Genomic DNA, 71,549 nt, shown 5'->3' with positions numbered 1-71,549 from the left:
CAAAAAAACGAGAAAAAACCTCGTTTTTTGTCGACCAAACTTTAAATAATAATAAAAATAATAGTAGTAGTACTAGATTAAAAAGTCATTACAAGAGCTAGGTTGTGTATGACAAATATACATGTAACGACCTCCGAAAATTCCAAAGGATATAAATTATAAATTTAGTGCGAAAGCGAAATAAATAGTTAGGGTTTACATTTCTTACACAATTACTGAAAGTACCAAATAAGGCTTACGGGAATGACCATTTTTAAAAGAAATAACGAAAAATCAAAGAAATAAATGGAAAATAAATAATTGGGCATCCTACTCGCAACCCTCTTGTAGATCGGGCCCTGGATCCTAGTCCTTTTGATCTAAAATGGTTAATGAAAGAATGAGTTATATTAGCCCAATAAGAATATCACGTTACTCACCGATACATAAATAAATATTGATAGAAATTATAAAAATAGCTAATGGAGCTCTTAATTTAAGTAAATTCGTTTATCATAAATAAAATTATTTACCGCATACCACTGTAACGAGATTTTCAAGAAAATAACCTATAGAGTCAATAATATAACACATATCATAATTTCATATGCAATTGATTGGAACAACAATTTTCTCTTTTATCAACCTACTGGTATCCATGGGGGTCCATAGTGATGTCCCTACTACGTGTGAATATTTTTCTTTAACATTTTTAATTAATGAGTCATCCCCATACCCCGTCTGGTATGAGCACCAAATTGTTAAACCTCGATACCTCGTCCGATATGAAGGTGAAATGGGTTGTTCTCATATCCTGTTCGGTATGAGTACCAAATCTTGATACCCCGTCCGATATGAGACAACGTTCACAGTAGGGTTCTCTATGTACCTGATCCGTCCACCATCTCCTAAGATATCTAGTAAGGCTGTCATTTAGTCAATTTACTTAATCAAACAATTTTTCGGTTACCTTTAATTTTCAGGTTTCCAATTCAACCGTAATCACATAAAACAAACAAAGCATACATCAAAAGAATACAATCGTATCCCAGTTTTTCAATTTAACTATAATCACATAAAGCAAGCAATACATGCATTCAAACTATAAAATCAATCAATCACATATTGTCATGCATTCAAACTGTAAAATCAATCAACAGAACCAACAATGAATAACTTTCGGTTCTGCTTCTATTAATAACCTGTAATTAATTATAGATATTTTCTAAATTACACCAAATGTCGTATTATTATTAATTAGACTTCAATTCTATAACAGAGAATAAGGTGAAAGATTTTTACTTAAATTGATGTCCGAAATGCTAAACTTTTGGCTGCGCCTATTGACAGTCCCCAGGTTCCCTAAATTTTTTTTTCGGAGATTAAAACGCGCTTCAAGTGTAAGGACCCTGGAAATTTAAAAAGAAATGCATATAATAATTTGAATGTGGAAGCGAAATAAAGGTTAAGCTTAATATCTCTTACACGATAACTCAAAAGTACTAACAAATATTACGAAATAAATTCTTTGAAAGAAATACGAAAAATGAAAAAAATAAAGAAAACTATAAAGTATCTAGCATCTACTCGTAACCTTCTTGCGGATCGGGCTCAGAAATCGGGTCCTCCTGATCTGAAATGGTTAAATAAGAGGTGAGCCACACTAGCCTAGTAAGGACATCACACTATATTGCCATCACAAAAGTAAAGGTTGGTAGAAAATCAAAACAACCAATGGAGCAGTAGATTCAAATAGATTCGTTTATCATAAATGAAATCATTTACAGTTCACTCACAACTGTGGAATTTATGAAAATAATTTATAAAAGCAATAAAATCATACAGATAAAAAATTCATGCATAATCAGTAACATAAATTCGTATTCATTAACAATAATTGATCATCACCACTTCTCGTTTCACCAGCCTACTTATATCTATGGGAATCCATAGGGGTGTCCCCACTACACGTGAACTATTTTCCTTAACAATCTTAATTACAGGGCCGTCTCCATACCCCGTCCGGTATGAGCGCCAAATGACCAAGTCTCCATACCTCGTCCGGTATGAGACAACATTAACGGTAGGGTTCCCTATGAACCCGATCCGTCCACTATCTCCCAGGATATCTAGTGAGGCTGTCACCTTATCCATTTATCATATCACATCCCATTCCTGTTTGTCCTTAATCTCCATCACCAAATCAAAGATAAATACATAAACAAGTAACATGCATATAACAATGCAATCATATCTTAGATTCTCAAAATCAAACAGTAGTGAAGTAAGCAGTGATACATGCATTTAAAACCATAGAACAGATAAACCAGATACCATAATGCATTTAAACTGTAAAATAAATCAAACAAGAATCGACAGAGAATAATGTACAGTTTGGGCTCCACTAGCAACCGTAATTAATTATGCCTATCTATTTAATTTATACAAAATACAATATTATTATTTATTCAAACTTCACATCTATGATAGGAAATAGGTTGAGGGGTCCTTACTTGTTCGACGCCGAAAACTATATGGTTACTATGCTTATGGGCGATCCCTAGGTTTCCTGAATTTTTATTCGGGAACTGAAACGCGCTTACGGTACCTATAAGTATCTCAAATAAACCCAAAAATCAGGCCCAGGGCCTACTCAGCCAATTTTGGAATTCCGACATCGGTAGCTCCGCCGTGCTCCGGCGATGGAGCCACCGTCCACGGCGGCAATCCGCCTCGAGTTGGTTGTTTTTGGCCGTTTTAAGTCAAATTCAGCCGAACTTGCACCGGTTCTTGCGAAAAAACACATTTAGGGCCCTCAGTAGGCCGAAAAAATGCAGAAAACTGAAAATCACCGGTGGTGGGGCTCTTTGGTGCGGTGGCTCCTCTGGCTCACGTTGCGGTTGGGTGTTTTGCTTTAGTCAACATGTAGAGAAGGAAACGATGGTCACAACGGTGAAAAAATCACATAGAACAGGAATCGGGAAGGGTCTCATTGGAAGCATTTTTCGAAACACCCCACGGCGGCGCCGCCGAGCTTCAGCAGCGTTTTTCGGCCAATCGGCAGGTTTTTTCACTCCGATTTGGTCATGGGTACATTTAAAATTGAATTTCGTGCAAGAGGGGAAATTTTTACCTCGTTTGGCGGTTGGAAATTGCTTCACTACGGCTGCGGGTGGCGGCGGTTGGCTCCCCGGCGGCGAGGCTGTCTTCTCCGGTGAGGGGCTCTGGCAGCTAGGGTTAGGGTTTGGGTGCGGATGAGGTTATTTATACCCATCCACTTTTGATCTGGGCCATCCATCGCTTTTAATCTGGACCGTCCGATTGCGATTAAATGGAGAGTGAATCTGAGCCGTTCATTATGATTTAATCTGGGCCATCCGTTTGCGATTCAATCTGCGCCGTCCGTGCGCGATGCAATTTGGGCCGTCCGTGCACATTTTTGATCTGGGCTGTCCGTGCATGCGGAAACAGATCTCAGCTGTTCGATCGCATGCATGCAGATCACCCAAGTGGCTCCCCTCGTGTGGCCTCCCGCGTCAGCGCCTCTGCCACCTGGCGCGTTCTGGTTGGTCGAGACTGCTGACCAGACAGCTGACGTGGCGTAATTTTTTTAAATTACGTTTTGACCCCTGATTTTTAATTTTTCTTTCAAAAATACCCCCAAAATCTAAATTTTCACCCATTTTCTCCAAAATTATTTTCAATTAAATCATTAACTAATTTTTTTATGCATTATTATTATTATTATTATTATTATTATTATTTTCATTAAATCAAATTAAAATAAATTAAATTAAATTAAAATCATACAAATAATAATTATATTTATATAAATAATAATAATTAAATAAAAATAAAAATAATCAAATGTTGGGATTTTGGCCATTTTCGACTAAATTCGGCCGATTTTGTATCAATCCCCGTGAGAAAACATGTTAAGAGGCCTTCGTTGGCTGAAAAAAATAAAAAAACTGAAACTTATCTGCAGAGTTCCCTAGTACAGCGGCTTTGCCGACTCATATTAGCAGTTGGATTTTTACTTCAGTCAACCTGTAGAGAAGGAAACGGTGATTACAATGGTTGAAGAATTACGCAGAATGTGAATCAAGAAGGGCCTCATCAGAGGTAGTTTTTGTGATTTTCTGCGGCGGTGCCGCTGGACTTTAACCGTGATTTTCGACCAATCCATTGGTCCTTTTGCTCTAATTTAGCCATGAAGGTGTTTAAAATTGAATTTTGAACAAAGGATAAATTTTTTTACCTCTTTTGGCAGTCAGAAGTGTCTCCGGCACGACGGCAGCGGCGGTTGGCTTCATTCTTGGTGGCTGGGTCTTCTTCTCCGACGGGAGGAGGGAGGTGGGGGGTCTGACGATTAGGGTTAGTATTTAGTGTAAAGAAGATTATTTATATTCGTCCACTTTTAATCTGAGCCTTCTATTACATTTGATTTGGACTGTCTAATCGCAATTAAATAGAATGTGAATCTGAACTATTTATCGCGATTTAATTTGGGCTGTCTGATCGCGTTTGAGGAGGACGGATCCGGATCGTCCGTGCGCGTGGGAACGAATCTGGACTGTCCGATCGCGAACACGCAGATCGCCAGTGTGGCCTTCCGCATGGCACCGTGTCAACGTCCCTTGCCACGTGGCGCGCTCCGGTTCGTCGGGTTTGCTCACTGGGCGTCCTACGTGACACAATTTTTTTAAATTAAATTTCGACCCACAGTTTTCGAATATTTTTTTAAAAATACCCCTATAACTCAAAATTTCACCCATTTTTTCCAAAAATATTTTTAATTTCATCCCCCATTTAATTTTTTTCATTTTTACATTAATTAATAATTTATAAAATTTAAATTTAAATTTTATACATTAAATAAAAAATTTAAAAATTTAAAAATTATATTTATATATTAATTTTAAACATTTTAAAATTAATTAAGGGTATCACAATACATATATATATATATATATATATTTGGGGATAAGTCTTTCTATTTTGTATTATAATTTTGTTATGCATTTAAAGGACTGGAAACTTTAGTAATTTTAATTTCATAATATCAAATTAAAGTATGAGTTTTATTTTATATGCACAATGTAAAAATGTCATTTTTTAGTTTGTAATAGGTAAAATAAAAATAATAAATATTTAAGACTATAAATAAACGGTTATGATCCCCAAAGACCGCATGTTAATTTAAAAAATCTACCGTAGGACATCTAAATTTCTTCTGCTATAGATTCATGTATGCTTTCGATACATATTTAATATATTTGATTTAATATGAGCATGATGATTTAGATTTTAGATTTATTTTTAAAATTCGTACAGCATGTTCACAACTTTTAACATACTAGGTTAATTTTTGTAAATATTATATTATAAATAATATTTTAAATATATTTGTGAGAGTGATTCAAAAGAAAATTTATTCTTTTATATGTAATATCCACCTAAAAAAATATAAAAATTTGGAGTTTTGATGTAAATGAAAGAAAATTTTATTTTTTAGAGCTTTTAATTAATTTCACGGACCTAAATGAAAGTGGATAAGAAAAAAAGGGTAAAAATATAAATAAGTAAAAATAGAATTGGGCAAAGGAAATCAAAAAAATGGATAGCCTAGATCGGACTGCTGGAGGAGATCGAATGGAAGAGATTTAAAAGAAAACAGACATCCTAGATCAAGTCATGAAGATCCAACGACGGAGGGAACAAGTATAAAAGGGGAAGAGATTAGAATTTCCCTCATTTGGAAAAGAAGCCGAAAAAGAGGAACAGAGAAAGAGAGAGAGACGATCGGGGAGAAAAAGAAAAAGATTGTCGCGCGGGGAAGCTGAGAGAGAGAAAAGGGAGATGAAAGAAGAGAGAGGTCGGAAGGGAAGAGGGGAAGGGAAAAAGAAATGAAAGAAAAGGAAAGAGAAAGAGAGTGGTCGAGTGGGAAGAAAGGAAGCCAAGAACGGCTGCACAAGGGGAAAAGAGAGAGAGAGAATCACGGAGGAGGAAAAAGAAGAGAGGGAATCATGATCGAGGAGCATCGTGTGACGGCAAAATCCAAAATTAAAGTTATTCTGACTTTTCGACCACCATACCTAAACTAGGTTTGAGAGCTAAAGGACCGCGGGGTAACTGAAAGAGGACAACCGGTAGGCAAGCTAAGGCTAAATCACACATGCCGAAAGGTAAACGATTTTTTTTTCATGTTTTAGTAGTGGTTGAGCGATGGTGAGGCAGGGCTGATGTCAGTTTGGCCGTGGAGTCTCAGCCGGGCCACCCACCCGTACGGGAACAGAGGAGATTTCCTCGGGAATGGGAAAAACCCATCCACCGTGGAAGTCGAAGGGTCTTCCATGGGAATGAAGACCAGAATCGCCTTTTGCGATTCTGATTCGCCGTTCGAAAAGTTAAAAAGTCTTCCTCGTAAAATAAGAATCCGATTTGCCGAACTAAGAGCCAAAAAGTTTTTCGAGCACAGATCCCGATAACTTTGGGTATTCTATTAGGTGGTCGTTGGAACCTATAATTTAATTAAATTAATTTTTAGTATTTCGAAGTGTTTTAATTAAATTATGTCGTGTGTACAAGAAAATTTGGATATTCAGGCGGATCCAGAAAGATGCACAGGAGAGTAAATATTTTTACATCTCAACCAGCTTCAAATTTTGAAAAGTGCATTCATTTCATTAAATTATGAATTTTAAAATTTGAACAGACATTGACCCAATTTTTGATGAAAATACAGAACCCAAACTATGATTAGTAAAGTTAAGCAATTGGAACCCTATGAGGAGACGAAACCAGAAAGCATACTGTAACACCCAACATTAATTTTTTTATTTTATTTTATTTTTTAATAAATATAATTATTTAATAATTGAATTTAATTTAAATTATTTTATTTTAATTTGATTTAATAGAAATAATAATAATACTAATAATAAGGGTAAAAAATTAGTTAAGGATTTAATTGAAAATAATTTTGGGAAAAATGGGTGAAAATTTATATTATGGGGGTATTTTTGAAAGAAAAATAAGAAACTAGGGGTTAAAATACAATTTAAAAAATTGTGTCGCGTCAGATGCCCGGTTAGAAGCCCGGACCAATCAGGACGCGCCAGGTGGTAGAGGCGCTGACATGGAAGGCCACGCGGGGGTAACCACGTGGGCAATCCGCGCGCGCGCGATCGAACAGCTGAGATCCGTTCTCACGTGCACGGACGACCCAGATTCAAAACACGCACGAACGGCTAAGCTTGCATCGCGTACGGACGGTCCAGATTGGATCGCGCACGGACGGTCCAGATTAAATCGCGATGAACGATCCAAATTCACTCCCTATTTAATCGCGATCGGGCGGACTAGATCAAAAGCGGATGGGTATAAATAACCCCATCCACACCCAAGCCCTAACCCTAGCCGCTAGAGCCCCTCGCTAGAGAAGACAACCCAGCCACCGGGGAGCTAACCGCCGCCACCTACCGCCGCACCAGAGTAATTTTTAACCGCCAAATGAGATAAAAATTTCTCCTCTTGCATGAAATTCAATTTTAAGCCCACCCATGGCCAAATCAGAGTGAAAGAACTAGCCAAATGGCCGAAAAATGCCACCGAAGCTCGGTGGTGCTACCGCGGGATGTTTCAAAAAATGTCTCCGATGAGGCCCTTCCTGAATCCCGTTCGATGTGATTTACCACCATTGTGATCACCGTTTCCTTCTCTACAGGTTGACTGAAGCAAACACCCAACCTCAACGTGAGCCGGAGGAGCCGCCGCACCAGAGAGCTCCACCGCCGATGAGTTTCAGTTTTCTATATTTTTTGGCCCACTGAGGGCCCTAAGTGTGTTTTCTCACAGGAACCGATGCATGTTTAGCTGAATTCGGTCAAAAACGGCCGAAAATAACCAACCCGAGGTGGGTTGCCGTGTTGGAATTTTGAAATTGGTCGTGTAGGCTCTAGCGTAAACGTTGTCTCATATCAGACGGAGTATGGAGACTTGGTCATTTGGTACTCATACCGGACGGGGTATGGAGATGACCCATTTTACCCTCATACTGGACGAGGTATTGAGGTTTAATGTCTTGGTGCTCATACCGGACGGAGTATGGGGATGGCATTGGAATTAAGATTGTTAAGGAAAATGGTTCAAATATAGCGGGGACACCCCTATGGATCCCCATGGATACTAGTAGGCTGGTTAAACGAGAAAACGGCGATTATTAGTTATTGTTAATGAATATGAATTTATGATAAGTTCTATGTTACTGATTGTGCTTGAAGTTATGATATGTATGATGTTATTGTCTTTGTATGTTGTTTCTACAGATTTTCCAAGAGTAAGTAAAAGGAAAAATGGTTTTATTTTTTATGAATGTATTGGTTTAAAAATTTGTGCTCTATTGGTTGTTTTTGGTTTTCTACCAACATTTGTTTCTGTGCTGGTAATATAGTGTGATATCTTTACTGGGCTAGTGTACGTCACTTCTTATTTAACCATTTCAGATCAGGAGGACCCGGTTCTTGATCCCGATCCACAAGAAAGCTATGAGTAGATGCTAGATACTTTATAGTTTCCTTTATTTTTTCTATTTCTCGTATTTCTTGCAGAGAATTTGTTACGTGATGTTTATTAGTACTTTTGAGTTATCATGTAAGGGATGTTATCCTTAACCTTTATTTCGCTTTCACACTCAAATTATTATATGCATTTCCTTTTAAATTTTCTAGGGCCGTTACACATACCCAATGGACTGAGAGTTATTTGGACTGATGAAATATGAAATTGAAAAGAAAAAGTCTCAATTAAGTGAAAAATTGAAAAAGAAAAAGAAATAAAATAAAAAAGGTAAAAATAAAAAGAAAAACAAATAATTGAGGTTGTAAAATGATCATTTAAATAAATTAAGAATTTTGGAATGAGAGGGTAGGAGTGATTTTGGTAGTCACCCTAAATACCTTCTCGTTTAGTCTGAATCGAGGAGGGGAGTGTGTGTGTGTGGCTGAAGTTCAGTGGACATGGTGAACTTGCACATGGATAGAGTCTGAAACCTAATCCAAACTTGGTTAGATATGTGTGAGTGTGAGTCATCTTGTAAACGTACCTCCTGTGGCCATTGTGTGATTTGTGTGTGTGTGTGTGCGCTATCCATACGATGGGGGGATCTATTTCGCTTTTTCTCAATGCTAACATAAATGGCATCGCATGATGAAACCTTAGAAATGACCTTTTGAGTGTATATGTGATTATGTTTCGAAATGACTATTGATATTCGAGTGTATTTATGAGTTTTGAGAATGTGTGAATATACATTTGAGGTTTGTATATGATAATTGAGAGAATTAAGAAGATTGATAAAAAACATGTGAAATAGTAAAAATAAGAATATGTATTTTGCACTGAAACATTTTTAATTACTTTTTCTTTTTACTATGTGTTTTGTATGAAATTTTATTTGGGTTGAGAGGATGGAAATACTTATTGAGTTGGTGAAACTCATTAAATTTCACATTGATATTGTTTAGAGGAGAATGAAGAGCCAACACTGCTGTTAGACAAGTAGAACCTGTAAAAAAGGTTCTTATTTTTGTATATTTTGTGTATATTCAAAAAAATTTATTTTGTTTTGTTATACTTTAAATTTTGATATCATGTTTTGTATATATAGTTACTGTACATATCGCATGCGATGCTAGGTTGTATTATAATTTTTTATCTACGCATGTATATATTTTATGGGCCTATTGCATAAAATGATATGAGCATGAATTCCGCCTCATATCAAGTATCGGGGCATAACAGGTGGTATCAGAGTTCACATTCCTAGAATAATCCTTTGTGCATGAGGTTTTAGAGTTTAAATATGATATTTTGTAACTATTTGAGTGTTGAGAAGTAGGAAACATTATTTTCAAATATTTTAATTCATTTTTTTTCTGAATGAAGGGTTGTAAGATAAGACGTAAACGGACTCTACCGGAGTAACCTCCCGATTACATGTTCTTACAAGAGCATATTGACCGGTTATATTACATGGTAGAAGAGCTTATTAATAGCCTAGAGAAGGGATATATGGTCCTTCTTCAGTACCGATTCCATACAATCCAGAACCAGTCGTTATAGATCCAGAGTCTCACAGAAAGTTCTTAAGACTCCATCCTCCTATATTTGCTGGTACAAAAATTTTTATTGAAGCTGAAGGATGGTTGAAAGAAATTAAAAAGGCATTTCAAGTTTTGGGGGTGACTTCTGAACAAAAAGTGATTCTGGTTACATACTTATTTGTAGGTGAAGCTGACCGTTGGTGAAAATTCAGACAGATTACTTTACCTATTCCCATCACTTGGGAGAGATTTTTAGGGGCGTTTAACACCAAAAACTTTTCAGCATGATTCTGACATCAGAAAGAGTTAGAGTTCATCCAACTCACTCAGGGGAACCTGTCAGTGGTTGAATACGCTTGAAGATTCACTGAATTGACTTATTTTGCTCCAGCCATTTTGACTGATAAAGAACAGAGGGCGAGAAAATTTCAGTGTGGGCTACGCACAGAGTTCCAAGATGCTCTTGTAGTTCTAGAATTGAAGACTTATGATGAAGTTTTGGCGAAAGCAAAAATAGTGAAAAGTAGACTGAGGAGTTCATCCTCTGGACCAGGTAATTCTAGACCCCTAGTACCTTCGAGAAGGCAGATTATAGGGTTTAGTTCACAAGATAAGAGGCCTAAAATAGTAACAGAGGTATCTTTTAGACCACCATCAACTCCTGGTAAGGCACCGACTTGGTGTACTTGTGGAAAGAATCATGGTAATTAGTAGTGCCATTATGTCACTCGATCTTGTTTTAAATGTGATTGTCAACAACATCTGATCTTTAACTACCCACTTATCAAAGACGGGGATGAGTGTGCACCCTTACGACATCAGATGCTGAAGCAAACCCAGACATGGTTCAAGGTATGTATCCTATCTCAAAGAACTTAGCTAAGGTATCAGTAGATCCTGGTTCCACACACTCATTCGTATCACACACTTTTGTACCATGATTGAGTGTTACATCTGTTTATTTGGGACAAATCTTGACGATATCCACACCAAGCACAGAGGTATTACTTTATGATGTCATCTTTTAAAAGTATATAATAGAGATAGCTAATAGGGAATTAAAAATAGATTTGGTACTTTTAGATGTAGGGGATTTTGATGTAATTATAGGAATAGACTAGTTAGTAGCTCATTACGCGACTTTAGATTGCCGTAACAAGAAGATTGTTTTTAATATATCTAATGAAGAAACTTTTACTTCGCAATTAAACAGTGCTATTTACCATATAGTGTGGTTATTTAAGTTATATAATTTATTGAGTCTAATATGTAAAAGTTGACATGGTAGATGATAAAGATAAGAAGATTAATTTTTATGATGTGTCGATGGTCCATGAGTATCCAAATGTATTCTCTGATGAACTTCCAGGATTACCTCCAGATTGTGAAATAGAATTTTTTATTGATCTATAATCAGACACCCAACCAATCTTCATTTCTCCTTACAGATTGATGAGCGCTGAAATGGAAGAATTAAGGAAGCAATTAACAGAACTCTGAGAGAAAGGATTCATTCGCCCTAATGTTTCTCCTTGGGGTACTCCTGTAACATTTGCCAATAACAAAGATAGAACTAAGCAAATGTGTATTGATTATAGACAACTAAACTGGGTCACCATCAAGAAGAAATATCCTTTGCCCAAAATTGATGACCTATTTGACAAATTGCATGAGCCGTAGATCTTTTTTAAGATTGATTTTACGATTCGGTTACCATCAAGTGAAGACTAAACTCGAGAATATTTCAAAGACCGCCTTTAGAACCAAGTATGCTATTATGAATTCTTTGTCTTACTTGTTGGATTGACGAATGCCCCGACGGTATTTATGGACATGATTTATCGGATGTTTAAGCCTTGATTAGATAAATTTGTTGTTGTGTTCATTGATAATATATTGATTTACTCCAAGAGTTGAGAAGAACATATTGAACACTTAAGGTAAGTTTTGAAAACTCTTTAAAAAAAAGTTGTATGCAAAATGGAGTAAGTGTATATTTTAGCTTGAACAGATCGCTTTCTTAGGTCATGTGGTTTCTAAAGACGGCGTACATGTGGATTTAGTAAAAGTTGAGCCTATTATGGGATTGGAACATTTCATTACGGTAAAGGGTGTCCGAAAATTTTTGGGTATGGCTGGGTACTACCGTAAATTTGTGAAAGGATTCTTTAAGATTACAATCCCTATTACCCTGCTTACTAAGAAGGATGTTAAGTTTGAATAAACCCCAAATTGTGAAAATAGTTTCAGAGAACTCAAAGATTGACTTATGACAGCTTTAACACTAACACAACCTAGTGGATCAAGGAGTTATGCAGTATATACTGATGCATCATACTAGGGTTTAGGATATGTGTTAATGCAAAGTCATAGAGTCATCGCCTATGAGTTCAGACAATTGAAGAATGATGAACGAAATCACCCGACTGATGACTTAGAATTACCTGCAATTGTACATGCTCTAAAGATCTGACGTGATTATCTGTATGGAGAGACATTTGAGATCTATACTGATCACAAGAGTCTTAAATATCTCTTCACGCAGAAGGAACTGAACATGCACTTGTGTAGATGGATGGATCTTTTTAAGGACTATGATTGCAAGATATTCTACCATCTAGGAAAAGAAAATGTGGTGGCTGATACACTGAGTCGCAGTACCTCTGGCATGATTGCAAAGCTAATAGCTTCAGAATGCAAGACTCTAGAGACCTTGCAAGAATTATAATAGAGTATTCACAAATGGGGAATATATATAGTCAGCTTGAGAATCGAGCCAGTATTAATTCAGAAAATTAAAGATACTCAAGAACTAACACTAGTATAGGGACCTTGAAGAAAGAAACTAAACATGGTTTAAGGTCCGACTTTAGAGTTCACGATGGTGGTTTGCTTCGATTCAAAGGAAGACTGTGCGTTCTTGATGACTCTAACTTGAAGAGACTTATATTAGAGGAAGTACATAATTTTAGGTTTACCATACACCCAGGCATCACAAAAATATATCGGAGTTTACGACTTCGACATTGGTGGATTGGGATGAAGAAAGATATTTCTGAATTTGTTAGTAAATGTCTCACATATTAGAGGATTAAAGCCGAACACCAAAAGCTAGAAAAATTACTCCAACCTTTATTAATTTCAGAGTGGAAGTGGAAACATATCACTGTGGATTTTGTGATGGGTTTGCCTAAAACCAAACTAAACCATTATACTATTTGGGTGATAGTGAATCGATTAACAAAGTCAGCCCATTTTTTACCAATTAAAGATACAGATCCTTTAGATAAACTTGCCATATTATATATTAAGGAAGTTATTAGATTTCATAGAATTCTGGTATCAGTAGTTTCATATCGAGATGCTCGTTTCACCTCTAGGTTTTGAACAAGTCTTCAACATGCCTTATATACAAGTTTATCATTCAGTACAATATTTCACCCACAAACAGATAGTCAAATGGAAAGAATCATCCAGACATTAGAGGATATGCTTAGGACTTATGCATTAGAGATGGGAGAAAATTGGGACGACCATCTACCATTGATTAAATTCACCTATAACAATAACTATCAGTTCAGTATTAGTGCAACTCCATATGAAATACTTTATGGCAGACTCTGTAGATCTCCTGTGTGTTAGGAAGAAATTAGGGACCAGAAATTAATTGGACCCGAATTAATTGAAGAAACTACCTCCAAGATTGTCCTAATTAAGAAAAATCTTTAAACTGCCCAAAGTAGACAGAAGAGTTATGCAGATAACCATAGAAGGATTTTGGAATTTAAAATAGGGAATCATGTATTCTTGAAAGTGTCACCAATAAAGGGCCTTATGAGATTTGGGAAGAAAGATAGATTGAGCCCTAGCTTCATTGGACTGTTCGAAATACTGGAGAGAATTGGATCTACTGTTTACCGATTGACATTGCCACTAAAAATGGCTAATGTTCATGATGTATTTCATGTGTTCATGTTATGTAAATTCTATCATGATCCATCACATATAATTCAGTATGAGGAGGTTCCTATTAAAGAAGATTTGTCCTATTAGGAAATACTCATAAAAATATTGGACAAACAAGAGCGAGTATTGAGGAATAAGACTATTATGATGATTAAGGTACTTTGGCGACACCATTCGCCAGCGAAAGCTATTTGGAAAATTAAAGATTCAATATAAGCTCGATTTTCTTAACTACTGTAGAGACATATCAATTTGGAGGACTAAATTTTTATAAGTAGGAGAGAATTGTAACATCCACCTAAAAAGAAAAAAAAAATTGAGTTTGGGTGTAAATGAAATCAATTTTTATTTTTTGGGTTTTTTAATTAATTTTAGAGACCCAAATGAAAGTGGATAAGAAAAAAGAGGTAAAAATATAAATAAGCAAAAATGAAAGGGGGCAAAGTAAATTAGAAAAATGGACAACCCAGATCAGACTGCTGGAGGAGATTGGATGAAGGAGATTTTTTTAAAAAATGGATGTCCTAAATCGAGTCATAAAAATCCAACGGCTGAGAAAACATGTATAAAAGGGGAAGAGATTATGGTTTCCTTCATTTGGAAGAGAAGCCGAGAAAGAGGAAGGGAGAAAGAGAGAGAGATAATGGGGAAGAGGAGGAAGAAAACTGTCGCCCGGGGAAGCGGAGAGAGAAAAAAGAGAGATGAAAGAAGAGAGAGGTCGGAAGGGAAAAAGAAAGGAGAGAAAAGGGAAGAGAAAGAAAGTGGTCGAGCAGGAAGAAAGGAAGCCGAGAATGGCCACACAAGGGGAAAAGATAGAGAGAGAATTGTGGAATAGGAAGAAGAAGAGAGGAAATCGCGATCAAGAAACACCATGTGAGGGCAAAATCCAAAATAGAGGCTGTTTAAGTTTTTAGAGCACCGCACCCAAGCTAGGTTTCGGAGCTAAAAGGTCGCGTGGTGACCAAGAAAGGACAACCAAGAGCCAAGGCGAGGCTAAATCACCAACGTCGAAAGGTAAAAATGGTTTTTTTTTTTCATGTTTTGGTAGTGGTTGAGCAGTGGTTGGGCGGGGCTGGTGTTGGGTTTGCTGTGCGGGCTTGACCGGGCCACCCACCCGCACAGGAACCGAGGAGGTTTCCTTGAGAATAGGAAAAACCCACCCACCATGGAAGTCGAAGGGTGTTATGCTGGAATAGAGGCCAAAATCACTTTTTAGGGTTTCGATTCGCCGTTCGGGAAGCTGAAAAGTCTTCCTCAGAAAACAGGAATCCAATTCGCCAAACGTGGAGTCGAAAGGTTTTTCAGGTACGGATCCTAATAACTTTGGGTATTCTGTTGGGTGGTTGTTGGAACCCATAATTTGATTAAATTAATTTTTATTATTTCGAAGTATTTTAATTAAATTATGTCGTGTGTATAAAAAATTTGGACAGTCAGGTGGATCCGGAAATATGCGTAAGAGAGTAAGTATTTCTAAATCTCGACCGGGTTTGAATTTTAAAAAGTGCATTCATTTCATTAAATTATGAATTTTGAAATTTAAACGGATATTGACTCAATTTTCGATGAAAAATAGAACACAAACTATGATTAGTAAACCTAAGCAATTGGAACCCTATGAGGAGACAAAACCAAAAAGTAGACTCAATGAACTGAGAGTTATTTGGACTGATGAAATATGAAATTGAAAAAGAAAAGTCTCAATTAAGTGAAAATTTGAAAAAGAAAAAGAAATAAAATAAAAAGGTAAAAATAGAAAGGAAAACAAATAATTAAGGTGATAAAATAATCATTTAAATAAATTAAAAATTTTGGAATGAGAGGATAGGAGTGAATAGGGTAGAGACCCTGAATACATTCTCGTTTAGTTTGAATCGAGAAGGAGAGTGTGTGTGTGTGGCTAAAGTTCCGCGGACATGGTGAACCTACACATGGATAGAGTCTGAAACTTAATTCAGACGTGGATAGGTATGTGTGAGTGTGGGTTACCTAGCAAACGTACCTGTTATGGCCATTGTGTAATTTGTGTGTGTATGCTATCGATGTGATGGGTGAATCCATTTCACATTTTTTAAATGATGACTTAAATGGCATCACGCGATGAAACCTTAAAAATGACATTTTGAGTGTATATGTGATTATATTTCGAAATGACGATTGATATTCGAGTGCATTTATGACTATCGTGAGTATGAGAATATACATTTGATGTTTGTGTATGATAATTGAGAGAATTCAGAATATCGATCAGAAATATGTGAAATAGTGAAAATAAGAATATGTATTTTGCACTAAAACATTTTTAATTGCTTTTGTTCCTTACTGTGTATTTTACATGAAATTTTATCTAGGTTGAGAGAACAAGAATACTTATTGAGTTGATGAAACTCATTAAATTTTACTATGATATTTTTTCGAGGAGAATGAAGAGGCAGCACTGTTGTTAGACGAGTAGAACCTGTAAAATAAGTTTTTATTTTTGTATATTTAAAAAATTTTATTTTATTCTATTATATTCTATGACATCATATTTTATATATATAGTTAATGTACATATCATATTAGATACTAAAAAATATTATAATTTTTGATTTACGCATGTATATATTTTATGGGTCTAATGCATGAAATGGTATGAATATGAATTATGTCTTATATCGAGTATTGGGGCGTGACATTATATATTTTTATTACATAAAAAAAAAAAAACGCTTTTATTTAAGTTTTAAACCTTCATCTGTGAAGTTTCTTTAATTTGTTTATAATTTCATCATGTTAGAGTCAATAGAAGAGCTACAATTTTGGCCACTTCATGGATTCATTCAAGTCACAGGTTGTGTATGACAGAGAGAGATATATATATATATATATTTGCTGATAGGTCTTTATATTTTGTATGATAATTTTATTAACGCATTTAAAGGAAGGAAAACGTTAATAATTTCAATTTCACAATATCAAATTAATTAATATGAAAATTTTATTAATAAAACCATAATTTAATAATAACCTTGCATTGAAAAGTACAGTGAACTCTGAAAATAAGACCTTGAATGCAGATATTCTGGGTTGAATCCCAATTTAATTTCTAACATAAACCAAAAAAATTAAACAGAAAAATCTTCTACTCCGTGCTCATTAAACTACTTTGATCAACCTACTCCTGTAAAAAATTAATCCCATCGTTCATTACAACTATTTGCCAAGTCGAGGTGAACTGCCGGGTGCCGAAGAAGGAAACCTGTTGCTTATATTATCCCGCGAATTGTGCATGTAACTAAAATCTGAATGTACATTACCAGAGTCGCCATTACTGAAGATCCAATCATTGTCCTGAAAGTTTAGAGAGGAAAATAGACCCGGGTTTTCCAAATAAAACTGAGTAGCAAAAATGTTATCTGGAACCTCAATTTCTTGCGCAGGAATTTGTGGAGCCTCCATTGTTGGTGCGGGGGTTGGAGCTGCGGGCATCATGGCGATTGGAACAACTACGGGTGGCCGGAAAGCAAAAGGCAACATCTGAGGTTGCTGCAGTAGGTACTGACCGCCGTTAAAATTATTGATTCCATTGTTGTTCATATCTTGATAATTATTATACAGAGGAGGAAGAGGAGGAGGAGGAGGAGGAGGAGGAGGAGGAGGAGGAAGACCAAGAACTTGGCCATGAATATTGAAGGTCCTCAACTGGTGATCCAATGGGGCAGGATTGGAGATTTGAACTTCAATGAGTCGTTGATCACCTTTTTCCTCTCTCCCCCTTGGATTTTCATTCTCGTTCTCATTCTCATCCTCCTCGTTCTCCCTGTTGCGGGCTCTCGTGTTTTGTCTAATCTTCTGGTAAATTCGACATAAAACCCAATCATCCAACTACAAAAAACAAAAACAAAACATCAACTCAGTCAATATGATTTCACTCAATTAAGTAAAAGAAGAAATAAGTCGGAACATAAAATATATATGTATATGTATATGTATATAATACCCTCATGTTGTTGTGACCTTGGCGAGTGGGAGCAGGAGAGTTACAGAGTCGATATTCATGCATGATCCAGTTGGTTTTCCCGCCTGATTTCATCGGTTTCCCCATATAGAAAACAAGAACCTTTCTCTTCGCTATAACATCATCGTTATCGTTTCTGATATCCTTGTCACCTCCAGTTGCTTTCCAGTATCCATTACCAGCCCTTCGACTTGGTCGACTTCCATTTGGGTATTTCTTATCCCTTGGTGTGAAAAAATACCACTCTCTCTCCCCACACTCCTTGAATATCTCTGTTTTCCAATATATACACGATTGTATATATCTATACACACTCAGTTTTTGATAAATAGTTAAAAAAAAAAAGAAAATTAAAATTAACCTGCAAGATCAAAAGGGTTGTAGTCATAGATGTTGACGTCGGCGATATTGCTTCTGTGCATTGGCAGGTTGAGCACCTTCCTCATCAAGTAGGCATCAACGAGCTCCCTATCTTTCGGACGGAACCTGAACCCAGTCGGAAAAGAACCAAACTCGTAACGTTGATCATCGCGGTTTACACTCGATGATGCTCCATGATGAGCGGTGAGACGCCGTAGCGTGGTCGAAGAAGATGGACCCTGGATCTGGTTGGGAATGTCCATTGACGGACAGTGGGGAGGAATTTCGTTGACCTTACAGTTCCTTAATCCTTTACTCTCTCTTCCTCTCCCGATAGAAGGTCAATCTGGTGTAGAGTTCTAATACGTGGAGTATAAAATCAGATTAAGATTAAAGTATTTATAGTTATCTGATTAAAGTTGAAATCTGATTGGAAGTTATATGATTAGTAGTTGGGTTTTAGTCAAATTCCAAGTCAAGAGTTTCTGTACGGATTCCATCGCTTGATTTTACACATATATATGTATATGTATATGTATATGTATTCGATGGGATTCAGTTAGTGACTAGGCTTCAAATATACCGGGCTTCATTATGAATATAATAAGGTGGTGGGCTTTTCCCAATTTCTTTTGTTATGCCTTTTTTGGGGATAAAATAATGAAACAAACAACTCAAAAAAAAAAAAATTCTTAGAAATCTCTAAAAGTTAAATACACGATTGAATTACTGATGAAGTTTGAATATAATGATCAAATTTGTCAACTTTATGTTTAAGTCTTTAATAAATAGTATTCTTAAAAAAATAAAAAATATAATATTTATTTATTATCAATAATTTTGTATTTATTTATTTTGAATTAATTAACATTTTTGTTTAATAAAATTAACAAAATAGTTAAATTGAAATAAATATTTTATATAATTTACAGTGTTAAAATAAAAAACTATTATTGCTTAAATAATTATTTTTTTTATTACTATGTAATTTTTATTATTTCATTAATTTTTATTAAAATTATAATGTAATTAATTAAATATCATAGTTTATATTAAAATATTATATTTTGCCCTTTATAATTATTTTTTTTAAATTTATTTTTTTGAGACACTTATCAGCTCACAAGGAAACACAGGCTGTCATTTTAAAAAACTGGTTAAAGATCGAAGTTTCTTGAATTTCTGGATCCAGCCCAATTGGGTATTTCCCAATTTGGAAATTTCTCTTCTTCTCTTTTCATTTTATTCGAAAAAGGAATCCCATTTCCACGCCAACGGCCAGCAGAGGAACCTCTCTCTGTCACATTCCGTGAAGACACGCACACAACACTCTCACTCACTCTTCGGTTGAAAATGGATCGTAACCCTCCCGGATATCGTCGGATCCCGAAAACCCAAACCAAACCTGAACTTTACTCCACCGTCGTGGTTCACTCCGACTCTGATTCTGATCGAGAGCAAGGTAAGCCCAAAAATAAGCAGCCCCACCGGTATCAGCAAGAAGAAGAAGAAGAAGAAGAAGCTGACCTATATGCTACAATGGTGTACAAAAACGAAACGGTTGGGGAGGACGAAGACGATGATGACTCCTCCCTTCCTCCACTTCTAAAGCGTCTCCCCAAGGACTTCGGAGGCGGAGCTCCGATTGACTATGACGATGACCGCGATGGTTACGGAGGTGCCAATCAAGACGGAGATTTCGGCACAATGATTGTCAAAACAGATCGCAGTGGTCGTAGCCGAAGCAATCAATCATCTCTGAAGCCGCGCGTGGCTCTCAGCCCGAGGGGCACGGGGAGGAGGAGTAGAATGGACGCCGGTGATGAAGATGACGACGAGAGCGATGGTGATGGGGACGAGTATGGGACTTTTGTAGTGAGATCAACTGCACGGCGGGAGAGGGAGAGGTCCACGATGGGGAGGGCGGTGGCAGGCATGCAGGCGGTGGGGGAGTTAGGGTTTGGCGGCAAGCAGAGGAGAGGGAGTGGCTCTTCTCCTTTCTCTTCGCAGATTAAGGTGGCAGAGCATAGACAGCAACAGCAGCAGCAACCAAACAGTAAAATTTCAACGACTTCAATACCTGAGAGTGTGACCAGGGAAGATCCTTGCACAAAGTATGAATTGCTCAACGAGCTCGGTGCGTTGGTTTCTTCTTTTTATTTTTGTTTTACAAGTTGAATTTGGTACCTTGCCGTCTAAGTATGGTAACTAGAAGAATTTGAGTTATTATAGATGCTATGGCTGCTATTACTCAATCTCGTGAATTAACTATCATATAAATGATGGTGTGACTTGGGATTGAGTGGGTGATGGCTAGGTCCGTTGGTATGGAAATTTGGGCTTGGGATGATTTATATGTGAAAGGCAATATTGCTAATCTAATTCCACTGACTGTTTTTTGAATTTTTTGGAAAGAAATAAATTCTAGAGCCTTTGAAGATGTCGAGAAGTGTGTACAAAATAAGAGATAAGTAAATTCACTATTTTGGGTCTATTTTGTTAGGTCATAACATTATTAGTGATGTGAATTTTGATAATGTCATAGATACTCTAATACTATTATAAATTCTTTGTACATGGGTGGTACCCTTTTTTGGTACTATGTTAATATATACTGCATAATTTTTTTCTCAAAAAAAATGATGGTGTGACTTTATGCTGAATTTAATGTCAATTTAAGTTGATTACTAGGTTCTGGATGTTTTGCTGCATGTTGAATAGAATTAATGTCAGCTGCGGCTTCTCTTCCTGTTCTATCCATAACAGAATTTGATTGTTCATCCAAGAAAAAAAAATTGAAGTTGTATTAAGTTCATGTGCTGCATCATCTCAGAGAAAAAAAGTTAATATGCTGCATTTGTTGCTGTACCTTGATCCTTTTGACGTTGTGTTTTCTTAAGGTCAAAGACAAATTTGGACCTCTTTTGGTGTGCTTTTGATCACAAATGAAAGATAGTTTCAATCACTCAAAAGGTTTTAGTGGCCTGTACTTAGCGCTTTTCCCATTTATTCAATCAATGTTATCAGCCCCCTTGGCTTTCAAGTAGTGATAAAATCTTGGCAAAACTGAAACCTAATCACAGAAAACCAAAATTTACCACAATCCCAAGTTTCTAAATTCTTGAAACTGATAATGACACAGTATTGGGCTGTACTTTTTATTTCAAAAGAGAAAAAAGATAATGACACAGTAGTTGGGGAAAAAAACTGAAATATGAAAAAATAATTAGTTCAAGTTGGTTTTGTTTTTTTTTTTTACCGAACTTACCATTTTTCTTTTTTCTCCCTAGATTGAAGAAAATGAGAATTACTAAAAGTAAGTTATGGTCCCAATTTAGGGAATTTTGTTAATAGTATGAGCTCGTTAAGAGAGAATGAACGATCTCTTGTAAGATAAGTACTCAAAACTTGTAAATTAAAATTTCCTTCATCTCTGTTAACTGAGGTAGCTTGGTCTTTTTATACAAAGATAAGAAGATTTGTTGGAAGTTATTTTCTAGGATTCTCATAACTACCCATATTTCTTATCCTAGCCTTACCCCTTTTTTCCTCTACTACACATCCTACTGCTCAACAATGCAGCATAGAGAAACATAAAACAAAGAAAAATAATTTTTGGAAGTTAAATTTCTAAGACAGCATGACTTCCCATCTGTTTCTCCAAAATTTTCTTCTATTAACACTCACAATAGTAAATTGGAAGGCAGACAGATTCTTGATGCTGTCATGGCTGCCAATGAAACTGTGGACTTAATGGCAAGGGGTAAGTATAGGTTATTGTGTAAATTTGGACATGGAGAAAGCTTATGACTATGTAAATTGGAAATTTGTGGAATACATGTTAAGAAGGATGGGTTTTGGGCAGAAATGGCAGGGTTGGATGAATCAATGCATGACTACTTCTTTTGCAGTTCTGGTAAATGGTGGGCCATCAAAATTCTTTGGTGTCTTCAGAGGGCTACGACAGGGGGATCCGCTGTCCCCCTTATTGTTTATCATTATTATGGAGGCTTTAAATGGACTTCTAACTCGGGCTGTTGGCCTCCAACTTGTGAAAGGGTAGAAAGGATAGAAAGGACCATTGGGTTGAATTGTCACACCTATTTTTTGTGGACGATACATTAATTTTCTACCAACTTGATGTGAGGAACTTGCTGAAGTTGAGATGTGTTCTTTTATGTTCTTATGCTGTCTCTGGTCTAAAAATTAACCTTGATAAATTCGAACTGGTCAGGATTGGTGGTAATGAGGACGCATAAATGCTTGCAAAGTGTTAGGGTGTAAAGCGGTGCAGTTCCCTATCAAATACCTCGGAATCCATTTGGATTCTAAATACAAAGATCTCATATCCTGGGAGCCGATTTTGGAGTTATTTGAAAAGAGGCTTGCTGGATGGAAGCATAATTTCCTCTCAAAGGGAGGAAGATACACCTTAATTAAGAGCACAATGACCAATCTTCCCATTTATTACCTTTCTACTCTTACAATCTTGGTGAAAGTGGTTAAGAAACTGGAGTAAATTCAGTGTCGCTTTCTTTGGGGTGATGACGATGAGAAACATAAATACCATTTGGTAAATTGGGAGGATATAAAAAAACCAAAGAGAATTGGTGGGCTCGGCATAAGATCTATGGTGAAAATGAATGAAGCTCTTCAAGATAAATGACTCTGGTGGTACATGACTGAAGATAATAGACTGTGGAGGAGGATTGTGGATGCAAGGTGGGGTGACCCCAATTTGGCCACTAGGGGCATATTGACAGCCTTGCATGAAAGAGGTTTATGGAGGAAAATCTTATCTCAATGGGCTCGTTTCAAACTTTACTCACAATGGAAACTTGGAAGGGGCAATAAGATTAGATTTTGGCTTGACAAATGGCTGTAGTTGGGTTATTGAAAGAGTTATTTTATGAGGATATTCAGTATCGCTCAATCCAGGAATATGCTGATTGAAGATGCTTACCAAAGGATTCATTGTAGCATAAATTGGTCCATAAATGTGACAAGAAATTTAAATGATTGGGAAATCAATCATTCTGTGGTCATGCTAAAGATTTTATTATCACAGCATATCACACTTTCATATGATAAATTCATTTGGGAATTGGAGAAATATGAAGAATTCATTGTTAGATCTTACTACCAATTCTTAATGGAGGATTCTACTGAAGATTGTCAGAAATTTTCCTATAAGCAAATCTGGAAAACCAAGATCCCTCCGCGAGTTGCATTTTTCTCATGGGAAGCCTGTCGGGAGAAGATTCTCACCATTGATAAACTTAGAATTGGAGGACAGATCCTTGTGAATTGGTGTTATATGTGTCTGAAGGTTGAGAAGTCCTGCAATCATTTACTGCTCTAGTGTCTTGTTGCACACAACTTATGGAGTATGATCTATGGCTTACCGGGGATCAATTGAGTTATGGCAGGTTCAGTTTGTGGGGAAATTCGGGCTTGGGAAGGGCTATGTTTAAAAAGAAATATTGCAAATATTATTCTATCAACTATGTTTTGAGCTATTTGGGAAGAAAAGAATTCTAGAGCTTTTGAGGGCATAGTTAGTAGACTGTATAGTTTAAGAGATAGATAGATGCATTATTTTGAAACTATTTTGTTAAGTCATAACATTATCAGTGATAAGAATTTTGGGAATGTCATTGATATATTAACTTCTGTGTAAATCTTTTGTACATGGCCGGTACTCCCGTTTTGGTACATTGTTAATATAAGATCACACTTTTTATTTTAAAAAAAACACTCACAATACTTCATAAAAATACAACATATAAATCTACAAAATAGCACCATTATCCAGCACATACACCTATCTATAAAATCACAAACAACACACGTAATACTGCACGTACAACTATCTCCTAGTTACGTAATTTCTTTAATACACCTTATCAAGAGGTGTTAATTTTCTAATTATGTTCCTGACAAATAGTTAAAAAACCAATTTCATATCATTGTTTTTATTTTTTTTTTCAAAAGAGGTGCATTAAAAGATATTAAATAAACATATAAACATTGTTGATTATTATTGAACTTGGAAAACTAAATTTAAAAACTCAACTTATTAACATATTTTCCTTTTCTTAAAGTTGTTATGTACTGAAAAACCAAAAGTTTAACTTAAAACTGGAACTAAATTACTGAAGAGTTTTTGCGGAATATTCGTTTTCTTTATCAAATTACATAACCAATTTACCGAAGCAGTGTCCATTGGTGCTTCAAGATACCATATTTTGAGCCCTAAATGCAGGCTGATTTAGCAGTTACTTATAGGTTTTCATTGAAAGTGCTCAGTTATTAGCTGCATTTTATATTTCTTTGTTTCTTGTGATGCTGAAATTGGTTTCTGGCATGACAGGGAAAGGGTCATATGGGGCTGTTTATAAAGCTAGAGACTTGAGAACATCAGAACTTGTTGCCATAAAAGTTATATCCTTATGTGAAGGGGTGTGGAAACTTGTTCCCTTGTAATCATGTTCTTTTGTTGGTTCAGTTCTTTGAACCAGTAGAAATGACAAGTTGTTTTTGAACCCAGGAGGAGGGTTATGAAGAAATTCGGGGTGAAATTGAGATGTTGCAGCAATGCAGTCATCCAAATGTTGTCCGCTACCTTGGAAGTTACCAAGGGGAAGAGTATCTTTGGGTGAGTACTGAAGCATTCTGCTGGTTACTTCCTTCAGAAAAATATTTCAATATATATTTTTATTGTCAAGTATTTGAAGTTAAGACGGCAAATTTCATGACAAATTTCATGTTTGGGCAGATAGTAATGGAATATTGTGGGGGTGGAAGTGTTGCCGATTTAATGAATGTGACTGAGGAGCCATTGGAGGAGTCTCAGATAGCATATATTTGTCGTGAAGCATTGAAGGTATCACTGGTTCTTGATAGCATGCGATCTTGTATCACAATTTTCCTGAAAATTCTTCTGTAAGTGTGAAGAGAAGAAACTGGGTCCTATTCTATTTTCCTATTTTTCACTCTATTTCTATGTGTAGATATATTAGCTCTCTTTCTCTCTCTCTCTCTCTCTCTCTCTCTCTCATTCATATGCACGTGCATGTGTGGTTATTTCCTTGGGATCCAGAATTTATCAATTAAGCAGGCTCAAAACTGTTCAATGCTTAACATGCTTTTGGTTTATTTTGATATGTTTAGGGCCTTGCATATTTGCACTCAATTTTCAAGGTCCATAGAGACATTAAAGGTGGTAATGTCTTGTTAACTGAACAAGGAGAGGTCAAGTTGGGTGAGTAAGCGTCTCATTTATTTATGTACTATAAAGCAAGAAAAAACTGTTTTATTTTGTAAATGATAAAAAGAAAAAGGTGTATGATGGATGCATTTGACTTCTATTCTAGACGATGATAATGTTGGCTTTTCCGTTACTCATTTAAGCTTTACTAATATGAGGTTAGTATGGTCCCATGGATTTCTGTTTAATATTAAAACGCAACATATTTTCAATGCTCTATTCTCTTCTAACTGTTACATGCTCATGCTTATTGAAGGAGAAGGTTTAGTACAAGGAAAAGTTTTAGGCTTGCTTTTCAAGTGGCATATTCAGAAAGTAATAGAGTGGCTTATACTATAAAACCCTTATAATATCTGAAGAAGCATTGATGTATAAAAAAAACCTACTTACCAAAATTATCCATACATCAGAAACATTTACTTGATGAACTGTCAGGAAGGCCTCATCTTATGATAAATTGAATATCATAACCTGATTGATGTTGTGCGTAGCCTATTATTTTCAACATTTCTAGAACTTTCTATGGGAAAATTTTTATACACAGAAGCTGCTGCCTGCATTTAAAAGACAAAAACCTTTTAGAATTGGAAGTTCTTTAGAGCTGTCATCATTTTCATGAAGGAAATCAACTAAATCTGCAAAGCCACCAATCTTAATCCACTAGTTGAGGGATTCTCCTCCACCAAAGAGTCTCTCCTTCCATCTAACCACATCATCCATAAACAGATGAAGGAACTGGCTGAATGGATTTTTATATCCTTATCAACCCTTAGCTTGCACTTTCCAAATTTTGTCCCCTATGTTCTCCTGCTTCTAAGCACATCATCCATAATGCAGACAAGGGAACCAGCTCATTGGATTTTGATTCCCTATTGGCCCTTAGCTTGTGTCTTGCTTTCTCCCACCATGGTCTTTATTCACCCAAGAACATCCGTTGATCATAACGTAGTGCTCGTGGCTGTGTGTTCCGACCATAAGAAATTAATTTTTTGACTTTGTTTCTTTAAATATGGGTGATGCTTATTTGTGTATTCACTAATAATGGTTAAAACATAGATAATTAAGAATCTTTTCAGAAGAAAAAAATAGATGGAATTAAGGAGGGGTGATATGGATATAATGGGAAACAATGCCTAATATTGTGTATGCATTCTCTTAGATATCATGTTTCCTTAAGTTCTTATATTAGCATTCACAGTTTACATCTTGTTGTCTTTGCTTCTAATTATGCATTGATTTAATTCTTCTCATGACACTGTGGACAGGTGATTTTGGAGTTGCAGCTCAGCTTACAAGGACCATGTCAAAGCGTAACACTGTAATCCACGTTCTAACTTATATCCAGTTCTTATCCTCTGGTATTTGCAGCATATATTGCTTTTGCAAGTTTGGTAGCTTTAGATTATTAGCCGGCTGCTTCAATGCAAGGATTTTGAGAAGTAAAAATGAGAAACAACTTGTTAGTGTTTGGAAATTCATGCTCTCCTTAGTTATCTATTTCAGATTGCATAGCATGTCATAGAAGAAGGGAAGCAAGCTTTACATGTAAATAACCACTTTGAACCTCAATATATCATTAGCAACAAGTCATCAACCTATCTTGAGTTAGCTTCCAGTTAAAGAAATCTATTTTTCTTTCCATGGTATGGAGTTTCTTAACAATCTGATCTTAGTGTGCCAAGTACTTTTGTCCCATGTATTATTTGTCACTAATTGTTCTTTAGCGAATCTGATGTTGTTCAGACTGATCTTTAGTCATGCACAGATAGATTATTGATGGGCCTTCCATTCTTTTTTTTTTTTTTAAATAAATGCGAATAAAATTACTATAAGCACCAAAATGGGGTGCCACCCATTTACAAAACATTTACAAGACAGTATTCCCACGACAGAAATTTTTTAAAGTCTCGGTGATAACTGAAGGTTGACCCGACAATAAAAACTCAAGGGTCCTAAACCATCTATTTTTTAATACATCAAAATCCTTAGTACAATCAATGTCAACAAAAGCTTTTCTATTTCTTTCTTTGCAAATTGTCCACAAGATATGAGGGGGAGCATCTCAATAAACAGGTATCTGCCTTTCAGAGACTTCCATGCCAATAGTTCCTCTCTAACCGAGCCAACAATCACTAGTTCATCCTCAAAACCCTGAAGACTGAATACCAAAGCTCACAGACCGAGGGACACCCAATTAGTGAATGGTTGCAATTCTCTTCAGCATTCTTTCACATATAACACCCATTAACCAAATACTGACCCCTCCTATGATTATCAATGGTAAGGATACAATCTCTGCAGGCCTCTCAAGCAAAAAATAAAATTCTTGGAGCCACTTTGGTCTTCCAGATCTGCTTGTGAGGGAATATGTCGTTATCAACGTCCGTTATGGTTAAAAACTTGTACCATGACTTCACCGAGAAGCCCTTTTAGAGAGAGCTCACTTTGGACAATCATCCTCTTCATTTAGGGACACTTTTGCCAATTTGCACGAGGCCCTCTCATATTTGCTGATTTCCCAGTCATTAAGGTTTCTAGAGACCACAATTTGCCACTCCCCATCTTCCTCATTATTTTTTTGAGACATTCTTTGATCCTTTTTTTTTAAAGAAAAAGTTAAAATAAATTAGAATGGCACCGAATGGCACCAAAAGGGGTACCGCCCGTACACATAGGAATTTACAGAGACATAAGGGCATCAATGACACCCCCAAAATCTTCATCACTAGTGATGTCATGCCCCAATATACAAGACCCAAAATATTTAAATCACCTATCTCTAAGTTTGTATCTATCAACTTCTACACTCTCAAAAGCTGTATAATTTCTTTCTTTCCAAATGACCTAAAAAATAGTCAAAGGAATATTCTTTACAATATTCTTTGTAGAGTGAATCCCACCCCATGCCCAGACTTCTGCCAACACCGAACCCGAAGTGACCCACACAATACCCAATAAGTTATAAATAATACACCACAACTCATACACTACCGGGCAGCTAAGAAGGAGGTGGCAACAGGACTCCTCTGCCTCTCTGCACATGAAACAACAATTTGCGAGGATTAAACCCCTTCTTTGTAATCTGTCTAGAGTCAGAATGCGTTCCCTGAATGCCTCCCAGCCGAAAAAAGCAATTTTCGGAGGAAGATTGGCTTTGCAAATCAGATTGTGAGGGAAAGAGTACCTGCTGCTGGACTCCTTATCAAGAATCCATTTATAATATGATGACACAGAAAACTCTCCCTTTTTATTTAGCCTCCAGTTAACATGGTCCGATTTATCATTGATTTGGCATTGTCCAATCAACTCCAATAATTTCAGATAATATCCAACTTCCCAGTCATTCAGATTGTGTTTAACATTAACCGACCAAGAGCAACTGCCATTCACCAAAGAATAAGCATCCTCGACCCGCATATATTTATCCTGTGCAATTGTATACAGACTTGGAAATCTGTCTTTTAAGCAATCCCCACCCATGCATTTATCTTGCCAAAACTTGATGATGTTGCCTCTGCCTAACTGCCACTTGATACATTCTTTGAAAACAGGTCATCCCTTCTTTATGTTTTTCTACAGGTCTAGTCCATGACTCCTTCTGTCTAAACCCCCAATCCCTTCAAGAGCAGCCCCACTCCATCTAGCATCGATAACCTTTTTCCAAAGCTTTCCATCTTCCTTCATGTACCTCCATAACCACTAGCCTTTAAGTGCCATATTCATTTCAACAAGAGAACAAATACCCAACCCTCCCTCCATTTTCAGTTTCTTAATTTTAGACCAGCTTGCCAAGTGATATTTTCTTTTTTCTTCTCCATCACCCCAAAGAAAACGACTTTGAATGTTCTCCAGCCTTTTAGCAATGCTACATGGGATGGTAAGAATGGAAAGGTAGTAGATGGGAAGGTTTAGCAAAAGTGCTCGTTATGAGAGTAAATCTACCACCCTTTGATAGAAACTGTCTTTTCCATCCCGCTAGTCTCGATTCAAATATTTTTACTACAGGATCCCAAGATAATTTATCTTTGAATTTAGCTCCTAGTAGGACACCAAGATATTTGATAGGTAGCTTGCCAGACTTACAATCCAATATTTTAGCAAACCAGCTGCCATCACTGTTGTTTCCCACACTAACAAGTTCAGATTTTTGGAGATTAATATTGAGGCCTGATAGCCCTTGAAAGCACAATAGAAGATTCTTGAGATACAACAGACCCCTCTTTTCAGGTTGGCAAAACAGTAGTGTGTCATCAACAAAAAACAAGTGTGAGATCTCCATTTTGTTGTCCCTTCTGCCAACAGTCATCTCTCTAATCAACCCAAGATCATGAGCTCTATACATCAGTCCATTTAAAGCCTCCATGATTACAATGAACAATAATGGGGAAAGTGGATCCCCTTGCCTTAGGTCTCTAGACCCCGAAAAGAAGTTGGAAGACCCTCGATTAACTAAGATCGCAAAAGATGTGGTAGATAAACTCGCTTTCATCCATATTATCCATTTATGCCCAAAACCCAACCTTCCCAACATGTAGTCGACAAAATCCCAGCAGACATGATCATATACCTTTTCCATATCCAATTTGCAAATCAGGCCATCAATATTATACATGACTAGCTCATCCACCACTTCATTTGCCACAAGTATTGCATCTTGAATTTGTCTCCCTTCCACGAACGCATGTTGGCATTCATTAATTACCTCACCCAAAACACCTGCAAGCTTGGCTGCAAGGATTTTTGCAATAATTTTATAAATACACCCCACTGAGCTTATAGGTCGAAAATCGTTGACATGCTTCGCCCCCTTCTTTTTGGCAATCAACACCAAGAAAGTGGCATTAAGGGACGACCAGTTATAAGGTGGCTTGCAAACTGAAGTTATTGAAAAACATTATCAAGGAATGGACGAAAGAGGTGATCTCAAAAGAAGGTGCAGAGGCGAATATGTTATTGTTTGACCTGGAGGAGTTGGACCACAAGGAGGGAACGAAGGGTCTGCAGTTAGATGAGATCAACCGCAGGGATGAAATAAAATTATTGTTCGCCCGAAAAGCAAAAATGGAGGAACTTGCATGGAAGCAGAAGTCTAGGGAAAAGTGGCTGAAAGAAGGGGACAAAAATACTAAATATTTTCATACCTTGGCAAGTCAACATAGAAGATGCAATTTTGTGGAGGAGATGTGGGTGGATGGAGTCAAACATAAAGGTAATGAAAACATACGAGAGGCTGCCAGGGAGTATTTTATGAAACTATACGAAGAAGAATTTGCTGTAAGATCTCAATTAGATGCTTTGAGTTTCAAGAAAATAGGGAAAAACAGTAGGAAGATGTTAGAAGCTAAGTTCTCTGAGGATGAGGTAATCTCTGCACTTGTGTCTTGTGATGGGGATAAGGCCTCGGGGGCCGGACGGGATCCAACAGGAATTTCATTAAAACCTTCTGGTATGTTATTAAAAAGGATGTTATGGACGTCTTTCATGAGTTTCACTCCAGGGGTAAATTCTTTATAGCTCTAAATTCTAATTTTTTGGTATTGATTGCGAAGAAGAGAGGGGCGGATAATATTAGAGATTTTAGGCCTATCAGTTTGGTGGGCTACATCTATAAACTCATTGCAAAGGTGTTAGCGATTAGACTATCCAAAGTTTTGGAGGAAGTCATTGGGGAGTGTCAACATGCTTTTGTTACAGGTAGGAAAATTCAAGATGCTGTTTTGGTCGCTAATGAGATTGTTGATTATCTGGTCATGAATAGCAGAGATGGTTTAATCTGTAAGCTGGACATGGAGAGGACGTATGACCACGTTTGCTGGAACTTTGTGGATTATTTGTTGAGTAGAATGAGTTTTGGGGATAAATGAGGGGTTGAATGAAGACTTGTATGAGGATCACATCATTTGCTATTTTGGTTAACAGTGGGCTTTCAAGTTTCTTCACGGGTTCTTTGGGGCTGAGGAAAGGAGATCCACTGTCACCATTATTATCCATCATTGTCAATGGAAGTGTTGAATGGTATGATTAAATGAGCAAAACAGTGTCAGTTTCTCAAGGGTGTGGAGATGGGCAGGGGTCAGGAGGAGATGAAAATTTCTCATTTATTTTTCGCGGATGACACCTTACTGCTTTGTAAACCCGATAAGCAATTTTTTCTCCACTTGAAGCTTATCATTCTCTGTTTTCAAGGTGTTTCAGGACTAAACATCGATCTTGACAAAAACGAACTTGTCAAATTGGGGGGGAAGGGTGATGGTTGCGGTCTTGCTAAGGTGTTAGGCTGTAAGGCGACAAATCTTCCCATTAAATATCTTGGGGTTCCTCTTGGCGCTAAATACAAGGAGAAGAAAACTTGAGAACCGATAATTGACATGTTTGAGTCTAGACTTGCAGGATGGAAAAGAAATTTCTTGTCTAAAGGGAATAGACTCATGCTTATAAAGAGCACATTCGCAAATCTATCAGTCTATTATCTCTCAACGTTGACCATTCCGATAAGTCTCGCTAAAAGATTGGAGACCATTCAATGTCGTTTCCTATGGGGTGATAGTGAGGATAGAAAAAAGTTTCATCTTGTCAAATGGGATGATGTAAAGAAACTCATGATGGTGGCTTGGACATTCGATCGGTGGTTGAATTTAATAAAGCCTTACAAGACAAGTGGTTGTGGAGATTTTTGAGAGAGGAGGGTAGGATGTGGGAGGAAGTGATTTTGGATCTATGCAATTGCACAATCCACAAATATGTTGGTGGAAGAAGCTTATGAGCGGAATGATGACAGATGCATCTGGTTTGTTAATGTATGCAGAAATTTGAATAACTAGGAAGTGGAGGAGCATGTTAACTTATTGAAGAACATATCTGACTTTCAACCCTACAGTGATCCGAATCAAGTGCTGTGGAGGGGGTGCAAGAATGGTGAGTTTTCGGTGAGCTCTTACTACATCAAGTTGATGGGTCACACAAAGTATAGTTCTTCCAGATTTCCCAACAAGTTAATCTGGAAAAACACTGCGCCATCGAGGATGGCTTTCTTTGCTTGGGAGGCATGCAAGGAGAGTATTTTAACTTTGAACAAGCTGAAGGTCAAGGGATGTGTTTTGGTGAATGGTTGTTTTATGTGCTTGGAAAATGAGGAAGACTGTCGTCACCTTCTGCTTAGGTGCCCTACTGCTTATGAACTCTGGTGCTTGGTGTATGGCTTGGTAGGAATTTGCTGGGTACAGGCTAGTTTGATTGAGGAGGAGATTTGGGCCTGGGGTGGGGCAGGGCTGAAAACTGAAATTGCGAGACTCATTCCCTTGTCTGTTATTTGGAAGGAAAGAAATTCAAGAGCGTTTGAGGGGATTGTGAATAATATTAGTAAACTTAGAGAGGGATGGTTTAAATACTTTAGTTGTCTTGTATTAGGGCATGATATCATTAAGGTTGAGGATTTTGGGGATGTCATTGACTGTCAAGTCTCGACCGAATCTTGAACTCTTCTTCATATAACTCTTTAAAGTGTGACGTGACAGCCTCTCTCATTTTGTCATTCCCATTGTATTTCACTCCCTTTACCCACAACTCATCAATGTAATTGCAGCGTCTTCGGTGGCTAGCTATATCATGAAAATATTTAGTGTTCCTATCACCCTCTTTTAGTCATTTCTCCCTAGATATCTGTCTCCATGTTTGTTCTTCAATTTTGGCCTGTCTAGTAACTAATACTTTAATTTCATCTCGCCTGCTTAAATCCTCTACAACTAGACCTTCACTGTATTCTTTATCATCCAAATCCCCTAAATTTTTAAGCATTTTCAGTTTGCGCACAATTTTGAAATAAGCAGTACCAGATACCTCATAACCATTCCACATCTCCTCCACCAATGCCCTGAATTATGCTTGATGCACCCACCTGTTATCCAGCCGGAAGGGAACCGGACCCCACTGGATACCATCAAAGGAGAGATGGGATAGTGATCAGATATAGCCCGTTGAAACAGAGTCTGTGTAATTCCCCAAAACTGAAGAAGAATAGAAGAAGAAATGAGGAATCTATCAATTCTGGAACAAGAAGGATTGACCCTTTGATTTGTCCAAGATCATTGCCCTCCCACAAGCGAAATATCAGCCAAATCAAGCTCCTCCATAGCTTCAACAAACTCCATTGCAGTATGAGTCTCAAAGTCACCACTGCTCTTCTCATCTCTTTTCATGATCATGTTGAAATCACCACCAACCACCCAATGGCACCCCCATTTCCTTTTAGAAATATGTAACTCTTTCCATAAAAGTTCTCTCTCCTTGTTTTCTCTACAGTAAATCCCGGAGAACATCCATTCCACTCCATCCCTGCAACTCTCAAATAAAATGAACAGAGAGACTGCACCAATCAAAACATCCATGCAACGAACACGATTTTCATTCCACATCACCACAATTCCCCCTGCAGCTCCTTTGGCCGGCGCACAATGGCTGCCAAAGGAGCATACTGAGTTAAATAGGCAAGTAGAAGAGCTTATAGCGAAAGGTTTTGTTCGATATAGTCTTAGTCCTTGTGCTGTACCTGCCCTATTAACACCTAAGAAGGATGGATTCTCGAGGATGTGTGTAGATAGTAGAGTCATCAACAAAATCACCATCAAGTATAGGTTTCCGGCTTGAGGATATGTTAGATTTGTTGGCTGGTTCTAGTTGGTTCTCCAAGGTAGACTTGCGCAGTGGTTACCACCAAATTTGATTAGGCCAGGAGGTGAAACAAATTGCAGTTAATTGATTCCATTTTTGTCTCCTATAAACAGATAATCAATGCCTTCTATCTCCCCAGACAGCTCTTGATTACTGTCCTCTTCTTGATGTCATTCATTCCTCTCATATTCAAAGACAATTTTGTCAATCATTAAAACTAGTTTTTGTTATAGGATCCCGCATCCTCCCCTTCCTTCTTCCTCCCATCATAATTCACAGCGAATTCTAATCTTTTCAGCTCTCTCGGAATACCTCCCACGGCTGTTTTCCTTCCCTTTTGTCCCTTTTTCTTCTATCTTTTTTCTCTCAACAAATCTTTTATATATTTCGGAAAAGAAAATAAATACCTGATCTTCCATTCCATCTAGTGAAACATTCATCATCTTGCTGAACTTACGAATATTCTGTAAGATCCAACTCGAGCTACTTTCATCTGCTTGCCATATCGGTGCCTTAGGCTAGAAGAACACACTGATCGCTTTCTCATTCTTAGTTAAATACTGGGCATCTAAGGCTTGAGCCTCCTCTTCTATCACAACAATTGCATGCTCGTTGCCGCTAGGGTTTTTCTCTTCCTCTAAAACCTCCATGTTTTCGATATTGTTTTCCGACAACTCATCCGCCATCCCCTCAAGTAAAATTGCATCATGTTCATCGAACAGTCGAGCAAGCATCAACTCTTCTCTGTTGATTTCATCTTCGCCAACCATCTTAGATCCACCTTCCTTACATTGCATATTCTCCACTGAACCATTTGTCAAGGCTTTCACTCCATTTGAACTCGAGGGCTCACCACACACATTTTTCTACTGAAGGGCCTCCAAATAGGCATAAGAATGCCTTTCTTCCTTCTTAGCCCATCCTCCATCAAGCCCAATACCATAATACTTTTACCCTTCTCTTCGCGTGCATACTGTCTCATGCCCAACGACCCAAAAGGAGTTGGGCTAGTGCCATTAAAACCATAGCTCTTTTGGTCACCCTCCCAAGAATTTCACAGGCCGAGTTGGGTTATCAGTCTGCTCCCATCCACATACTTCATGGATCTAGTTTGCCCTACCCGTGAATCAGTTTTCCTCGCAGAGTTAAGCGCCATCGTGTAACTTCAGCCTCCCCCCGCTTTGGAATATTGGATCACTGCTTCGCAATGCGGACAACAAAAGTAAAACATACAATGTTCGTCCTAAAATAAGTTCCTCCCACTTGACAAAACCACCTTCCCCTCTGAACATTTTTTGGAGGCCGTATTGACAAACTTTTGGTCTGCCTATTCAAAGGCAGCCACCATGAAGAGCTACCAACCTCTACCCTAATACCCGTCCGGGATAAAAATGCACTTCGTCTTCCTTTCCCATGATTCCGAGATAAGTAGAGACACACCCCTCCTATTCTTTCCAAAAGAAACTCACAGGTCTCGGTTGTGGCCTCGAAAACGTTTCGCCCATGGCATTTTGATGTTGTACCAGTAAAATTCTTCAAGCGCCTTCAACAGCCAATCAACTTCCACCTTTCCCAAAGATATCGAAGTTCGGAAGCCTCTCCCGTTCTCGCAAATTTGCAGTCCATCCATTTTCCTTCCCTCACTTACCAAATCAAAAGTTTTATTCTCAATAACCAAGAATCTCCGGTCATTCTGGGCTCCCATGTTGACTTCTAGTGTTCGCATTAAAACCCCACGTACCTCACTAAACAGATGAAGATTGGTCGGCTATAATGGCCGACCCAAACCGCCCTAAGCTTGTTCCCATGTCTTTGAAATGAATTAAAGCTGTAGGAAATCTGATAGAAAGAAAGGATCTGTTTTGGAAAGTTTAGGCGGAGTGAAGATTAGAGAGAATTTTTAGAGAGAGAATTCCTAGTCTTATGTATTAGTAGTCATTCTTTAATCCTTACCTCTTTATCCGGAACAATGGAGAAAATTTGGGGGAATTGCTTACACAACAGACCCCATTCCAGCCAAGGATCCAACCAAAACCTAATTTCATTCCCTTTTCCTGCCTTCCACACAATGCAGTTTTGGAAGTTTCCTTTTTGGCCATCAATATTCTTCCACATGCTCCTCCCATGCGATCTCATGGCCCCTCCAGTAAACCAACCCATTCTGTTGGTTCCAAACTTAGCTGCAATGGCTCTTCTCCATAAGGCATCTTTCTCTAGCAAAAATCTGCACAGCCATTTTCCTTGCAAGGTCTTATTTAACTCCACCAATGATCTAATCCCTAAGCCCCCACACTCCACAGGTTTAATTACATCACTCCAGGCCACCAAGCAATATTTTCTTTTATCCTCAAGATCCCCCCAAAGAAATGTACATTGTATTGCTTCCAATTTGTTAGCAATGCTCACTGGAATAGTCAAAAGGGATAGGTAGCATATAGGAAGGTTGTTCAAGGTGCATTTGATCAAGGTAAGCCTCTCCCCTTTTGATGAAAACCACCCTTCAAACCTGTCAATCTCTGCTCCATATGATTCAACATTGGGTCCAACAAAGATTTATCCTTGAATTTTGCATCCAACGACCGCCCTTAAGTATCTGGTAGAGAGTTTAGCCACCCTGCAGCCCAACACCTTAGCCAAACCCACATTATCCATCTGCATCTCCAGTCGGATCAGTTCAGATTTTGCCAGATTGATACTTAAACCAGAAACAACTTGGAATCCCATCAATGAACATCTCAGGTTCAGTAGGGCCTGTTTATCTGGATCATGAAAAATGAGGATATCATCAGCAAAAAACAGATGGGTTTGGTACTTCCTTCTTCTCCCCTTTTACGACCAATTAACCCCTGAATAGATTAATCTTCCTAGCCCTCAATAGGATCTTATTCAGACCTTCCATAACGATAATAAACGGGAGTGGCGTTAAAGGATCCCCTTACCGCAGCCCTCTAGATCCTTGAAAAAAAATGAAGGTCCCCCATTAATTATCACAGCAAAGGATGGGGTAGATATGCACCATTGACCCAATTTCTCCACTTAATCCCAAGCCCAGCCTACCTAACATGTAATCCACAAAACCCTAACTAATATGATCATACACCTTTGCCATGTCAAGTTTGCAAAGGACGTTGTCCCTTTTAGAACTTAAAATCTCATCAACCACCTCATTAGCATTCAAAACCACATCCAAGATTTGCCTATTACCAACAAAAGCATGTTGACACTCACCAATAATCTTGTCTAACACACTAGCCATTCTCCTAGTAAGGACTTTGGCAATCAACTTGTAAATGCTCCCAACAAGACTTATTGGTCTAAATTTCTTGATATTTGAAGCACCACTCACCTTAGGAATGAGAACAATAAAAGTGGAATTTAGAATTTTGACAAATTTGCCAGAGGTATGAAATTCTTTGAAGACCGCCATCACATCCCCTTTCAACACATCCCAGAACTCAAGGAGAAATCCCATGTTAAATCTATCAAGTCCAGGAGCTTTATTCACACATGCTTTTAAGCCCTGAAAAATCTCCTCCTCTGTAAATTCACTTTCCAGATGCAATCTGAGCTCCTCATCCAGCCTGGGGAAACTGAGACCATTTAGATTAGGTCTCCAGCTTCCATCTTCTCTGTAAACCGGAATAAAATGATCCCTAGCCTCTTTTCTCAGATTTTCATTCCCTTCAATTTCCTTATTCTCAAACTGTAGAGATGCCACAAAGTTTTTCCTCCAACGGTGGCTAGTAAGAGAGTGAAAATATTTTGTATTTCTATCTCCCTCCTTCTCCCACTTTGCTCTAGATTTCTGTCTGCAACTAATCTCTTCCACGTGCATGACAGAGGCTAAGTATTTTTTTCAATTTTTCTCTACGAGCCGCGTCCTTCTCGTTACCGCCCCCAACATCTTCAATACTGTCAAGGCTCTCTAATTCAGCAAGAAAACCTTGGGTTTGTGCTTCCATTTTGGCTCCTTCTTCCTTATACCATTTCTTGATGTCAGCTTTCAGATTTTTCAAATTTTGGATCAATTTGTAACTGGCTGAGCCGGTAGGACAGGATGCCTCCCACCAGCCTCTGACCTTTTTCTTGAACTCCTTGATCTGTAGCCATTTATCCTTGAAACGGAGTAGACATGGTCCCCATTGAATACCTCCAGCCTCCAAACAGATTGGGAAATGATCTTATGTACTCCTATTCAACCTTCTCTGGGTTAGGTTATTGGCAATGTCTAGACAGTCCTGAGAGACCAAAAACCTGTCAATTCTTGAGCAAACAGGGTTGTATTCTCATGTTGGACCAAGTCCATCTCCCACCCACCAGAGGAAGGTCCAGAAAGACTAGGTCTTTCAACCACTTCTTAAACTCCTTAGTACACCTGACCGAAAAGTGATCCCTAGAACGCTCGCCTTTGTGCATAACAATGTTAATGTCAACCCCACTATGCATGGACCCTGCCACTTACTCCTGCATACCACTAGATCCTTTCAGAGATTTTCCGTTAATTCCCTTTCTCCTTGTTATACACACAAGTGAACATCCATCTAATATTGCTCCCCTCATCTCTGAAAATACAGGAAAGGGTACACCTGCCACTGAAATAGTCCTCACAGAAGCATTGGTTGCCCTTCCACATAATGATACTGCCCTCGGAAGCCCCACAAGTGGGCATCTACCTCTACTCAATGTTCATTCCCTTCCATAGACTTCTAATAATTGTCACATTTACATTTTCCAGCTTTGATTCTTGTAGACAGAAAATTTCCGGCTTCCATCTAGTCAGGCTGCCATTAATCACCAGTCTTTTCTTTGGATCGTTGAGGCCCCTCACATTTCAAGAGATAATTCTTCCTGTCATTATCAAAATATATTGGATCTCCTTCCTCTCCCCCTTTTTCACTCCATCTTAATTGATTGATGAAACCAGACTTCTCAATTCGCTCGAAACTTTTGTTCCACCTCTCATCTTTTCAGGTTTTTTTATGCTCTCCTCTAGCTCTTTCTCCCGCCTACTTCTATCTATTTCCCGAAATAATTCCATCACCATAGCTTCAAACCCAATGAAGCCAACCCCAACGAATCCACTAAGCCCTTGGACATTTCCAAGTACCCATTTTGACTCCTCTTTCCCCAACCCATTTGCCATATTATCCGAGGCAATGGCCCCCACTGGTTCCACAACAGCTTGAATTGCTAACTACATCTGTTCCTCCAAGACCTAGCTCACGTCATCTGAGGATCCAACCTCCGCTTCCTCTATCCCTCTCTCTTGGTCTTCCAACTCTCGACCAACTTCTGTCATCATCAAACCGTCTCTATATCTTCTACAATCTCCCCACTTCTGTTTTCTCTGCATGCTTCTCCACCACATTCAAAATATTCTTCAATTCTCCATCTACTTTCCTCTGTCTCGCCTACAAAACCCATATCACCACCGGTCATCTCAAGTGCCATCAGAGACTCAAAGGCAATGAATGAATCGGGCCACCATTCTCCCTTTCTCGGCAAGCTACACAGAGATTTCAGGAACTCACCTTTCTCTTGATAAACATCGCCTGTGAACTTTGCCTCGTAAACCCTCCTGTCTTCTCCTGTTTCCTTCTTCTTGCTCATCTTTGCGCCATCGATATTGTAACGGATTCCAGTGAAATGAAACCTATTCCCCGCCTCCCTTCTGAGGCTTCGACTTTTCACCCTTACTCTCCAAACTAGGCCAACAATCATTCATTTTTTCACCTTTAACCCGAATGATCCTTTTTGTTTTTACGTTGGGCTTAGACGAAGTTTTGGCCTGATTGTTCACTTCCCATTTGCCTTTCTCAGCCCAAGTGAGTCTCCGGCCCACTTCCATTCTTTTAGCTCTCCTTTGTTCTCCCTTTGGTCCATTTTTTGTTAAACCTCTTCCGAGTGCCTGCCAATCAAAACGATCCGTTTTGTTTCTCTTCCCTCTTCCTTAAAAAAGCAACCCTTTCTTGTCGTTTTGAGTTGTCCGCAATTGAAATTCTAGACTGGGTCTTGCATCGGGTATGGGTCTGTTCTGCCCTACCCAGATCGCACTCTGTGAGGGTTTCCCTAGTGAGTCTGCAAAGGACAAACGGTGTTTTCGCAACACCCAAACCTCAAGAACTTCTTTATAACATGGGCATCTGGCAGAGAAAGGAGTAACGAGACAACACTCCTGTGCTATGTTCCCCATTAGGGCAGCATCCTTCCCTTTTATCCAGTCTGGTGGTACAAGCTGTACTCCAACCACCTCGCGGATTACCTTCATCATTTCCCACTAACTCCATGCCTTTTCACCTTCGGTTAGAAATAATCGATTCCATCTACCTCTTCCATTCGTATATCCTTAAGAAAAAACAAGAAATTTCCCTTCCTGAATCAAGCACACCACCAATCGGAGGAACCGATTCCTGCTTTCCCTGCACCTTCCCCAACCACCCTCGCTCTTCTCCCATCTAAACTACCTGAAACTCCTCATTAACCAGTCAGCATCTTCCTTCGAGAACAAAATCGATTTTTTAAAACCTCTACTATTGTTGAATATTCTCACTCCATCTCCTTCCCCCACCACATCGAACGATTTTTTCAAATCTGTAAGAACTTTCTCAAGCCAACGAACATGCCCACACACTCTAATGTTGCCGCGCACGGCGGCGGAGGCGGCGACGCTCTCTAGGTTTCTCCCTAGGTTTCAGTCTCTAGGTTTCGCAACTTATGATTAGCACCTAGGTTTCGCTCTCTGCTTTCCATTCTTCTTGCATAAAATTATTTTATTTCTATGCTAATATTGTTTTCTGTCATCTGAGTGTTTGCTTGTTTCTTATTATAAACATATGTTTAACCAATGGCCTGTATGCTCATTGGTATAGCTCCATTGGCACCCCCAAGCGGGGATTTGGGGTGTGTGTGTTTATGCGTGAGGGGGGAGGGGTTTGGGCTGAGCTATTAACGAAAAAGAAAATAAAATTATTCTAGCTAGGTTTTATTTTGTTTGAGCTCTGTATTTGCCCATGCTGAAGGGATTTCAATAAATAGATGGCTTTTCTTTATATTAATTTCAGCTTTGTAATAGCTGGAAGAGAGTTATGTTCATTAAATGTGACTGACTGAATGATGTCTGTTTTATTAAAGAGTTATATTAATTTTCTGCAGTTTATTGGAACTCCACATTGGATGGCTCCAGAAGTTATCCAGGAAAGTCGCTATGATGGAAAGGTAAAACATCTCTTCGGTCTCTTCTGATTTTATCTTTCTTTGGGATGTCCTCTATTCTTCACTATTTAAGGGCTAATATTTAGTTTGAAGTTGGTTCGCACAAGTAAAGTTCTCTGCTGTATGAGATTTATTGCTTTTGCTTATGCTTCAATCTTAGATAATGATAAATATATGTTATTTGCGCTAGCTACCAATTTTTTTCTTTTTGGATTTGTCATTGGCATATTAAATAATTTTTACTCATGAATCTGGTACTATGTATTATGTGAAAGCAAAAGTGAAATTCACTTTGCTAGCTTATCATATTCTCATTCAGTACCTTTCTCTCTTATTCCCATACTAATATTTTTCTTTCTTAAAGAAAGCATCGCCTTTTCATCCTCTAGTTTGACAGAGGTCATAGCTGTAACTTTGTTACCATTGCTGAAAGTTTTCATGTGGATGAGCAACAGGTTTAACGTAATATATGAATCAACTTCATGCCAATGTACAGGGATATGGAGAAAATGAGTGCCAGATCTAGTTTGGGATGAAACTTTTTATAAAACTAACCTTGCGAAAACATCGAGTGTATATGGTCATGTTAGCCACAAAAATTGTTCAAGCAATCTTTGTTCATAGGAGAGGAAACATCAATGTAGTTAATCAGAATTTCAGGCATAAAGTTAAGGTGCATTGAACTCAATGTTGTTTATTGATCTTTGACAGTCTGTCTCACTGATTCTTGAAATTGTTTGCATACAAATATCACGTGTAAAACAAATATCTCAGCGTTAAGGTTAATGGTGGTGACAATAAGAGGCTTAGATCAAAGATCGTTTCAATCAATCTCTTACAAATTCAGAATTAAGTTACACCTTTTCTTAGATTTTTGAAAGCATTATTTTTTTAGTATTATGATTATCCATTGATAATGACTGACTTCTTGGTAATTTTTAATTTTCCCCCCAACTTTTTAGGTGGATGTTTGGGCTCTTGGTGTGTCTGCAATTGAAATGGCAGAGGTAAGAAGGTCTTCTTCTCTAGACCTTTGGTGACTAGCCCCAGGAAATAGGCTCTTCAGCCAAAAATCTTGGGACTTTTTAACAACTCCAGTCTTTTAAAAGGCAGACATAAACATACTTCACAAGTTGTTTACTCTGCTATATGGAACTATGAAACTTGGGTAGCTCTTGAAGTTAACAGCTTAGAATTTGTTTTTTTTTTTTTGGATGTATGGTCCAGTTTGTTGCTAGTTTTAGCCAGCTGTTCTCCTATTTATGAGAGAACAAGGTTGTCATATTTTAAAAAAAGAAATTATATTGAACTTGAATTGCTAGCTACTCATTGTTAATCTATTTGCAAATTTTTCTATGAGACTATTACTCATAGGAGTTTTTTTGACTTTTTGTAATAATTTTGTTCTCAGGGACTTCCTCCAAGATCAACTGTTCATCCAATGAGGGTTGGTACATGTTATTTGACATATTTGCTTTTACTATTTTCCAGTCTATCTATAGTTGCTCCATAATAAATTTTCTTCCACCTTTATTTTTTCTTTAACCCCCTGTTCTTCTAATGCTTTCAACATTGAGGTGGTTGAGTCATTACGAGTAAAGTGTTCTCCTTCTGAAGTGTTCCAAGCATGAATCCTGAAAATGGTATAAGAGCATTTTATGTCTGTATTATGAAATGTAAAGTCCATCCTTCGACTTTAAACAGTATCTTGCTGGCAATACCATGAGTCCAGATCCTCAGCCTTTGCTTCACAAAGTAGTATATAATAGATTCTGGCATTCAAAGGGGAAAAAATAAAGGGAAAACAATGCTTCTGTTTTCCTGCTAAACTTCAGGTCTCTATTTGATGTATGACAAGTAATGGTAGAACCATAATTATCCTATAATGTTGGGAAATAGAGAGAAAATATGGGGAAGAAAATAGAAGACTAGATAGGTAGAGGGAAACAAGGGATAAAGGTGACGACTTTAGAGGGAGAAGAGAAGAATATTAAGCAGACATGAATAACAAGAGAAAAAAATAATGACAGAAACTTGAAATAATTCACTAGAAAATATCAATTCCAAGCTTTTATAATTTGTTAATGAGAAACCTCTGCTTTTTCTTTAAGTTCTATATTATCCAGCTGTCTTATGTCTAGTTTTTACTTTGGCACTATGCGTCTCAGGGTAACTGTATAGAGACGTATAAAATGTTTCTCATGATTATCTGCCCTGGTTGCTTATATTACACTCTGAAGTTGTGGCTTTCAGCATATGATAGAGATAATGTAGAGATGTTCTGTTGAACTGTTAGCAGTGGGAATGTACCAATGGTGGGGAGTTTGTGTAATGTCCACTATTCTTTGTTGTTGTTACACACACACACACACAAATACACTTAATTCTATGGCTTACTTCAGCTTTTTCTTCAGTTTGCCCCGAACGATAGCTTTCCTCTTCATTCTTAGAGACTGATTAAGATAGATAACATATCTGTTTTATGTGATAGGTTTTGTTCATGATATCTATTGAGCCAGCTCCGATGCTCGAGGATAAAGAAAAATGGTCAGTATTTTCTTTCTTGAGGATATCATCTGCAAGTGAATTATAAACCAACAAAAATTTCATTGCCATCCATATTTTAGCTCTCTGATAAGCTTCATAAGTTTGAAATTTTTCTTTGGTTAAGGGCTGCATGTAGTTGAATCAGAGGCCCTCCTATCTTTTTGCACGTCCTGAATGGCATTGGCAGCTCAGTTTGATGATTTCTATTTCTTTTAATGCTTCTATTCGTTGGATAGCTGTGTTTAAGTGTGATAATTGGTTTTTATTCCATATGATATGAGCCTTGTTGGCTCTACCTCTAAGTGGATAGTTCCACTCTTATGTTCTGTGACTCACACATATTTCCAAATCCCTGTTATCTTTTTATACCCGTCATGAATATCTTGTCTCTTCCAAAGTTAAAGAAAGCTTTCAAAAATAATGGCCATCACCGATGTTAAGAATGATACAGAATTATCCATTCGTATACTTGCTGACATCTTTTATGTTTCTTTTCATTGTTGACTCACTAATCTTCCCCTGTAATTATAATAACTAATGCTATATTTTTAATTTTATTATCTTTCCTTTCCTCAAAAAGCATGTTGTCGTAAAATGGGAAACTGTTGAATCACTTAGTTACTACAACCTCAGCTTTGCCTTCAGAGATCAATTCTTATGTTCCATGGGATGTATGTATATATTAAAAGACATGCTTTGGCCCATTACTTCACAAAGAAACCCATTTTCACCCGAATCAAGAGCCTTCTTGAATTTCCCAAGTAGGATTACTAGATAACTAGACATCTTTAACATTATGGTTTCTAAGCCTACCAGCAACCCTGACCTTGTAATAGAAGTTATAATAATTCTGGGTTTAAATAAAATAGTTTTAAGCTCGTAGTAAGTATCATATGCTAGTCTTTCAACTTGAACTATTTCCTTTTGCAGGTCTCTCGTCTTTCATGACTTTGTTGCAAAATGCCTCACAAAAGAACCACGTCTACGCCCTACTGCAGCTGAGATGTTGAAGGTAATATGATATTGGTGTAGCACAGTGGAACGAAGTTTAAAAGGATTAAAAAACAAAGAAAAGAAATGATAAAGCTAATGCCCAATTACAAGGAAGGGCAATAACTACAGTAACAGAATTATCACAACCACAATTATACATTGTTAGGCACTCAATTCAACAAGAGTATTAGATTTTTATTCGTAAGCAGATTGTTCAATAAATGAGAAATCACCAATATATTTATAGGGTGTCTATGAAGCCTGATATTAGGATTCTTAAATAAGAAAAAATTAACAAAATAAGACTTCTAACGAACTACAAGTTAAAATTCCTAAACTAGAACTAAATTTATTTTAATAGTTCCAAATTGATGATACATTCACATTAAAGTCACAGGAATATTCCATTACATTGGTGTTGTGAAACTACCCGCCCAATACATACAAATTAAAGTAAAATGATAGAGAACGAAAGAACAAAAAGAATTTTAACTTGATATGGAAATATGTCTATTCTGTCACTTGTGAAAGGTTTTAGTGTGTGAAGAACAAGCACTTACAACTAGGGGTTTTCATCTATATATCACAAAAAGGAAAATCCAATTTTACATGAATACCATATGAAAAGGTGCTCTAGGCCCAAATATATTGTAGTGTATGGTGTGGGACTCCCCCCTCCACCCAACCCACCATGCCAAGGCAAAAGCAATGCACAGACTTCCTTCCCTTTAATAAATCTTCTGAATATGTGCTACAATTTAGTAGTTGCAAATGTCCATTCTAATATTTTTCCTGTTCTGCAGAAGATGTTTTGATTGTTTTTACTGTTGGGAATTTTGCTGTATAACTGACTCTGGACTAATATTTTGATGCATGAAACCAAAGTCAAAACTATTTTTTTAGAAATACTTTGCAGTAACATTTTTTTTCCTTCTGTGGCTTGGAGACTTTTGCCTAAGTTTGTTGATACTTTAGCATCATGTGGATTTCCTCCATCCCTTGATTGTTTCCTTATTTTCGTCCCTTATGGAATTGGGAAGAAGAAGGAAGCTAGTATGCTCTCGAGCATAGAGAGAGCTCTTTTTGCTGGTATATAGGTGTTGTGTTTGGAGTTTGGCATTACTCTTCTACGATTGCTACTTCACTTTGTCTCTTCTCAGGGATAGAAATGGTTTTCTTGGCTTTCCTGTGGGCGAAGATGCATGGGGTACTTTAGGAATGTTTCTTAAGCTATATTATAAATGACCTGGGTTGCAGCTCTGTATTGATATTATTGGTTTTTTCTTTTTTAGTTTCTGTTTCTTTTTTTGGCTTAGAAGGAGTTTTTACCCTCTTATTTTGTAACGTCTTTCTCTATGTTTATCAATGTTTCCTTTTTCATAGAACTTTTTTTACATGCTTTTTATGAAAGTGCCTTATACCTTATATTTATTTACAGAAGATGCATGCAATATATTGTTGTCAATGTTTCTATACCTATATTTTTTTGAAATAGTTTATATACCTGTATTTTAACCTGAGATTATTTTGTTTGTGGCTTTATACTTAGCACAAATTTATTGAGAAGTGTAAAAGTGGAGCTTCCGCAATGTTTCCAAAGATTGAGAAGGCCAAGAAAATCAGGGCTTCAATGGCTACTCAATCACAAAGTGTTGCTCCTTCTGAATCAGGGAACATTGTACGTTGATTTCTCTCTTTTATGTGCAGTCTCTTTTTTCTCCCCTCTCTCCTTCTCTTTCCATTTTGACTACATCACTTTGTAACAGCCAGCAATAGGTCCAAAATTGAATGAAGATTATGGAGATACTGTTCCGTCAAGGCCCCTTAATATTGCACTTCAAGAGGAAACTGAAGCAGGTTCAATTAGCACTCAAGAGAAGCAGCAAATATCTGATAATGTGGAAGTGGCTGGAGAAGGTCTGCAATTTTTATGTGCATCTTATAGCTCTTGTAGCAAAATGATCTTAATTGCAGCTTAAATGAAATCACAACCGTCATACTTCAGGAAGATAGGTATAAATTTGTATGTTTTCATTAAGATCAATCAATAAGCTTAAATAACTGGGAATACCTTTTATCTTACTTGGTAATAGGTGCAAGCCAGCTGTATGATTTGTTTGACTAAAAATTCAAATTGATTGATATCATGATAGAAGATAAATATCAGTACTCTGCATGGATACTTGTTCCTAGAACCTTTGAAAATGCATACTACAGAAACCTAGGTACTGGATAAGTTGGGGCCATGTGATGTGAAAGGCTCCTATTTTTGTAGTCTTATCCTTTTTCTTGTAAAAGGTTAGTCTTTGCTTGAGTTCCATGATAGAATAAGAGCAATACTATAATATTTCAATTTATTCTTCTAGCTACCTCATTGGAAATGAGTCATTTCCATTTTCCCTCACCCTTCCTCACCAGCAAAGCTCAACCATTGATCCTTGGTTTTGACAATCTGTCTCTCTAAGGGTTTATAACTATGATGAAGAGGAAAAGGGATAGGGGGTTCCCTTTCCTTAGGCTCCTTGAGGTTTTGGAGAAACCCAAAGAGCCACCATCAACGGTAGCTGTAACAAAAGGTGGTAGAAATGCAAGCCTTCATTCAAGAACACCATATGTCATTTTATCTGTTTCTTTGCGAAATATAAAATAGAAACTCCCAGATACATGATGATAAACTTTCTCCATATGAACTTTGTATACCAGCACCTTTCCCATTCTTTGATGAATCAAATCGACCACTTTGTTAGGAATTGAACTAGCATCAGAATTTCTCTCCACAAAAATATTTTGAAACTCATCCACCACACTGCCTGTAACACACTTTAGTCTTTGCCAAGAAGCTTTGCAATGAATTTGTAAACATATCCTACCAAATTAATAGGTTTAAAATTCTTGACATTTGAGTCACAATCAACTTTAGGATAAGAATCAAAAAGGTAGAATTGAGGCTTGAGACAAAAGACCCCTTTTTCAAAAAAATTAGAGAGCCCAAATAATTGTCTTTCAATATCGCCAAATTCTATTACAAAGAAGCTGTAGAGAAACATTCTGGTTCTGGTGCTTGATCCCCTTTATAGTTCACAATGGCTTCAAGAATTTCATCCTCGAAAAAGGTCTCTTAAGCCATTCCTCTCATGCTCACGCAGATAGTCTAATTCCAGGTCACTGAGATTTGGTTGCCGAAGGAAGGGTTCCTAATAGAGTTTCTCAAAACATCCATTGATGGCCTCTCTCAGCTCTCCATTACTCTCCATCTCTTGGTAACTCACAGTCACTTCTCAATATAGTTGTAACATTTATAGACGTTAGCTAGACTATTGAAGAACCTACTTCCTCTCGTGCTCCTTTATCCAAGTAGCCCTAGATCTTTGATTTCCTCCATCAACAGCAGGTTGGCAACATCTTGGCTATTTCTTGACTCACCCTCTAATCAAGAGATGTGGGTCTTTCACTCTTCAAGCTATCAAAATAATCTAGAGCTTGCAATAATTGATCCCTTCTTCATCTGCATCCCCAAACTTCAGCTCACTCCACGAGTTATTTACTTAACATGTTAAATCTTCTTGGAAATCTTCAAAGCTGTTGGGGAACTCTGCAAGGGTCTTACCACCTTCTTGATTTACAATTTTTGAGTCTTCGGAGTACTTTGGGATTATATTCCGCGCCAAGTATTTGTGCTTGTGGGCTAGGGTGAATATTGCAGACCAGCGGATATCCGATTCGCATACAAAGGATGTTGGTGGGGAGGGTGGACAAGAAAATGAAAGAACAAACAACCTCTTCGGGTCGGTTGAAGCTTGAAAGAGAGAGAGTGGTACATCCAATTGCAAAAGATGCTTTTGAATTCATTGTATTAATTCCACTTCCTACTCGCAGTATGCTCTTTATGATCTCGGCTCATGATTCAATTGCCATGTATTTAGCTATGGAGCCTCAAAGTTTATTTTTTTATGTAATCGCAGCGTCAAAAAGAAAGTCTGAATTTTCCATGGAAGCTGGCTCAAAATATTTGATCTTAGGTGCATTTTCCTATGGAAAAATCTAGATCAAACCCCCTAGATATCTTTCCTTCGGCAAAAAAGTTTATGAAGCCATCCTCGCCTCGGAGATTAGAGATCTTTCGATTCGAGAGAGTAAGCAAGAAGGTCAAGATTCTGTTGTTCATGATCTTCTTCTTTTCGAACCTAATCCCAAGTGAACATTTCTTATTGAGTTATAAAAAACAAAAGCCTACATAGCAGTTCCAATGCTATGCCTTAAACCACTCGGCCATCTCTCCTACACAAGATGTTGATTATGACCCAGAAACTGGTTTAACTGAAACTTGGACTTTGATATGCTATATAATAAACTCTTTTTAGCTTCACCCCCGCTTTGTCCGTCCTCACCTCTGCCTATACGATATCAACTAGATTAATCGAAGATTGAAGAGATTAGTTGACAACAGTAAAAAGATGGGCGCCTAATTCCAATACAATAGGGGTCTATCAGTGCAAGTCAGCTGAACACCGTGATTGATAAGTGGGTAGGTGGGTTAGGTGCACCTCTCGCCCACTAGGGAGGAGCATAAAGAGCGTAATAAAAGGAGCGAGTACTTTTGAGAGCAACTAGAATAGCAGCTAGAGAAGCTAGATAGCTCGAGAAAGGGGAGAGGGGTTGAGAGGAAGAGGGTTCCCAAAGAATTGATGGAGTTGCTTTGACTTTCATCGGTATTGGTTGGCAGACAGTTCAACGAAGGCTCGGTCCTCTTTCTTATTTCCCTATAAGTTTAGCAGTCCTCACCAATTCGCGAACTCTTTATGGGTCTTCGTGGAGAAGAGTACTATCTTGTAATGGAACTTCTTTGCCAGCTTTCTTCTATCGAAAGGAAGGGCTCCTTATAGGCTTTGGATACCGTATGGAGCCATGTTGAGCTGAGTATAGCTGCGCGATACACCCCTTAGGGGGCCCACCACCTCCCCTGGAAATGGAGAAAGGAGTCGGATCCAAGTTGATCCAGTTCAGGTTTTTCCTTACCCCCTGTTATTGAATTCCCGTGTGACTAGAATCTCTATCTCTTTCTCCCTGGACTTAGAACCAGGGCTTATTAGGGATTTTCCTAAACCAGATCTTCCTTAGTGGATCTCCTTTCACTAATACTTGACATGATACGAGAAATCAGGGACCTTAAGCCATTTATTTTTGCAAATTTACAGACAAGGCCCATTTGATACCACCAAACACAAACGGGAAGTAGTCTGAGGTAGTCTTTGACTACAGTTTTTGTACCACTCCAGGAACTTGGTAATCAAGATGCAGAAACAAGAAGACAATCAGTGCTGGAAAAACTAGGTCTTTTTCCCTAGAAGTAAACCAAGTCCATTTCTCACCTAAAAAAGGAAGATCAGTAAGATTAATTCTATCCAATGTTCCGTCGAACTCCTCATTACATGCTTGAGAATAAGACTCCTTGATTTTCTTATGGGTGACAAGAACCATATCTCACCCCAAACAAGGGAACTCCATCTACCAGGCTCCTGGAAGGCTCCTCAAGATCATTCCACTAGATCTCCCTTCTCCAACTCTTCTGTTCTACTTCAAACCCTAATGAACACTCAACACTAACTTGCCACGTTGCACTCAATACACAGGACATAGAACACTTACTCTACGAATCCACCAACTGTTGCTTGCTGTTATCCCACAAACGATGTATACGCCCTGAAGCACCCTTTGCAAGAATGTGCACTCACGCACGTCCAGGGCTTCCCTAATATTGCAGAATAAATGTTGGAACAAACATCTATTTTGTTCCCTTGAAAATGAACAACATCCAGTTTCAGTTTGGACAAGCAATAACTAACAATTGACTACTTTTTTGAGTCAGTCATACTTTTGCGAACCAAGATTTTTTTTTTTTTTTGATGTAATGGATTGATGTTAGATAGATACTTAGCTCTCTTTCTGGTCCTCTCACTCTTTTCATAATTCACAGAGCTATGGAATCTTTTAAGCTTCCTAGGCCTTTCAATACCCTATTTCTTCTTTAGGACCTTGGAATTTTATCCCCCCTTTTCCCCTTCTTATTGCCTTATATTGCCTGGAACAAATTTATTCTTGTGCCTCAAACCCCATGAAAGTAATGCCCTCTTAACTAATCCTTGCAACATTATGAAGTCTTGACTTGGATAGTCTCTGCTGGAACAATAGTACCAGAAAACTCTATTTTGCTACCCTTAATCCAATCACCCAAGTTTCTTCCCCTCGTGTCATTATCACCCCCTAGAAATCTGAGTATTTTCACTTCAAATCACTGTTACAGGAAGAAAAATCTTGTCATCATTGTAAACCCCATTATGGATAGCCAAGAGAAGCGGCATTTGCCACTGCTCACAAGTAAGAGCAGCTGCTCCACATCAAACGAAAAGATGAAAAAGTAGGGTTGCTGGTGGAGAAAATAATGGATGTCACATGATCTCTTGTGAGCAATAAACAAGAAGATGAAGATGATGATGAAGATGGAGAAGATCAATCATAGATGTATCCTTGGATAGGTCCCTGATAAATTATCCTTGAGCTAGCTATGATGAAGAAGCATCAACCCATGTTTCATTCGTTTTCAATTAAGGCCTTTGGACAGGAACCTACTTGTTTTATTTGTTGTTGAAGCCTTGTACTCTTGGGCTTACCTAAAAGAGGCTCATTCCATGGGCCTTCAGAAAACAGAGTTTTTGAATTCGAAAAGATGCTCGATTGAAGATAGTAGTGAGTACCTTTTTCAAACTCAGCCACAAACATTAGCAAAAAATTCATGCTGCCTTGGCCTCCAAAATAGCAACTCGAATTGATACCTAAAGTGACATCTTGCAAGTAGGGCATGACTGCATGAGGAATCACAAATAATTGGTGTGTAACCCTGAAACGGATTATAGGAGTTGCAATTGGCCTTAGGAACTAAAAAAATCTTCTTTTGCTATAAAGTCGTCGCAGGAGGCTGGATGACCACAGTTGAAATCTGTCCCAAAGCTTTCATGAAATGCCACTATTTGTCAGCCTCAGTGGCATCAGGAGCATATGTCCTGTGCGACTCTACCAATTACTTTATGAGAACCAGGAACTTGCCTCGTCTATTTGATCCCAAAGCCTGCAAGAGCGTGTGTTTCACTCCTTTGAAGCTTCTTAGCTATGAACCTTCTCCTTTTCTCCAGTAAAAATCCCCGAGACCATTGGAAAGCACCCTACCTTGGCTTCTCTAAATACAACAGAACTCAATGGCTCAACCCTAAAAAAGTAATGTCTAAGGACTTGAGGTTTGATACAGTCTTTAGAGTCAATGGCTCAACCCTCAAAGACCATTATCTGAGGACTTGCACTCAATGTCCAAAAATCCAGTGGAGAAATTGGTATGAAGAGAGGAAAAGCAGATGAGAAGAACCTGACCTGGAAAGAAGAAAACAGTTCAAGAGGGAGGGAGAAAGGAGGGAAAATAAAAAGGAAGTTAAGAAAAAGGTTAATTTAAAGTGAATTTTGATATGATAATAAATTATGGACATCGTTCTATGAAGTAAGCAACTTTGCATTATATCTCATCAAATTATTTAGTTAATTGAGGGTGGAGATCTTTAAGCTGCAGTAGATGATTGGTGCTTTAGGTCTATCTCGTGTAATGAGCAGCTCGGTATATTGACATGATAACCCTGCTTCTTAATAATTCTTGGCTTCTTCTAGAAAAATGTCTTTATGTTTAAAAACTTACATCTGCAACCCTACTGGCTCGATATTGTCTGATTTATGAGGAAATCTACGTTAAACAGGTTATTTTGGCACTGTGATCGTTCATGGTGGAGATGAGGCAGATAACACATTCACCAGGACTCAGTCATCCAGTGTTAAACAATTTTCACATGATGCAGCACATGTTGAGAGCCCTTCTGTTTTCAGCTTTGAAAGCAAACCAGTGGAGCCCTGGTACCAAAACTTACAGCACATTTCTTTGTTAATTGAGACTGCCATATATGGTTTCCACTTATTGTTTTTGTTACCAGTTGCTTGAAGGTCATTAATTGGGATATGTAATTCTAGATTGTGAATTGTAAATTCGCTCAGCCTTCTCTTGCATATTACTTAAAAATGTTAGTTTCTTTTCCTGCTGAAGTGCACTGTTTATTGGAAATATTTTGTCAGGATTGACAGTAAAACAGATGTTGCTGCAAACAATTGTTCAGTTGGTGAATTGAGTCCTGTTGGGCAGACCATGAATACATCCTCACCTGCTATACCTGTCTTGCCTGAGCAGAAACTCCAGGTTAATAACATTTCTCGGACACAGGTTGAAGGGGATGGTGGCATTTGTTCTACCAAATTGAAGAATGAAACTGTCAGCAAGAAAGCATTCGCTTTGCAAGATAAGGTTACTATTTTTTTTTGGGGAAAAAATAACAAGAAAAAGTTACTTACATTGTCGAACTTCGCAGATGTGAGAATGTGGTCCAGACACTTTTCATTTCAGTTTGAATTTATTGATATGTTTTGACCTTCAGGCTTCAAAGATTGCACTCTTTATTTCAGAATGAGTTATTTTGAGGTTATAATAGGTCAAGTCATGCTGAAATAAATGGTTTCTTCTTTTGTTATTTGTCATTTGTCCCAGCATCTTGCTTACTATCAAATTCCAGTATTTGGCATCTATAGCATATTATATAGAGTGAGAAAAAAGAAGCATTTTTGTATTTTGTGAATAAAAGAGTTTTTCAGTTTGAAAGGGTTGGTGGGAGTTTAGCATGATACGGTTGAAATTTTTGTTATCCATCTTTGGCTTCCTGTTTTTACTATTTGAACTTGTTATTGCAGCTTTGGTCAATATATGCTGCTGGGAACACAGTACCCATTCCGTTCTTGAGGGCAACTGATATATCTCCTATTGCACTCTTGTCAGACAATGTGCTTGGAGGTATACAGCAGGAAAATAGTGGAACTGTGGCTGCAGAAGAACTGCAGGAGCTTTTTAGTGGCGATGGGCAGTTAAAAAAGGGGCGAAGAGGGCAGAATGAGGTTACGTCTGTGTGTGTGTGTGTGAATGGGGGGGGGGGGGGGGGGGGCCGGGTGGCTTTTCTTAGTGAGTTCTTTATCCTCCTATAATGTATGAATTATCTGTTGATATGACTTGCTGCAGATGCCCCTTCCTCCGAGTGTCTACCGAAGACTCACTTCAAGTTCTACACTGTTGAATCTTACGCAGGCTTTAGCTTATCATAAAATGTATGTTCTCCGATCACGTATAGATTCTATATATGCTGCTTCAAATTGCAGATTGATACATTCTGTAGACGGACATCAAAGAGAGAAATGATCCATAAAACTGTTTTTTTCCCCCCTCAATTCCACATGTCAAATGGTCTGTCTTACTTGCCCCGTCTATGGAAGAAGTTTCTGAAGGCAAATGTTTTTAAATACATTGGTAGCTTTCTTCAGAGATTTTACATTTATGTATTGGCTGTCTTAATCCTCTTTCATTTGTTACAGGTGTTATGAAGAGATGCCACTCCAAGAGTTGCAAGCGACACAAGAACAACAGACCATTCAAAACCTATCTGACACACTTCGAACTATCCTCCGCTTGTAGATAATTGCCTAACAAATGTACTCTTCTTCGTGTGTCTTTATTTTTCCATCTTTCTGGTAGTTGTAATTTTGTGTATAGGCTTCAGAACAGGTAAAAACTTAAAAGCAGTTGTAATGGAACCGAGGCCCTCCTTTGGTAAAATTCTCATTTAATCCCTGCCTAATTCTGACACAATTTTTATATTTGTCTACAAATGTAAAATAAAAAAGTGTTCATGTTTAAGCCACTTTTACCTTGAATTTAATGATAAAAAGTGTTTTCAATTTCTAATATTCATCTTGAATTTTTTAATCAAGATTTTCAATTCCCACTTTCTATGCTGAATTTCTTGAAGTTGTTATCTTTACTTCCTACTTTTAAAAAAGGTAGGAGTTGAAATGATTCGCATGTAAAAATTGTTGTTGTTTGATATGTCCTAAGACGGAGAAAAATTAAATACAGGAATGAAGAATGAAATGAAAATTAAGGCGGCATGAGGCTATCAGTGTCTGGGTCATAGTTTCTGGTTTTCATTCATACGCCATACTAGGATGAAAATCTGATAATTATTTCTCTGCAAAAACCTTCTCCCTTCAGCTTGTATTCTCTTAAAACTGATCGGTGAGAGAACATGCAATTCAAGAGGTATCACGTTTTGTCAATTTATGTCTTGTAATTTGCACACTGTTTGCGTTGGCGTGTGAGAGAGGGCAAAGGAATTTATCTTTTTGGTTAAAAGATAAAAATCAACATATTAGAAATAAAAAATGAAAAGGGAATTGAATCAATCTGATGAGTTCCCCAAACATTATAATATCTTTTCATCATTCCACCAAAATAAAAAAGGATATTTATTTTTCCTTCAACTACATTTTTTGTTCTTGATGTCTTAAATGGTACATTGTAGGAATTATCTCTGAAATAAATAGGGATAGATGTAGGAGAATGTTATTTTTATAATTTTAGACTATAAGACTGAAAAGTTATAAACCCAAAACAAATATATGGATTTAATTGTACACTTGCCCCACCTCACTCCATTCCATTCCATTCCACTCCATCTCACTAAATGTATGATTAATAAAATTATAATTTTATTTTTAATTCTACTAAAATTAATCATATGTTAATCAATAATTGTTCAATTGCTCGAGGCATCGTTGTAAGCTTATGACATGGGAACTTCCTGTATCCTCCGAACATAGTGTAATTCAATTGAATTGCTCAATGCACAATTTTATATCCTTACACTTCATAGCATAAGAATTAAAATTGTTTATATTTGAATTTCTCTACTTTTATTTTAGGTGCTCTCTTAAATGCTCTTATTCTAACTTACACATCAGAGCTTTCATTTTTAAGAAATATATTAAAATAATTTTTTTATTTGAATTATGTGCAGATTATTCTCTTACTGTCAAATCACTTAAAAATAAATTTTATTTACATTAATTTGGTGTTGTGTATGAAATAAAAAAAAAAAATTAATAGTTGATGATGGCTAAAAGAAAGAAAAATGTCATAACCATTATAAAAGGAAACAAATCGTGTGTTAGTATTAGAATAATAGGCAAAACTAGAGAATTAAAGAGACAAAGTCTCTCAAGGAGAAGATAAAGTCTTAGTTGTAGAGATTGATAAAAAGATTTAAGCTATGGAGACAATGAAATATGGACTGAAAGTGTGAAAGCCAAATGACATGCTTGAATTAACAAAATAGTAACCTCGACATTCAATAAAAATAGGTATGATGATGAACCTTCCTTTATCATTAGGCAGGGCCATAACTGGGGAAGCTTGGAAAACTAAACTTTTAAAAGAAGATTTAAAACCTTGTAGATATTATATTTGAATTTACATGACTATTATAAAGAAAAACATTCACGAAGAAGAAGTTGAGAACTGTAATGATTCTTTAATCAAAGTTGAAGGTCAACACAATTAACATGAGAATTCTTACATGGATATAGAAGGTCATTCATTAAAATTAGAGTAATGATTTCTAGTAAGTAATAGTCCTTACTACATGCGTTATAATGACATATATTTAAATATATATAATATCATTATCAAATGTGTACATATATGTATTCTTAAACCTACCAATTTTCTAGTCTTAGTTATGATCTTGGGTAGGATCATTGACAAAGCTGATTGAATATCATAAGAATTTGTACGAATCAAGTTAAAATAGATAATATAACAATAGTTCAAATTGATAATTCTCTTTCATAAGAGGTCATATTTGATGCTAAGTATCTAAACCTGTTTAGTGCTCGGCTCATGTTGATCAACTTATTAAAGCCCAATTGCTCGTAAATATTCATTTGCAGACTTCAATTCAATTTACCAAATGTAACTTGCTACCCTTTCAACATTACTTTAAAAATTTTTATAAAGAAGACATTCAAACTTTATATTATATCAACTATGATTCTCATAAACAATAATTAAAGATGGCAAAGAAACCAGAGTTATTTATATCAAATTTACTCGAGTACCCAATAATATATACATTAATTCTTCTAAGAAGATATCTTAATATCATTTTGTTTTACAAGAGTTTGTAGGTTCACATTAATCATAAGATAGATAGTTGAATTTACATTTTATTAAAAATAAGAACAATAATAATAACATGCTTTGGTCTAATTTTACTTTACATAATTTTTTTAAATGCATTTTTAACTCAAAAGCAACTTTAAAATATGGTAAACTTTTTTATAAATTCTCACTTCTTTTATAAAACGACAAAGGAGGACAATGTCATCAAAAAAAAAATAATTGAAAACACTAATCTTAATCATCTCCAAATGAAAGTAAAAATTTTTAAAAGCCAATATGACACAATCTTTAAAACCTATAAGCTTTTGACATATATGTTTGAAAGGAGAGATATGATTAACTTGCCTTAGACCCTTTAACTACCAAAATATTTTATCATACAATTGAAGTTATATGTGATAATCTTAATAGAAGTCTTATGAATTGGTCCTATCAATGTCTTAAGATTGGAAGGATATAGTCAAATTAAATAATTATTGTTAAGACTGAAATGACATTAATCAAATCAAATATTATTTTATTTTGATAGAATAAAATTTACGGTCACCCATTTAAAAGTAGGAATAAATTTTTTTTTTTAAAGTTTAGATATAAATTAATTATAACTTTATTAGTTTTATTTGTTTTTATGCAAATAAATAAATCAATTAACAAAACATTTTCATATAAATATTCATGTCTTAACTCCACTTAAAAAATTTTAGTGTGTTAATATTTCTTTTGTAATTTAATTACTTATATTTGCTTAGCATATCACTTATGTTTTATTAAGAAAACCTTTAAGGTGATACTTTTTAAGGTCACACACACACACACATATATTATACGTGTGTGTAGTATGTACATATATCTATATATATATATAGATAGATATAGATATAGATATAGCAAGCCTATGAATTTAACTAGCAAGGTTGATTATAGATAAGTGGTCCACTAAACAAGAAGTGGATTTTTTTCTCCCATGTCTTTATCATTTGATTTAGACATTTTCTCTCTTGATGAATTGACAAATTCTAAATTAGGCTAACTAACCTACTTGCAGAGGTCATCATGCACTAAGGAGTCACTAGTGATCTTGGCTTACAACTATAAGATTTTTATATCTTTTCCCATCAATTTTTAACATTAAAATTTAATTCTACATTTCCACCCACAAAATATTCATACATATATATATATATATGTGTGTGTGTGTGTGTAGGTATTGTTTCTTTATCATTCAATTCTTTTATTCACTAATTAATTTGTCTAAAAATAAGTAAATCATAAATGGGATACCGATTTAAGCAATGAAGAAATTAAATAAAAGATGAGTTTGTGATTGTGATTATGAGCAGCCAAATCAATGTTTGGGACTCATCAAGCCAAAACTTTTTAAAATCACAAGTCATTGTAGTAATTAATCATATAAACACAAAAGAGGCCCATGATTGAGACTGAAATGACAAATTTTGCAACTACCTAACGTATAATTGGAATCGAACATGCAGTTAGCTACCTACTTGGAGCCTATACCTCTATAGATATATGTTTCTATAATATATATAAATATATATACATGTATTATGTATGTGGGGAAGATGGATATTTACTTACAATGGACCACCAGAGACAAGAAAAGATATGAAAGGAAATAAAAATTCAAGGACATATCCCACTTAGCTTCGAAAGATATGTGTGTGTGTGTGTGTGTGTATATACACACGCACACACACATATATATATATATATATTTACATGACACTCCTGGTGATTGAGATTGAAAAGAGAGAAAGTTTATCGTTTGGGTAATGCTAATAATTAATCAGATTCATCAAACCAGTTTGTAATTATCAGAATCTGTTAAAAAGATTGGTATGAAAAATGAAATTGATGAAGTTACTTTTATTGTTATGATGTAAAAATACATGCATTATTATAATAATTTATGCATGTCAGGATTATATATGAGTAAAATCAATATATATATATAGAAGTACATTTGAAAACTAATTGGATTTAGCTGAAGTTAATTAGGTGAACTACTTACTATCTTTATTATTATACTAATTAACAAAGTGTTCTCGAACAAGAAGCAAGCCACCTGCAAATAATATATGAAAACTTAATTATGCAGTTTGCTTGTATGTTAAAGCAAATTGAATGAAGAATCTAAAATTTATAAAAAAAAAAAAAAAAAAAACAGTCGTAAAAAGACGTTTATTAGTAATTTTGTAGTAATCTATAATTTTAAAACTTTATGAACATTGAATAATTTATTTCAACGGTAAAGCAATGAATATTATATATATATATACACACACACACACACACACACACACAACATATATACCATGTGGATTTTGAAAAACATAAGTGGAATTTTGGTGATTGGAAGAGAAGACTTTTCTGAAATTAAATCCCCACACGGCTAAAATTCATTTTAAATATGTATATATATATATATATAGGCAAGATTCTCAAGTGGATGATCACCAATCAATCATTTTATTAAATGGTCAGGTTGTCATATTCTTGGGTTAATGTTTTCTTTTTTCAGCAGCAAATTATCCTGCACCACTACTTTAACTAAAGAGAAAATTTATGTTTTTCCCTTTATAGAATTTCACAGAAAATACAGAAACCCTAAATATATTAAAAAAATATTAATAAAAATGATTTTATTTTTAGAATTGCTAGACCAAATACTTCGTGTTCAGTAAAATTTGGGAACAAAACGAAATATTAAAATTAACATTTTCAATTTTTTTTAAAAAAAAACATTTAAAATTGTTGTACACTGACAATATAGTTTAAACTAAAGTTTTGTCATCAGACAGCAATTTGGTGCCATGAAACAATGATTTTGTGGACAAAAGTTTTGTTTAAAACACTTCATTTAATCAAGAAATCAATCAAACCCTATTGGAAGAGAAAAAGATGAAAACCCAACTTTTGCTTTGATATGATTTCTTTAGAAAATCAATAATAAAAAGTAATTATAGAGAAGACATGACATGCACGTCTACTTTGATATGTGAAAGACAACTTAAAACTTACAGAGAACATTTAACTTATGCAAGTTATTAAGAAACTTGCAAATACATCTTACATATTAAGGAACCTGTGCCGCCCATACTACATCTCTCACCAAGTGACAAACGAGCGTCTATATTCTTACCAACCAATAAAGAAATTTATTAACTTCATTAGTTGGGATAGAATTATATAAATTAATAGATTTTAGGTTTTCATAAATACTGGATACTCACAAAAAGAAAAATTCCTTTAAATTTTTATTGTATTTCTTAATCTCTCTTTCTTATATATGCTTGTATTGATTTGAATATTAAAACAAACCTCCTTAAATAAAATTTAAAGTCAATAGTGTGTTCATCTTAGTAGGTTTTCTATCTTAAGAAGATCTATATATTATGTCAACCGTTCGACTTATCATCAATGAAGCCACTTGTTAGAAGAGATTTTCACATCTCACTTGTCAACCTCTATATCAAATTTGATTTCATGGGTTATTGTCATTTTTTTAAAATATAAATTGTAACACCCAACATTTATTTTTATTTTTTTAAATATAGTTATTTAATTTATTTTAATTTAATAAAAAAAAGGGTAAAAAATTTATTAAGGATTAAATTGAAAACAATTTTAGAAAAAAGACGTGAAAATTTGAGTTCTAAGGGTATTTTTGAAAGAAAAATTAGAAACTGGGGGTCAAAACGCAATTTTAAAAAATTGCACCACGTCAGACGTCCGGTCAGCAGTCCCGACCAATCAGGACGCGTCAAGTGGCAGAGGCGCTGATGCGGGAGGCCACGCGGGGGGAGGGGAGGGGGGGAGCCACGTGGGCAATCCACGTGAGCGCGATCGAACGGCTGAGGTCCATTCTCGCGTGCACGGACGGTCCAGATTGAATCGCGCACGGAGCCCAGATTGAATCACGATGAACGGTCTAGATTCACTCCCTATTTAATTGCGATCGGATGATTCTAATAAAAAGTGATGAATGACCCAGATCAAAAGCGGATGGGTATAAATAACCCCATTCGCACCCAAACACTAACCTTAGTTGCTAGAACCCCTCGCCGAGAAGATAATCCAGCCACCATGGAGCCGACCGCCGTCACCCGTCGTAGCACCGGAACCTTTTTCGACTGCCAAAAAAAGTAAAAATCTCGCCTTTTGGACAAAATTTAATTTTAAACCCACCCATGGCTAAATCGGAGTGAAAGAACCAACCAATTGGTCGAAAAACACCGCCGAAGCCCGGCGGCACCGACGCGGAGAATTTCGCAAACCGCCTCCGATGAGGCCCTTCCCAATTTTCATTTCGTATAATTTTTCCACCATTATGATTACCGTTTTTTTCTCTACAGATTGACCAAAGCAAAACACCCAACCGCAATGTGAGCTGGAGGAGCTACTGCACTGGAGAGCCCCGCCACCCGTGAGTTTCGATTTTTCGTATTTTTCAGTCCACCGAGGCCCTTTAGCATGTGTGCTCGTAGGAATTGATGTAAAATCGACCGAATTCGGCCGAAAACATCTGAAAACAGTCGACCCGAGACGAACCGCCGCCATGGGAGGCAGCGCCGTCGCCGGAGCACGGCGGAGCTGCCGTGCCGAATTTTTGAAATTTGCTGAGTAGGCTCTGGGACTGATTTTTGGGTTTATTTGAGATATTTGTAGGTACCGTAAACGCGTTTTAGTTTCCGAAGAAAAATTCAGGGAACTCAGAGACTGCCCGTAGGCGCAGTAACTGTTTAGCTTTTTGGCGTCAAATCAAGTAAGGACCCTTTACTATATTTCCTATCATGGAATTGAAGTTTGAATAAATAATAATACGGTATTTTGTACAAATTAAATAGATGTGCATAATTAATTTCGGATTGCTAATGGAGCCCGAACCGGACATTGTTCTCTGTTGATTTCTGTTGATTGATTTTATAGTTTAAAAGCATAATAGTTTCTGCTTGATTTTGGGATCTAAGATATGATTGCATTACTGGATGCATGTTTATTTGTTTATGTAATTATGTTTGATTTGGTAACGAAGATTAAGGGAAAATAGAAAAAGGGTGTGATCTAATAAACAGATAAGATGACAGTCTCACTAGATATCTTGAGATATGGTGGATATACAAGGTTCATAAGAAACCCTACTGTGAACGTTGTCTCATACCGAACGGGGTATGGAGACTTGAAAATTTGGTGCTCATACCGAACGAAGTATGGGGACGAGCTGTTTCACCCTCATACAGAACAAGATATTGAGGTTTAATGTCTTGGTACTCATACCAGATAGGGTATGGGTACGGCTCTGTAATTGAGATTGTTAAGGGAAATGGTTCACATGTAGCAGTGACACCCCTATGAATTCCCATGGATACTAGTAGGCTAGTGAAACGATAAACGGTTATGATTTAATTTATTGTTAATGAATATGAATTTATAATATGTTCTATGTTACTAATCGTGCATGAAGTTATGATCTGTATGATATTATTACCTTTATAGGTTGTTTTCATAAATTTCACAATGGTAAGTGAATGGTAAATAATTTTATGATTGGTAAACGAATTTGTTAAATTTAGTGCTTCATTAGTTGTTTTGATTTTCTATCAACCTTTACTTCTGTGTTGGTGATATAGTGTGATATATTTACTGGCTAGTGTAGCTCATCCCTTATCTAACCATTTTAGATCAAGAGGACTTGGTTCCAGAGCTTGATCCGCAGGAAGATTGCGAGTAAATGCTAGATACATTATATTTTCCATTACTTTTTGCATTTCTCATGTTTCTTTCAGAGAATTCATTCTGTAATGTTTGTTTAGTACTTTTAAGTTATTGTGTGAGAGATTTAAATTTTAACTTTTTATTTTGCTTCCGCACTTAAATTATTATATATTTCCTTTTAGATTTTCAGGATCGTTACAGTTGATATTAGAGTCGCATTCCTCAGACTCGTCCCTTACACAATAATACTTAGAGAAACACCTAACCAATGAATTATCACTCAACCCTTCCTTATGAAATGCAGGTACAGAGAGATGAGGAGAGGAAGACCCCCACTAAACCGAGCAGCCCGGGATGGTTCGCTTAGGGAAGATATTGACAAGATATTTGAAATGCTGGAGAGACTCATTACTGCCCAGCAGGGCCGAGAGGAGATGAAGGAGCTACCTGACCCTCTCCCGCTGCCACAGGTTGAGCCACCACTACAGTGAGAGGATCCCGAGCCACCCCAGTACGACTCTACTCCTCCACAGTACCACTTGGCACCACTGCAGTATGATCCGGTGCCCCAACCACAGTACTGCCCGATACCGCCACAGTACAATCTGGTGCCCCCACCGTATCAGCAAGTACCACCACAGAGGCCCCCAGTCTATCCTCAGCCTGGCCCAGTCCCTCTTCTAAGGGACCCAGTTCCTCCCACGATTGACTCAGGCTACATAGAGAGGTACAAGAGACTAAACTCATCTACTTTTGTAGGAGAATCCTCTTTTGAAGATGTCGAGTACTGGTTGGTAGAGACAGAGAATGTCTTCAAGACCCTAGAGGTGACTTCTGAGCAAAAGGTCACCCTTGCTACCTACATGCTAGTGGGAGAAGCATACCGCTGTTGGAAACTCAAACAGACCACCCTGTCTATTCCAATTACTTGGGAATAATTCCTAGCAGCCTTTCATGCAGAGTACCTCCTAGAGCATCTTCAACATCTGAAGGAAATGAAGTTTGTTCAGTTTGTCCAGGGGAACATGACTGTGTCAGAATATACTCGTAAGTTTCTAGAGTTGGGCCGATACTCTCCTAAGACATTGTTGGATGAGGGCAAGAAGACTAGGAGATTCCAGTGGGGCCTCCGCCCAAAGATCAGGCAGCATTTGTTTGTGCTAGAGCTCAAGACTTATTCGGCCGTTCTGGCCAAGGCATAGCTGGTGAAGAGGGGCTTCCACACCCTCTCTCAGGCAGCAAGGAACCTCAGACCCTCAGCTCCACCCCGCAGACCAACACCTACTGCGTCTGTCCAACAGAACAAAATGCCTAGGCCGGTGATCCAAGCTCCCCCTCAGGCTCCAGTGGCAGGATGTGGTAAGATCTGTCAGTATTACGGCAAGGATCATGGGGACCGGTCATGCTATCGTCTCAAAAACACCTATCGCATATGTGGTAGTGCCCAACATTATGCGAGAGAGTGCCTAAGGAACCAGAATCAGAGCAGACCTCTTATCTAGGGCAAGGCTTACAACCTCACCCAGTAAGATGCTGAAGCCAACCCAGACTTGTTACAGGGTAAATCCAAAAAAGAGAATGATATTCAAGAGATTTCAGTAGTCTGAGACTTCTCAGATATATTTCCGAATGAACTACTTACTGGAAGAAGAGGTTTCGGGTCATCCATCCCCTTAACCCAGACACAAACTAATCTTTCTCTCTTTCGAATGTATGCCCGTCGAATCTTTTTTCTTTCAAAAATAAATCGTCTTGACATGATGAATAGTGGTGCCCACCTGCAGAACGTAGTCCTCCCGGACTACCAATGGACAGGTAAGTCAAATTCACCATAAACCTACAGTCAGGAACCCAGCCTATTCCGATTGCTCCTTACCGCATGAGCCGCGTTGAGATGGAAGAACTGATGAAACAGATCACTGAATTGCAGGACAGTTATTTTATCAAACATAGTATGTCCCCTTGGGGTGCTGGGGTCACTTTTTCTAGAAAGAGAGATGGAACGTTAAAGCTATGTATTGATTACAGAGGATTGAACAGAGTCATAATTAAGAACAAATAACCCCTTCCCAAGATTGATGACCTCTTCGATCAGTTGCAGGGTGCGCAGGTCTTCTCCAAAATATTCATGCGTTCAGGTTACCATCAGTTTAAAATCAGGACAGAAAACATCCCCAAAGATAGCTTTTCGAAGTAGGTATGGACACTATGAGTTCCTAGTAATCCCATTTGGGCTAACCAACGCCCCACCCATCTTCATGGATCTGATGAATAGGGCATTCAGACAATTCTTAGATCAATTTGTTATCGTGTTGACATCCTAGTTTATTCAAAAAGTAAAGAGGAACATGCTCAACATCTAGCTCAGTTTTGCAGGTTCTTAGAGGAAAGAAGCTGTATACAAAGTTGAGTAAGTGTGGATTTTAGCTTAAGCAGACCACCTTCTTAGGACATATCATATCAAAGGATTGAGTATCAGTGAACCCTGAAAAGGTTGAAGCGGTGCTCGACTGGGAGAAATTGATATCAGTTAAAGATATCTGTAGCTTTTTGGAAATTGCGGGCTATTACCGTAAGTTTATTGAAGGATTTTTTACTCTAGCTGCTCTCCTGACCCGGCTCACAAAAAAAGAATATCAAGTTTGAGTAGAATGAGGACTGTGAAAAAAGTTTTTTAGAACTAAAGAATCGGCTGACTACTGCACCTGTATTGGCCTTACCGAGTGGATCGGGGGGATATACAGTTTATAGTGATGCCTTCTATCTAGGCCTGGGTTGTGTTTTAATACAGTATGGGAATGTCATAGCCTGTGGGTCCAAATAGTTAAAAAGTCAGGAGAAAAACTATCACACCCATGACTTAGAGCTTGCCGCAATCATACACGCCTTGAAGACTTGACGCTATTATTTATATGGAGAGACCTTTCAGATCTATACCGATCACATTTGTTTGAAACACATATTTACTCAAAAGGATCTCAACATGCATCAGAGAATGTGGATATAACTTTTTAAGGACTATGATTATGGCATTTTATATCATCCAGAGAAGGGCAACGTGGTAGTCGATGCATTCAGCAGAAAAACTGTTGGTACATTAGCTCATTTGATGGTTTCAAAATGCAGACAGATTGTGACCACACAACAGGTTCAGCTTCAGGACTTGAGGAGAGTCACGTGTTTGGGTCATCTAACCATTCAACTAGAGTTAGTCCAGAGAATAAGAGAAGCTCAGTCTGCCGATTCCGCCCTAGTAGCCCTCAAGAAAGATGCAGAACAGGGAGTTAGCTCAGAATTCAGAGTCTCCACCGATGGGTTGCTCAAGTTTCAAGGCAGGGTGTGTGTTACAGGTGACAGTGAGTTAAAGAGAGATATCATGACAGAGGCCCATAGCTCAAAATTTGTCATACATCTCGGAAATACTAAAATGTACCAAAGTATGCGACCCCAATTTTGGTAGAGTGGGATGAAAAGAGATATAGTTGACTTTGTTTCTAAGTATTTGGTATGTCAGCAGGTCAAGGCAGAGCATCAGCGTTCAGGCGGGCTACTTCAGCAATTACCGATCCCAGAATAGAAGTGGGAACATATCACTATGGACTTCGTAACAGGATTACCTAAGGCACGCTCAGGACATGATGCCATCTGAGTAATTATCGACCAATTTACCAAGTCTTCCCACTTCTTGGCTATCAGGATGATTGATCCCTTGGACAAGTTAGCAAGAATGTATATTCAGAAAATAGTCAGATCGCATGGAGTCTTAGTGACAGTGGTGTCCGACAGAGACCTCAGGTTCACTTCTTAATTTTGGAGTAGCTTTCAGCAAGCCATGGGAATGAAGCTGTCCCTCAGTACTGCATTCCACCCTCAGACTGATGGACAATCAGAAAGGACAATCCGTACACTTGAATATATGCTCTGAGCTTGTGTCCTTGACTCCGGGGGCCATTAGGATGACCATCGACCCCTTATAGAGTTCGCCTATAACAACAGCTATCAGGCAAGTATTGACATAGCTCCATATGAGGCGTTATATGGGCACCAATGCAAATCATCGATTTGTTGGGAAAAAGTGGGTGATAGAAAACTATTCGGCCCAGATCTGGTAGAGGAGAGTACATCCAAAATAGTTAAGACCAAGAAGAACATTCAGACGGCTCAGAGCAGGTGGAGAGTTATGCGGACACTTGGAGGAGAGATGTAGAATTTGAGGAAGGCGACTAGGTGTTCCTTAAGGTCATTTCTTTCAAAGGAATCAGTAAGTTCGACAGGAGAGAGAAACTGAACCCGTAATTTATTGGACCATTTGAAGTCTTAGACAGGATTGATACTACTGCCTATAGACTAGCACTACCTCCAAAACTTTCTAAGGTTCACAATGTATTTCATGTATCCATGTTATGCAAGTACAATCCGAACCCCTCTCATATCTTAGCCCACGAGCATCTTCTACTCCAGGAGGATTTATCATATGAGAAAGTACCAGTCGGCATTGTGGATCGAAAGAGCAGATTACTCCGCAACCGAAAAATTTCTTTTGTGAAAGTTGTATGGTAGAACCACACACCGAAGAAGGCTACATGGGAGATAGAATCAGACTTTAGAGCCCAGTATCCTCAGCTATTCGATTGAGAGTGAGACAAATTTGAGGAACCAAATTTCTTTTAAGGGAATGAGAGTTGTAACACCCAACATTTATTTTTATTTTTATTTTTATTTTTTTTAAATATAATTATTTACTTATTTAATTGATTTTAATTTATTTTATTTTAATTTAATGAAAAAAGGGGTAAAAATTTTGTTAAGGATTAAATTAAAAATAATTTTAGAAAAAATGGGTAAAAATTTGGGTTATGTGGGTATTTTTGAAAGAAAAATCAGAAACCAGAGGTTAAAACGTAATTTAGATAAATTATGGTACATCAAATGCCCGGTCAGCAGCCCCGACAAATCATGACGCGCCAAGTGGTAGAGGTGCTAACGCGGGGGGAGCCACGTGGGCAATCCGCGTGCACGCGATCGAACGGCTGAGGTCCATTCCCACACGCATGGACGGTCCAGATTGAATCGTGTACGGACGACTCAGATTGAATCGCGATGAATGGTCCAGATTTACTCCCTATTTAATCGCGATCAGACGGTCCAGACCAAAAGCAATGGATGACCCAGATCAAAAGCGGATGGGTATAAATAACCCCATCCACACCCTAACCCTAACCCTAACCCTAGCTGCCAGAACCCCTCACCGGAGAAGATAACCCAGCCATCGAAGAGCCGACCACCGCCACCCGCTGCTGCATCGGAATCTTTTCCGACAACTAAAAAAGGTAAAATTTTCTCTTTTTGCACAAAATTCAATTTTAAACACACCCATAGCCAAAGCAGAGTGAAAGAACTGACCAATTTGCCGAAAAATACCGCCGAAACCCAGCGCCGCCACGGAGAATTTCATAAACCGCCTCTAATGAGGCCCTTTTCGATTCCCGTTTCGTATAATTTTTTTACCGTTGTGATCACCGTTTTTCTTTTTACAGGTTAACTAAAACGAAACACCCAACCGCAATGTGAGCTGAAGGAGCCGCCGCACCGAAGAGCCCTGCCGCCGGTGAGTTTCAGTTTTTCGTATTTTTTCGGTCCACCGAGAACCTTTAGCGTGTGTGCTCGCACGAATCGATATAAAATTGACCGAATTTGGCCAAAAACGATCGACCCGAGGCGGATTGTCACGGCAGGCAGCAGCCCCATCGGCGGAGCCGCCGTGTCGAATTTCTGAAATTGGTCGAGTAGGCCCTAGGACTGATTTTTGGGTTTATTTGGGACATTTGTTGGTACCGTAAGCGGGTTTTAGTTCCCGAAGAAAAATTTAGGGAACTTAGGGACCGCCCGTAGACACAGTAACTGTTTAGATTTTTAGTGTCAAATCAAGTAAGGCCTTACTCTATTTTCTATCATGGAATTGAAGTTTGAATAAATAATAATATGATATTTTATACAAATTAAATATATGTGCATAATTAATTTCAGATTGCTAATGGTACCCAAACTGAACATTGTTCTCTGCTAATTTATGTTGATTGATTTTATAGTCTAAAAGCATGATGGTTTTTGGTTTATCTATTTAATAATTTTAATGCATGTATTATTGTCGTACTTGACCACTGTTTGATTTTGGGATTTAAGAGATGATTGCATTATCGGATGTATGTTTATTTGTTTATGTAATTATGTTTGATTTGGTAACGGAAACTAAAAGAAAACAGAAAAGGGGTGTGATCTAATAAACAGATAAGATGACAGCCTCACTAGATATCCTGGGAGATGGTGGACAGACTAGGTTCATAGGGAACCCTACTGTGAATATTGTCTCATACCGAACGAGGTATGGAGACTTGAAAATTTGGCACTCATACCGGATGGAGTATGGGGACGGCCCGCTTCACCCTCATACGGATGGAGTATTGAGGTTTAATATCTTGGCGCTCATACCGGAAGGGGGTATAAGGACGACCTAATAATTGAGATTGTTAAGGAAAAAGGTTCACGTGTAGCAGAGACACCCATATGGATCCCCATGGATGCTATTAGGTTGGTGAAATGAGAAACTGTTATGATTGAGTTTATTGTTAATGAATATGAATTTATAATATGTTATATGTTATTGATTGTGTATGAAGTTATGATATGTATGATATTATTTTCTCTATAGTTTGTTTTCATAAATTCCACAATGGTAAGTGAACGGTAAATGATTTTACGATTGATAAACGAATTTACTGAATTTAGTGCTCATTAGTTGTTTTAATTTTCTACCAACCTTTGGTTATATACTGGTGATATAGTGTAATGCCCTTACCAAGCTAGTGTAGTTCATCATTTATTTAACAATTTCATATCAAGAAGACCTGGTTCCCGAGCCCGATCCGTAAGAAGATTGCAAGTAGATGCTAGATACTTTATATTTTCCTTTACTTTTCTCATTTCTCGTGTTTCTTTCAGAGATTTCATTCTAGGATGTTTGTTTAGGACTTTTAAGTTATTGTGTAAGGGATGTAAACCTTGACCTTTTATTTCGCTTCCGTACTTAAATTATTATATATTTTCTTTTGGATTTCCGGGGTCGTTACATAAATAGTTAATATAGTGATAAAAAAAAAGGTTGCTTACCAGAACCTTTATAAAATAATAAAGGAAAAAGTTTAGTTAATTATGGAGATTATTTAATAGGTACTAGGGTGAAGAACTAACTTCACCATCAAATAATACCCCAACGAAAGCATGAAAATCTCTTATAACGTTTTGAAAGAAAGATACAGGTCAATTGCATCTACAAGGTGCTAGTTAGCAAACTTAAGAGAGCTTTTTCAACTTCTTATCAAGTAGCATTATGTAGACTTTGATAAAAGAATGAACAACCTCTGTATGCATGATTTTGAGGGCAGCAACAAAGGCAAAAGCTTCTAGAAGGGGAAGATATATCACTGTGTGAATGGATATAAGGAACAACGTATAATCATCCCTCAAAAGTACTAGAGTAGATGAAGGAGAAGAAGTTGAAAGTAACATGATGAGATTACATTAGAAAGTAAGCTTGCAGGTAGACTTTGACAACCTAATTTGAGGATCTTATGTCAGTCCCTTTTCAAGAAGAAAATTTGAGAAAGGTAGAGATGAACTTATAAGGAGGACTTCAAATAAGAGTTATCAGAACTATCAGTAAGAATATTTTTACTTATTTGTGTACTCTTTTTTAGGTATTCTAGCACTATTTTCATTAACCTTGGCTTAAATCACAATATGAAATAAGTGAATTGGAGATGATAGACTTCTCCATAAAAAATAGAAGGTAATCACGGTTGATCTTAAATTTTTAAATTCTATTGGTCGGTCAATATCTCACATGTGAAAAATCAAAACTTTTCTACCGAACCAATATCTCCTTCTCCATTAGTGGAGTGAAATCCCAATATAAAATAAGTGAATTGAAGATGATAGACTTCTTCATCAAAAAACAGGAGGTAATCGCGGTTGACTTTAAATTTTTAAATTCTATTGGTTGGTCAACATCTCACATTGTGAAAAATTAAAACTTTTCTACCAAACAGACATCTCCTTCTCCATCTCCATTAATGGAGTAGGACTTAAAAGTTATACATTTACTTTAATAGGGGAATGAAGATAATTGAAATATAAACATTAATAAAATGATTATATATAAATCTATATTATTCTAAATCAAGTGAGAAAATGAAATAAACTTAATTTTTTTCTAAAAGAGAAGAGCATGTTTAAATCAACATTCAGTACATTGAGATTATACCTTTTTTTTCTTTTTTCTCCTAAACAATGTTAAGGACATAGTTTCTAACATTAAATTTAGTGCATTCAAGATTTTGCTCTTAGAAATACATTAATTACTTACATAGATTGAATTTATATAATTAAAATAGACACTGCAGTGTTTGCTTTCTCTTTTTGTTTTTAAAAAAGATAGTTCATCTCACTAGGAAGTGAATCTTTGGTATGTACATTGAATAACTAAAACACATGTTCACATCCCTGCAATAG

General features: G+C 37.2%; 2 protein-coding genes across 3 annotated transcripts; one reads left to right on the top strand and one right to left on the bottom strand.

The window, feature by feature from the left end:
* Positions 1-17,112: 17,112 nt before the first annotated feature.
* LOC110823990 (uncharacterized) lies at positions 17,113-18,674 on the bottom strand. The gene is made up of 3 exons (XM_088211885.1): positions 18,413-18,674; positions 18,034-18,323; positions 17,113-17,918 (listed from the first exon to the last, which is right to left on the bottom strand). Exons 1-3 carry the CDS (start codon positions 18,672-18,674, stop codon positions 17,247-17,249), a joined length of 1,224 nt encoding a protein of 407 aa, XP_088068011.1. The 3' UTR covers positions 17,113-17,246.
* Positions 18,675-19,570: 896 nt separating this feature from the next.
* Positions 19,571-54,971, top strand: SIK1 (Protein kinase superfamily protein). 2 transcript variants are annotated; one of them, XR_015816926.1, is made up of 18 exons: positions 19,571-20,548; positions 24,785-24,873; positions 24,962-25,069; positions 25,190-25,297; positions 25,585-25,675; positions 26,947-26,999; positions 41,501-41,563; positions 42,523-42,567; positions 42,972-43,007; positions 44,052-44,107; positions 45,038-45,119; positions 46,650-46,778; positions 46,867-47,017; positions 52,894-53,047; positions 53,264-53,489; positions 53,930-54,130; positions 54,252-54,514; positions 54,602-54,971. XR_015816926.1 is itself a non-coding variant. In XM_088213167.1 (18 exons), the coding sequence occupies exons 1-18, from the start codon at positions 19,765-19,767 to the stop codon at positions 54,699-54,701; spliced, it is 2,562 nt and encodes an 853-aa protein (XP_088069293.1). In that variant the 5' UTR covers positions 19,572-19,764; the 3' UTR covers positions 54,702-54,971. The 2 variants fall into 2 exon arrangements, 1 of the variants encoding a protein (XP_088069293.1); XM_088213167.1 differs by having other exon boundaries at positions 19,572-20,548; positions 54,252-54,337.
* The last annotated feature ends 16,578 nt before the right edge of the window (positions 54,972-71,549 follow it).

This window comes from Carica papaya, chromosome 2, assembly GCF_054855325.1.
Source record: "Carica papaya isolate Zhongbai chromosome 2, ASM5485532v1, whole genome shotgun sequence".
Lineage (NCBI taxonomy): Eukaryota > Viridiplantae > Streptophyta > Magnoliopsida > Brassicales > Caricaceae > Carica > Carica papaya.
This window is presented reverse-complemented; position numbering and strand designations above follow the sequence as displayed.

Bases quoted from the DNA above. Each gene is read 5' to 3' on its own strand.
- LOC110823990 (XM_088211885.1), bottom strand. From the start codon at position 18,674: ATGGACATTCCCAACCAGATCCAGGGTCCATCTTCTTCGACCACGCTA. The intron at 18,324-18,412 runs GTTAATTTTAAT...ATTGGAAAACAG, and splicing joins CAACCCTTTTGATCTTGCAG to AGATATTCAAGGAGTGTGGG. The intron at 17,919-18,033 runs GTATTATATACA...TGTTTTTTGTAG, and splicing joins AAGGTCACAACAACATGAGG to TTGGATGATTGGGTTTTATG.
- SIK1 (XM_088213167.1), top strand. From the start codon at position 19,765: ATGGATCGTAACCCTCCCGGATATCGTCGGATCCCGAAAACCCAAACC. The intron at 27,000-41,500 runs GTAATCCACGTT...AATTTTCTGCAG, and splicing joins CCATGTCAAAGCGTAACACT to TTTATTGGAACTCCACATTG. The intron at 41,564-42,522 runs GTAAAACATCTC...CCAACTTTTTAG, and splicing joins AAAGTCGCTATGATGGAAAG to GTGGATGTTTGGGCTCTTGG.